At 44.7% G+C, this 55,006-nt stretch overlaps 3 protein-coding genes across 4 annotated transcripts; 2 read left to right on the top strand and 1 right to left on the bottom strand.

Moving 5' to 3' along the window:
* Window positions 1-30,274: 30,274 nt before the first annotated feature.
* Window positions 30,275-37,545, top strand: LOC119364130 (poly(A) polymerase I-like). 2 transcript variants are annotated; one of them, XM_037629543.1, is made up of 14 exons: window positions 30,275-30,552; window positions 30,647-30,757; window positions 31,989-32,086; window positions 32,518-32,604; window positions 32,786-32,916; window positions 32,997-33,069; window positions 33,171-33,216; window positions 33,315-33,424; window positions 33,541-33,648; window positions 33,730-33,789; window positions 35,819-35,880; window positions 36,048-36,252; window positions 36,356-36,360; window positions 36,952-37,121. In XM_037629543.1, the coding sequence occupies exons 1-14, from the start codon at window positions 30,369-30,371 to the stop codon at window positions 36,977-36,979; spliced, it is 1,308 nt and encodes a 435-aa protein (XP_037485440.1). In that variant the 5' UTR covers window positions 30,275-30,368; the 3' UTR covers window positions 36,980-37,121. The 2 variants fall into 2 exon arrangements, with proteins under 2 accessions (XP_037485440.1, XP_037485439.1); XM_037629542.1 differs by having other exon boundaries at window positions 30,281-30,552; window positions 36,048-36,360; window positions 36,952-37,545.
* Window positions 37,546-38,865: 1,320 nt separating this feature from the next.
* LOC119367819 lies at window positions 38,866-39,774 on the top strand. Its single transcript, XM_037633217.1, has 2 exons — window positions 38,866-39,269; window positions 39,336-39,774. Exons 1-2 carry the CDS (start codon window positions 38,967-38,969, stop codon window positions 39,681-39,683), a joined length of 651 nt encoding a protein of 216 aa, XP_037489114.1. The 5' UTR covers window positions 38,866-38,966; the 3' UTR covers window positions 39,684-39,774.
* A 4,620-nt stretch (window positions 39,775-44,394) lies between these two features.
* Window positions 44,395-50,282, bottom strand: LOC119364129 (protein TIFY 9-like). Its single transcript, XM_037629541.1, has 5 exons — window positions 49,992-50,282; window positions 49,719-49,879; window positions 45,700-45,790; window positions 45,526-45,583; window positions 44,395-44,778 (listed from the first exon to the last, which is right to left on the bottom strand). The coding sequence occupies exons 1-5, from the start codon at window positions 50,101-50,103 to the stop codon at window positions 44,691-44,693; spliced, it is 510 nt and encodes a 169-aa protein (XP_037485438.1). The 5' UTR covers window positions 50,104-50,282; the 3' UTR covers window positions 44,395-44,690.
* Between the last annotated feature and the right edge of the window lie 4,724 nt (window positions 50,283-55,006).

The following is a 55,006-nucleotide window of genomic DNA, read 5'->3' as shown; positions in this document are numbered from 1 at the left end:
CCGACTGTGGCATTTATTTTAAAGCCCTTTATGTGGTGTCGCTAAGACGCCCGACTGTGGCATTTATTTTAAAGCCCTTTATGTGGTGTCACTAAGACGCCCGACTGTGGCATGCTTGTTATTTATTTCATAATTTTAATACTACTATGTTATTGCACATTTATAAATAACATGCTCGCATGCATCAGAGTTTTTATTACCTTTTGTGACTGACGTCATGAGCAGAAAATATTCTCAGCACATCATTGTTATATTATACCCGTGTTCATAATGTCTGCGAGTACATTCAAAGTACTCACTGCCTTGTCCCTGGCTATTGTCTTGGCCAGCTTTCCTTACGCGGAGAGGAGCGACCGTGTCGACAGCCCCGGAACCTAAGCAACGGTAATAGCAGCCTCGTGAAGATAGGAGTTAACCTGGTCAGCTGTTCCTGTGGGAATTGGAGTCCCATAGACACTGATGATCCACAAACCGCTTCCGCCATCAACCATTAGAAACCATTTGTTGTACTCATAGGCCAGAATGGTCTTGTACTACATATTTTGCATTTTTGCTTGGAATTTCTGTATCAAGTTGGTGCCTCATCAGCTAACAGTAATCCTGGGGCTGGTGAGCACCAGGGCCATTTTCTAGAAATTAATACCCGGAAATTCGGTCCCCACAAATCTTTACCCAAAACTTGAAAACTTCACAACACAAAACTCAACAGAAAACTCGTAAGCTCCGTTAGTATAAGAAAATAGATCACCACTTAGGTGTTGTTGTGAACTCATTCTAAATTCATATTGGTGTTATATATACTATATTCCAACTTATCCACGGTTCTTACCCTCCGATACTACTCATAGATTCGTCAAAATAAGCAAACAACACATAGAAAACAAAATCTGTCAACAACAGAACAGTGTGTAGTAATCTGGAAACTTTCTATACCTATGTAACTCCAAAAATTCTGAAAAATTAGGACAATCTAGGAAACTTGTGTATCAATCTTGTGTAAAAAATTTAGATCAAAATCACGTTCTAGTGAATTTACAAATTTCCTGGACTAAGCACAAAAGTTTTCATTTTTGCACAGAATCAAGTCAACTATCATCCACACTATCCCAAAGGCTTTACTTGGCACTTTATTGAAAAAAAAGCTATAAAACATGATTACTGCAGTAGCTTAATCGTGTGTACACACAAAAACAGTAGGGGGTAAATGTTGTGTTGTCTCCCAACAAGCGCTTTTCTTTAATGTCTTTTTAGCTAGGCGTGATGATTTCAATGATGCTCGCATAAAAGATAAGAATTGAAACATAATGGGAGCATCATGAAGCATATGACTAGCACATTTAAGTCTAACCCACTTCCTATTCATAGGGATTTTGTGAGCAAAAGAATCAACTATCATAGGAAAGCAAAACAAGCATAACTTCAAGATTTTCAACACATAGAGAGGAAACTTGATATTATTGCAATTCCTACAAGCATATATTCCTCCCTCATAATAAATTTCAGTAGCATCATGAATGTATTCAACAATATAACCATCACATAAAGCATTATTTTCATGATGCACAAGCATAGAAATTGTATTACTCTCCACATAATCAAATTTCTTCTCATGAATAATAGTGGGAGCAAACTCAACAAAATAACTATCATGTGAGGCATAATCCAATTGAAAATTAAAATCAAGATGACAAGTTTCATGGTTATCATTATTCTTTGTAGCATACATGACATCACAATAATCATCATAGATAGCAACTTTGTTCTCATAATCAATTGGAACCTCTTCCGAAATAGTGGATTGATTACTAAATAAAGTCATGACCTATCCAAATCCACTTTCACAATTATAATCATCATAAATAGGAGGCATGCTTTCATCATAATAAATATTCTCATCAAAACTTGGGGGACTAAAAATATCATCTTCATTAAACATAGCATCCCCAAGCTTGTAGCTTTGCATATCATTAGCATCATGGATATTCAAAGAATTCACACTAACAACATTGCAATCATGCTCATTATTCAAATATTTAGTGCCAAACATTTTTAATTGATTCTTGTTCTAACACTTTTGGCACAATTTTCTGAACCATCATTTTCAAGAAAGACATGGTAAAGATGAATTATATGTGGCAACCTCAATTCCATTTTTTGTAGTTTTCTTTTATAGGCTAAACTAGTGATAAAACAAGAAACTAAAAGATTCGATTGCAAGATCTAAAGATATACCTTCAAGCACTCACCTCCTCGGCAACGGCGCCAGAAAAGAGCTTGATGTCTACTACACAACCTTTCTTCTTGTAGACGTTGTTGGGCCTCCAAGTGCAGAGTTTTGTAGGGCAGTAGCAAATTTCCCTCAAGTGGATGATCTAAGGTTTGTCAATCCGTGGGAGGCGTAGGATGAAGATGGTCTCTCTCAAACAACCCTACAACCAAATAACAAAGAGTCTCTTGTGTCCTCAACACACCCAATACAATGGTAAATTGTATAGGTGCACTAGTTCGGCGAAGAGATGGTGATACAAGTGCAATATGGATGGTAGATATAGGTTTTTGTAATCTGAAAATATAAAAACAGCAAGGAGCAAGTAATAAAAGTGAACAAAAACGGTAATGCAATGCTTCGAAACAAGGCCTAGGGTTCATATTTTCACTAGTGCAAGTTCTCTCAACAATGATAACATAATTAGATCATATAACAATCCCTCAGCGTGCAACAAAGAGTCACTCCAAAGTCACTAATAGCGGAGAACAAACAAAGAGATTATTGTAGGGCACGAAACCACCTCAAAGTTATTCTTTTCGATTAATCCATTGGGCTATTCCTATAAGTGTCACAAACAGCCTAGAGTTCGTACTAAAATAACACCTTAAGACACCAACCAAAACCCTAATGTCACCTAGATACTCCAATGTCACCACAAGTATACACGGGTTTGATTATACGATATGCATCACTCAATCTCAGATTCATCTATTCAAACCAACACAAAGAACTTCAAAGAGTGCCCCAAGGTTTCTACCGGAGAGTCAAGACGAAAAAGTGTGCCAACCCCTATGCACAAGTTCACAAGGTCACAGAACCCGCAAGTTGATCACCAAAACATACATCAAGTGTATCACGTGAATATCCCATTGTCACCACAGATAAGCACATGCAAGACATATGTCAAGTGTTCTCAAATCCTTAAAGACTCAATCCATAAGATAACTTCAAAGGGAAAACTCAGTCCATTACAAGAAGGTAGAAGGGGAGAAACATAGTAAGATCCAACTATAGTAGCAAAGCTCATGGTACATCAAGATCGTGCCAAATCAAGAACATGAGAAAGAGAGAGAGAGAGAGAGAGAGAGAGAGAGAGAGAGAGAGAGAGAGAGCAAACACATACCTACTGGTACATACCCTCAGCCCCGAGGGTGAACTGCTCCCTCCTCATCATGGATAGCGCCGGAATGATGAAGATGGTCACCGGTGATGGATCCTCCCTTCGGCAGGGTGCCAGAACAGGGTCCCGGTTGGTTTTTGGTGGCTACAGAGGCTTGCGGCAGCGGAACTCCCGATCTCGGTTCTGTTCTGGAAGTTTGGGGATATATAAGAGGTGTTGGCGTCGGGAACAAGTCAGGGGGTCCCCGAATCAACCACAATATAGGGGGGTGCGCCTAGGGGGTAGGGCACGCCCTCCTGTCTTGTGGTTGGCTGGGGACTCTTCTGGCCCAACTTCGATGCTCCGTGGGCTTCTTCTGGTCCAAAAATAATCACCGTAAATTTTCAAGTCAATTGGACTCCGTTTGGTATTCCTTTTCTGTAAACTCAAAATAAGGAAAAAACAGAAACTGGCATTGGGCTCTAGGTTAATAGGTTAGTCCCAGAAATCATATAAAATAGCATATAAATGCATATAAAACATCCAAGATGGATAATATAATAGCATGGAACAATAAAAAATTATAGATACGTTGGACACGTATCAGTCCACCGCTAAATGTACTCTCGGAGAGTCTCGTTTTGCCTCTACACACAATGTTGCAACTCAGCCAAACCACTCGATCGCTTGTATGTGCCCTTAAAGGTCTTGACATACACTCGTGCCAAGTCATCCCAGCAGAATATGCTACCTGGCGGGAGCTAAGTGAGCCAGGCCCGGGTGGAGCCTTCAAGCATCAGCGATATATGCTTCATGGCCATGTTGTCGTTGCCGCTATCTGAATGGCCACTAGGTAATCTTCTAACCAGATTTCCAGCTTAGACTCACCGGTGAACTTGCTGATCCCCGTGGTTAACCTAAAGTTGTTGGGAATCTTTACTGCATGAATGTACCGGCTGAAGCACTCGGGTCCTGAGGGTGCAGAACCACTCAGCACGTTGGCATCTAGGCCCACTCTCAAAGCCCATCCTCTATCGACCAGGATCTTAGCAAGAACGGATCTCGCGTTGAACTACACGTCTCAGGTGTCCCTCGTGCGACAAGCTGGACTTGTCCTTTGATCACCGCCACTCGTCTGCCTGTCGTCTTAAGGTTGGCACCCGTACGTGTCGTCTCGTGGTGGGGGCATCAGAGCGCGATCGTAATCGTCGTGTTACTGGGGCGACGCTACCCGATCACGCCCCCGATCTTCGTAATGGTCTCTTGAGGAGGATGTGACTCGGCTACTTCCAGAGCCGAGTGGGCTGTGGGCTGACTGTACGGTCTCTGCTCGCACCGATGCACTATGGATGTGATCCCTGGACTGGGACACTGCCGCATTTTGTGACAATGTCATCTTGAGGAGCGCCTAGATCTGTTGAATCCCTTCTCCAGCGATGGAGCGGGAGGACTGTATGGAATTAGCGATCCGAGTAGTAGCCGCCAAATTTTAAAGCGGAGTGCTTAGGACCTGATACTTTCGAGGCTGGTCACTCGAGAAAAGCCGGCGCTTGTGCCGACTAGCTTGGCTGGCAGCATGCACAATCATCTAGCTCATTCTAAAGCTGCTTCAGGCGACCGCACTCGGCCAGAGTGGCCAGGTGCATCGACTCCATGGCCAGGGCCTCAAGACTCATCCCACTGATGGGGGTGTTCAGGAACTACTCGTTCCTATGGCAGAGCTCCTCGCACTACTCCCAAGTGAGAGCTTGCGGGGCGTATGACTCGTGAGCGGGGGAGTGATTATCCTCGCCTCCGCCATTGGTGTTCCCGTGCAAAGTGCCCGCACAACCATCCTAGTGCTCCATGTACCCCGGTGGTGCCGTGATGCTCGGAGTTGTTCGCCATGAGAACTTCGGCAGTCGATTCGACGCTCTCGCACTTGGACTCCTCGCAGGAATCATCGAGTAACCCGCCGGAGAGGTCGAGGGCGGGCTCATCAGATTCGAGAGCTGCCACATGTTCTGATGCGACATGAAGGGCCACGATGTGCTTGATCCATCACTGTAGCCATGAGTGTCCAAACTGCTTGCAGTGGTGCGCGGCGGGAGGGTGAGCGGCCAATTGGTATGGAGCCGAGGGATGTCGGAGAAGGACTCCATACGAGGACGTTCATAAATGCGCAGCGCCACAGACAGGAAGCGCCTCCATGTCTAGCGGGGCCTCGTGAAGCCACGCTGAGTCGTCGGCGATGAAGCTGAGCGCCCCAAAACGGATTTCGTCGCCGACCAACATGATGATGAAAAATCCACCTTCGTCGTGAAACTTTGCTAGACGCCTAGCCCCATTGTGGGCGCCAACTGTCAGGGTTACGATTCTAACAATGAGTACTAGGGGTAAGAAAGAGGGGCAAAGCCTAGCTACGGGGCAGATGTAACACTCGGTGTTTAACGAGTTCAGGCCCCTCTTGGTGGAGGTAATAGCCCTATGTCTCGTGCCGTGAGGCTTTGGTTTCTCTTGATGGGTATGGTTATAGAGATTGCTTACCCCCGGCTCAGGAGCAGGAGTGGATCTTATATAGAGTGTGCCGCAGCTCCATGCTCTCCACGTCGCTAGGGCATGCATTTAATGCTATTAATTACAATAGTTACATGTGTAAAGAGCGTCAACTATAGCAGTTACAGGTAAAGGTAGTCTTGACTCCAATTTAAGCATGACTTAGGATTCCTCGACCATTGCAGCTCCCACGCTGTCCCTTCATTTCTCTAGTCCGAGTGGTGGTGGTCCAGCCGAGTGAGGGTGGTCGTCTGAGTGTCGTTGAGGTGTCCAAGTGGACCTCTTGATATATGTATCTGAATGCTAGTACGATCCAGGGAACTACCAATGATGGTGTGGGGCCCCAGGTGGGCCCCATATGATGGGTCCTTGACCTTTCCTGTAGTAGGTGACCTCATCAGACGCTGCCCTTTTCCTTTTAGGAGAAGATGCCTCGTCTTCCCCCTCATCCTCCTTATCCACCTCTTCCTCCTCCCGAATGGATGAGGCATGGGTGTCCTCGAACCTAGCATCCGAAGGACCTCGGACGCGCAGACCCTACCTCTTCTTCTTCGGCTCCTTCTTCCTAACCGGGACCACACATGGTTCCTTGGCCAAAGAGCTTCTAGCTAGGGAGCCCTGGCTCCTTCGGGCAATGGCGTCAGGCAATTCACCTTTTGTGCCTTGTCGCACCAATTCTGATTATGGGAGGGTAAGCATGATTACTTTGTTAAAAGTCGGAAGATATTAAAAGGGTAACAAAATAAATATATTTTTTTACCTTGGGTGGACCATTCTCGGCATCAAGGCCACAATATTCCCCCTTCTTGGGAAATCTGTTCTTGTACAGCTTGAAGAGCGCCGTCCACATACCGTTGAGGCAGGTGCGGAAGACGTTCTACACAGTAACCTCATCCTCGGGCTTATAGAGCCACATGGGATTAACCCGAAGTTGGAGGGGGAGGTTGTGGCGCTGGAGCATGACCTGGATCACATACACCAGCTTGATGCCTTTCTCAACCATGTACTTGAGCCTCCTTTGGAGTGCCTTCACCTCATTTTGGTTTCCCCAATCGAGGCCCTTCTTCTTTCAGGAGACCAACTTCCTTGGGGGCTCGACCGTAAAGGCAGGGTTCTCCGTCTGGCCTTCAACGGGTAGCTCGGTGATATAGAATCTCTCCCGCTGCCACACCTTGGTTGTCTCCACAAAGGTGCCCTGTAGCTAGGACACCTTTAGGAGCTTGCTTACCATGGCCCATCGCATTCGGCGAGTTGGGAGCCACTACTCTTGGGCCTAACACTAAAGATCTTCAACCAGAGGACAAAGTGCAGCTCGATGCGGAGGAATGCCTCGCACACAATGATGAAGGCTGCTATGTGGAGAATTAATTTTGGGGCTAGATGATGGAAATCTAGCCCGTAGAAGGATAATAACCCCCTCACGAAGGGGGGAAGAGGAAACCCCAACCCTTGGATAAGGTGGGGAACAAAAACCACCCTTTCCCCTTCCCTGGGAGTAGGGATGGAGCGATCAAGCTCCAGGACCCGACAATTGGCTTCGGTTGGTATGTAACCCGCCGCCCAGAGATCCATGATTGTGCCCTCCGTTATGTTGGAGGATACCCACTTGCCCCTTAGCTTGACGACAATTGCTGATGAAAGAATATGGGTGCAGGTGAAGTACGGAGGCTTTGGAATGGATCTGGGACGCTAGATCTCTGGAGGATATAGGCGATGGTGCAGGAGATGGAAGCATGGAGGGAAAGTAAATTACCACCCTTTGCTTTTATAGGTCAGTAAAAAACCAAGAGTCCCCTTACTACGCCACATAAATCACCACCTTCCAAACCTTCGTGCCGATAGACGGGCATCAATAAAAATGATTCTTTGATGACATCCCTTTAAAAGCGGAGCATGATCTCTGCATTGATAGGACGTGCCAATGAGGAAGATGCCTTGGACCATGATTTGATTCGCAATAACTGGCTCGATTAACGTTATGGTGGTGACGGTTCGGTAAAAGTTGTTATATAAAAACCACTACTCACACCTATTTGGCAAGTCTTTGAGGCTAAGCTACCCTGGGACCTCGGGTACAGGGGGATACCTTTGTAAAAAGGGGATCTAGTACTTCCCTCGCCGAGGATAAGGTTTCAAACATATGGCCGGAAGGGTTAACTGTGAAAGGAGACGCGATAATTTATTATGAACTTCGGATCTCGGCAAAATAACAGCGGAACTCGTCTACCAAGCTGAAGACATCAAGCAAGATATCAAGCCGAAAATATTTGTCTGAGGATGGAGCTTTCATCCTCGGCTTTGAAGACAAATTCAGGGGGCTACTAACGGTGTCCTGGACTAGGGGGTGCTAACCTATACGACCCTGATACATCTCCAACGTATCTATAATTTTTTATTGCTCCATGCTACTTTATCTACTGTTTTAGGCAATATTGGGCTTTATTATCCACTTTTATATTATTTTTGGGACTAACCTATTAACCGGAGGCCCAGCCCAGATTTGCCGTTTTATGCCTATTTCAGTGTTTTGAGGAAAAGGAATATCAGACGGAGTCAAAACACAATGAAATCAACTGGAGAAGTTATTTTTGGAAGGAAACCCAGCTGATGGACTTGGACCCCACCTCAGAAGATACGGGAGGTGCTCACGAGGGTGGGGGGTGCGCCCACCCCCCTAGGGCGCGCCCCCTGCCTCGTGGGGCCCCCGTAGCTCCACCGACGGACTCCTTTAACCATATATACCTACGTATTGCAAAACTTCCAGAACAGAAGATAGATCGGGAGTTCCGCTACCGCAAGCCTCTGTAGCCACCAAAAACCTCTCGGGAGCCCTTCCCGGAGCCCTGCCGGAGGGGGATCCCATCATCGGTTGCCATCTTCATCATCCCGGCGCTATCCAAGACAAGGAGGGAGTAGTTCACCCTCGGGGCTGAGGGTATGTACCAGTAGCTATGTGTTTGATCTCTCTCTCTCGTGTTCTCTCTCGTGTTCCCTCGATGGTACGATCTTGATTTATCCCGAGCTTTGCTATTGTAGTTGGATCTTATGATGTTTCTCCCCCTCTACTCTCTTGTGATGAATTGAGTTTCCCCTTTGAAGTTATCTTATCGGATTGAGTCTTTTATGAGAACACTTGATGTATGTCTTGCCGTGATTATCTGTGGTGACAATGGGATATCATGTGCCACTTGATGTATGTTTTGGTGATCAACTTGCGGGTTTCGTGACATTGGGAACCTATGCATAGGGGTTGGCACACGTTCTTGACTCTCCGGTAGAAACTTTGGGGCACTCTTTGAAGTACTTTTATGTTGGTTGGATGAATCTGAGATTGTGTGATACATATCATATAATCATGCCCACAGATACTTGAGGTGACAATGGAGTATCTAGGTGACATTAGGGTTTTGGTTGATTTGTGTCTTAAGGTGTTATTCTAGTACGAACTCTTTTATAGATTGATCTGAAAAAATAACTTTGAGGTGGTTTTGTACCCTACCATAATCTCTACGTTTGTTCTCCGCTATTAGTGGCTTTGGAGTGACTCTTTGTTGCATGTTGAGGGCTTGTTATATGATCTATCTATGTTATTATTGTTGAGAGAACTTGCACTAGTGAAAGTATGAACCCTAGGCCTTGTTTCGTATCATTGCAATACCATTTACGCTCACTTTTATCATTAGTTACCTTGCTGTTTTTATTATTTCAGATTACAAAAACATATATCTACTATCTACTTTGCACTTGTATCACCATCTCTTCGCCGAACTAGTGCACCTATACAATTTACCATTGTATTGGGTGTGTTGGGGACACAAGAGACTCTTTGTTATTTGGTTGCAGGGTTGTTTGAGAGAGACCATCTTCATCCTACTCCTCCCATGGATTGATAAACCTTAGGTCATCCACTTGAGGGAAATTTGCTACTGTCCTACAAACCTGTGCACTTGCAGGCCCAACAACGTCTACAAGAAGAAGGTTGTGTAGTAGACATCAAGCTCTTGTCTGGCACTGTTGCCGGGGAGGTGGGTGCTTGAAGGTATATCTTTAGATCTTGCAACCGAATCTTTTTGTTTGTTGTTTTATCACTAGTTTAGTTTATAAAAGAAAACTAAAAATATGGAATTGAGTTTGTCTCATACGCTTCGTCTTTTTAATATCTTTCGTGAGTATGATGGAAAGGAAAATTGTGCCAAAGTGTTAGAAGAAGAATGCATTAAATTGTTTGGCACTAAATCTCTGAATGATGAGCATGATTGCCATGTAGTTAGTATGAATTCTTTGAATATCCATAATGCCAATGATGATTGCACTAGTTATGATGAAAATATCTCATATGAGCATGTCAACTTTTGTGGAGTGCATGTTTGCATGAACACACCAAATAGAGAAGATATTTATTGCAAGAGGCATAAGTACTTAGAAACCAAATGGTTGCAAGAAGAGCTAGATGAATGTGCTGAAAGATTCAATATTTATAGTACCCCTTGTGAACTTTGCAATGAACATGGTCATTTAAAGCTCCAATGCTATTTGTTTCATGATCAAGTTGTGTCTAAATATTGTGATAATTCGATTACCCTTGAGCATCATAAAGAGCTTAGCCTTCTTTTGGGTTATGAAGAAATGAAACGTATAACCGAGGGTATTCCAAAATTTTCCCTTGATAAAGTTCTTCATTTTGATCTAGAGAAAATTTATATGTATTGTGCTGTGAATTGTATTGAAAATCCTTATATTGCCAATTACATAAGGAAAAGAAAGCAAATGGAAGATGATGAGAATACTAATGAAAGGGAAGAGGCTTCCCAATCTCCTCTTATTATTTCTTATGATGAATCAGGTAATGAGGAGGAGCCTTCTATTCAACCAATCTCATCAATAAGGAGCTCAAAGAGGAAGGTTGAACCCACACATAATGTGAAGAAGAAGAAGAAAAGAAGGAGCAACAAAGGTAGAAAGGTATCCCTCCCAAATGATGTTGCTCCTACTACTCATTGTGATGATGATAATTGCTATACTTTTGGTGCTATCAATATTTTTAATGATGAGAGTGATTATGCTTATGATATGAGAGGGCCCAAGCTTGGGGAAGCTATGTTTGATTGGGATGCAATATTTGAGAATATATTTGCTGGAATTAATGTTTGTCCCAAGCTTGGGGATGCTATGTTTAATGAAGATGATATTTTTAGCATCCCAAGTTTTGATATGCAAAGTTGTTATGATAACATGCCTCCTACCTATGATGATTATATTGATGAAAGTGGGTTCGGAAGAGAGTCAACTTTAGGAAGTAGTGATCCCACTATTTTGGAGGATGTTAAATTTTATTGTGATGAATATGAAAGTGGATTTGGAAGAGTGTCAACTTTATTTAGTGATTCCACTATCTTGGGAGAGGTTTCAATCGATTATGATCAGAACGAAGTTGCTACTTATGATGATTATTGTGATGAAACTTATGCTATAAAAAGTAGTGATGATTATATATAAAAATCTTGTCATGATTATGATTACCCTTTTTTCTGAACATTACTCTTTTAATGTGGAAACATTTTTTAGTGTTCAAGTCTCTTATGATACTCCCACTATTATTCATGAGAAGAATTTTGCTTATGTAGAGAGTAGTGAATTTTCTATGCAAGTAGATCATGAAAAGAATGCTTTAGTTGCTGGTTATATTGTTGAATTCATTGAAGGAAATATGCCCTAGAGGCAATAATAAAGTTATTATTTATTTCCTTATATCATGATAAATGTTTATTATTCATGCTAGAATTGTATTAACCGGAAACATAATACATGTGTGAATACATAGACAAACATAGTGTCACTAGTATGCCTCTACTTGACTAGCTCGTTTATCAAAGATGGTTATGTTTCCTAACCATGGACAAAAGAGTTGTCATTTGATTAACGGGATCACATCATTAGGAGAATGATGTGATTGACTTGACCCATTCCGTTAGCTTAGCACTTGATCGTTTAGTATGTTGCTGTTGCTTTCTTCATGACTTATACATGTTCCTGTAACTATGAGATTATGCAACTCCCGTTTACCGGAGGAACACTTTAGGTGCTACCAAACGTCACAACGTAACTGGGTGATTATAAAGGAGTACTACAGGTGTCTCCAAAGATACATGTTGGGTTGGCGTATTTCGAGATTAGGTTTTGTCACTCCGATTGTCGGAGAGGTATCTCTGGGCCCTCTCGGTAATGCACATCACTATAAGCCTTGCAAGTAATGTAGCTAATGAGTTAGTTACGGAATGATGCATTACGTAATGAGTAAAGAGACTTGCCAGTAACGAGATTGAACTAGGTATTGGATACCAACGATCGAATCTCGGGCAAGTAACATACCGATGACAAAGGGAATAACGTATGTTGTTATGCGGTTTGACCGATAAAGATCTTCGCAGAATATGTAGGAGCCAATATGAGCATCCAGGTTCCGCTATTGGTTATTGACCGAGAATAGTTCTAGGTCATGTCTACATTGTTCTCGAACCCGTAGGGTCCGCACGCTTAAGGTTTCGATGACAGTTATATTATGAGTTTATGAGTTTTGATGTACCGAAGGAGTTCGGAGTCCCAGATGAGATCGAGGACATGACGAGGAGTCTCGAAATGGTCGAGACGTAAAGATCGATATATTGGACGACTATATTCGTACTTCGGAAAGGTTCCGAGTGATTCGGGTATTTTTCGGAGTACCGGAGAGTTACGGGAATTCGCCGAGGAGTATATGAGCCTTATTGGGCCATACGGGAATAGAGGAGAGAGGCCAAAAGGAAGGAGGCCTGCGCCCCCCTTCTGGTCCGAATTGGACAAGGGGGGCAGCCCCCTTTTCCGTCTCCCTTTCCTCCTCTTTCCTTCTCCAACAAGGAAAGGAGGAGTCCTACTCCCGGTGGGAGTAGGACTCCCCCCTTGGCGCGCCTCCTCCCTAGGCCGGCCGCCTCCCCCCTTGCTCCTTTATATACGGGGGCAGGGGGTACCCCAAAGACACAACAACAATTGATCCTTGAGATCTATTAGCCGTGTGCGGTGCCCCCCTCCACCATAGTCCTCCTTGATAATATTGTAGCGGTGCTTAGGTGAAGCCCTGCGACGGTAGAACATCAAGATCGTCACCACGCCGTCGTGCTGACGGAACTCTCCCTCGACACTCGGCTGGATCGGAGTTCGAGGGACGTCATCGAGCTGAACGTGTGCTAGAACTTGGAGGTGCCGTAGTTTCAGTGCTTGATCGGTCGGGCCGTGAAGACGTACGACTACATCAACCGCGTTGTTCTAATGCTTCTGCTTTTGGTCTACAAGGGTATGTAGATTACACTCTCCCCTCTCGTTGCTATGCATCACCATGATCTTGCATGTGCGTAGGAATTTTTTTGAAATTACTACGTTCTCGAACAGTGGCATCCGAGCCTGGTTTTATGCGTAGATGTCATATGCACGAGTAGAACACAAGTGAGTTGTGGCGATACAAGTCATACTGCTTACCAGCATGTCATACTTTGGCTCAGCGGTATTGTGAGATGAAGCGGCCCGGACCGACATTACGCGTATGCTTATGCGAGACTGGTTTCACCGTTATGAGCACTCGTGCTTAAAGGTGACTGGCGGGTGTCTGTCTCTCTCACTTTAGCTGAACCGAGTGTGGCTACGCCCGGTCCTTGCGAAGGTTAAAACAACACTAACTTGACGAACTATCGTTGTGGTTTTGATGCGTAGGTAAGAACGGTTCTTGCTCAGCCCGTAGCAGCCACGTAAAATTTGCAACAACAAAGTAGAGGACGTCTAACTTGTTTTTGCAGGGCATGTTGTGATGTGATATGGTCAAGACATGATGCTAAATTTTATTGTATGAGATGATCATGTTTTGTAACAGAGTTATCGGCAACTGGCAGGAGCCATATGATTGTCGCTTTATTGTATGCAATGCAAACACCCTGTAATTGCTTTACTTTATCACTAAGCGGTAGCGATAGTCGTAGAAGCAATAGATGGCGTAACGACAACGATGCTACGATGGATATCAAGGTGTCGCGCCGGTGACGATGGTGATCACGACGGTGCTTCGGAGATGGAGATCACAAGCACAAGATGATGATGGCCATATCATATCACTTATATTGATTGCATGTGATGTTTATCCTTTATGCATCTTATCTTGCTTTGATTGACGGTAGCATTTTAAGATGATCTCTCACTAATTATCAAGAAGTGTTCTCCCTGAGTATGCACCGTTGCGAAAGTTCTTCGTGCTGAGACACCAGGTGATGATCAGGTGTGATAGGCTCTACGTTCAAATACAACGGGTGCAAAACAGTTGCACACGCGGAATACTCAGGTTAAACTTGACGAGCCTAGCATATAACAGATATGGCCTCGGAACACGGAGACCGAAAGGTCAAGCGTGAATCATATAGTAGATATGATCAACATATTAATGTTCACTGTTGAAACTACTCCATCTCACGTGACGATCGGACATGGTGTAGTTGATATGAATCACGTAATCACTTAGAGGATTAGAGGGATGTCTATCTAAGTGGGAGTTCTTAAGTAATATGATTAATTGAACTTAAATTTATCATGAACTTAGTCCTGGTAGTATTTTGCAAATTATGTTGTAGATCAATAGCTCGCGTTGTTGCTTCCCTATGTTTTTTGCTTCCCTATGTTTTTATATGTGTTCCTAGAGAAAAACTAAGTTGAAAAGATGTTAGTAGCAATGATGCGGACTTGGTCTGTGATCTGAGGTTTATCCTTATTGCTGCACAGAAGAATTATGTCCTTAATGCACCGCTAGGTGACAGACCTATTGCAAGAGCAGATGCAGACGTTATGAATGTTTGGCTAGCTCAATATGATGACTACTTGATAGTTTAGTGCACCATGCTTAACGGCTTAGAATCAGGACTTCAAAGATGTTTTGAACGTCATGGACCATATGAGATGTTCCAGGAATTGAAGTTAATATTTCCAGCAAATACCCGAGTTGAGAGATATGAAGTCTCCAACAAGTTCTGTAGCTAAAAGATGGAGGAGAATCGCTCAACTAGTGAGCATGTGCTCAGATTGTATGGGTACTACAATCGCTTGAATCAAGTGGGAGTTAATCTTCCAGATAAGATAGTGATTGACAGAGTTCTCTAGTCACCATCACCAAGTTAGTAGAACTTTGTGATGAACTACAATATGCAAGGGATGACGAAAACGATTCCCGAGCTCTTCGTGATGTTGAAATCGACGAAGGTAGAAATCAAGAAAGAGCATCAAGTGTTGATGGTTGACAAGATCTTAGTTTCAAGAAAAGGGAAAAGGAAAAGAAAGGGAACTTCAAGCAGAATAGCAAGCAAGTTGTGACTCCCGCGAAGAAGCCCAAAGCTGGACCAAAGCCTGAAACTGAGTGATTATACTGCAAAGGAAATGGTCACTAGAAGCGGAAATGCCATGAATATTTGGTGGATAAGAAGGATGGCAAAGTGAACAAGGGTATATTTGATATACATGTTATTGATGTGTACTTTACTAGTGTTTATAGTAGCCCCTGAGTATTTGATACTTGTTCGGTTGCTAAATATTAGTAACTCGAAACAGGAGTTGCAGAATAAACATAGACTAGTTGAAGGGGAAGTGACGATGAGTGTTGGAAGTGGTTCCAAGATTGATATGATCATCATCGCACACTCCCTATACTTTTGGGATTAGTGTTAAACCTAAATAAATGTTATTTGGCGTTTGCGTTGAGCATGAATATGATTTGATCATGTTTATTGTGATACGGTTATTTAAAGTCAAAGAATAATTGTTGTTCTGTTTACATGAATAAAACCTTCGATGGTCATACACCCAATGAAAATAGTTTGTCGGATCCCGATCGTAGTAATACACACATTCATAATATTGATGCCAAAAGATGCAAAGTTGATAATGATAGTGCAACTTATTTGTGGCACTGCCGTTTGGGTCATATCGGTGTAAAGCGCATGAAGAAACTCCATAAAGATGGATTTTTGGAATCTCTTGGTTATGAATCATTTGATGCTTGCGAACCATGCCTTTTGGGCAAGATGACTAAAACTCCGTTCTCCGGAACAATGGAATGAGCTACTGACTTGATGGAAATAATATATACCGATGTATACGGTCCAATGAGTGTTGATGCTCGTGGCGGGTATCGTTATTTTCTGACCTTCACAAGATGAATTGAGCAGATATGAGTATATCTACTTAATGAAGCACAAGTCTGAAACATTTGGAAAGTTCAAAGAATTTCAGAGTGAAGTGGAGAATGATCGTAACAAGAAAATAAAGTTTCTGCAATTTGATCGCGGAGACAAATATTTGAGTTACGAGTTTGGTCTTCAATTAAAACAATGTGGAATAGTTTCACAAACTCATGCCACCTGGAACACCACAGCTTAATGGTGTGTCCGAACGTCATAAATAGTACTTTATTGGATATAGTGCAATCTATGATGTCTCTTACCGATTTACCACTATCGTTTTGGGGTTATGCATTAAAGACAGCTGCATTCACTTTAAAAAGGGCACCATCAAAATCCGTTGAGATGACGCCTTATGAACTGTGGTTTGGCAAGAAACCAAAGTTGTCGTTTCTTAAAGTTTGGGGCTGCGATGCTTATGTGAAAAAGATTCAACCTGATAAGCTCGAACCCAAATCGGAGAAATGTGTCTTCATAGGATACCCAAAAGAGACTGTTGGGTACACCTTCTATCACAGATCTGAGGGCAAGATTTTCGTTGCTAAATTCGGATCCTTTCTAGAGAAGGAGTTTCTCTCGAAAGAAGTGAGTGGGAGGAAAGTAGAACTTGATGAGGTAATTGTACATTCTCCCTTATTGGAAAGTAGTTCATCATAGAAATCAGTTCCAGTGATTCCTACACCAATTAGTGAGGAAGTTAATGATGATGATCATGAAACTTCAGATCAAGTTGCTACCAAACCTCATAGGTCTTCCAGAGTAAGATCCGCACCAGAGTGGTGCGGTAATCATGTTCTGGAAGTCATGTTACTAGACCATGATGAACCTACGAACTATGAGGAAGCGATGATGAGCCCAGATTCCGCGAAATGGCTTGAGGCCATGAAATCTGAGATAGGATCCATGTATGAGAACAAAGTATGGACTTTGATTGACTTGCTCGATGATCAACAAGCCATGTTAAATAAATGGATCTTCAAGAGGAAGACGGACACTGATAGTAGTGTTACTATCTACAAAGCTCGACTTGTCACAAAAAGGTTTTCAACAAGTTCAAGGTGTTGACTACAATGAGATTTTCTCAACTGTAGCGATGCTTAAGTCTGCCCGAATCATGTTAGCAATTGCCACATGTTATGAAATCTGGCAAATGGATGTCAAAACTACATTCTTTAATGGATTTATTAAAGAAGAGTTGTATATGATGCAACCAGAAGGTTTTGTTAATCCTAAAGGTACTAACAAAATGTGCAAGCTCCAACGATCCATCAATGGACTGGTGCAAGCATCTTGGAGTTGGAATATACGCTTTGATGAGTTGATCAAAGCATATGGTTTTATACAGACTTTTGGAAAGACCTGTATTTGCAAGAAAGTGAGTGGGAGCTCTGTAGCATTTCTGATATTATATGTGCAAGACATATTGTTGATTGGAAATGATATAGAATTTTTGGATAGCATAAAAGGATACTTGAATAAAAAGTTTTTCAATGAAAGACCTCGGTAAAGCTGCTTACATATTGAGCATCAAGATCTATTGAGATAGATCAAGACGCTTGATAAGTTTTTCAATAAGTACATACCTTGTCAAGATTTTGAAATAGTTCAAAATGGAACAGCCAAAGAAAGAGTTCTTGCCTGTGTTCCAAAGGTGTGAAATTGAGTAAGACTCAAGACCCGACCACGGCAGAAAATAGAAAGAGAATGAAAGTCATTCCCTATGCATCAGTCATAGGTTCTATAAAAGTATGCCATGTTATGGACCAGACCTATTGTATACTCTGCCCTGGTTTGGCAAGGGAGTACAATAGTGATCTAGGAGTAGATCACTGGACATTGGTCAAAATTATCCTTAGTAGAATAAGGATATGTTTCTCGATTATGGAGGTGATAAAAGAGTTCGTCGTAAAGAGTTACATCGATGCAAGCTTTTACACTGATCCAGATGACTCTAAGTCTTAATCTGGATACATATTGAAAGTGGGAGCAATTAGCTAGAGTAGCTCCATGCATAGCATTGAAGACATAGAATATTTGCAAAATACATACGGCTCTAAATGTGACAGACTCGTTGACTAAACTTCTCTCACGAGCAAAACATGATCATACCTTAGTACTCTTTTGGGTGTTAATCACATAGCGATGTGAACTAGATTATTGACTCTAGTAAACCCTTTGGGTGTTGATCACATGACGATGTGAACTATGGGTATTAATCACATACAGATGTGAATATTGGTGTTGAATCACATAATGATGTGAACTAGATTATTGACACTAGTGCAAGTGGGAGACTGAAGGAAATATGCCCTAGAGGCAATAATAAAGTTATTATTTATTTCCTTATATCATGATAAATGTGTATTATTCATGCTAGAATTGTATTAACCGGAAACATAATACATGTGTGAATACATAGACAAACATAGTGTCACTAGTATGCCTCTACTTGACTAGCTCGTTTATCAAAGATGGTTATGTTTCCTAACCATGGACAAAAGAGTTGTCATTTGATTAACGGGATCACATCATTAGGAGAATGATGTGATTGACTTGACCCATTCCGTTAGCTTAGCACTTGATCGTTTAGTATGTTGTTGTTGCTTTCTTCATGACTTATACATGTTCCTGTAACTATGAGATTATGCAACTCCCGTTTACCGGAGGAACATTTTGGGTGCTACCAAACGTCACAACGTAACTGGGTGATTATAAAGGAGTACTACAGGTGTCTCCAAAGGTACATGTTGGGTTGGCGTATTTCGAGATTAGGTTTTGTCACTCCGATTGTCGGAGAGGTATCTCTGGGCCCTCTCGGTAATGCACATCACTATAAGCCTTGCAAGCAATGTAGCTAATGAGTTAGTTATAGAATGATGCATTACGTAATGAGTAAAGAGACTTGCCAGTAACGAGATTGAACTAGGTATTGGATACCGACGATCGAATCTCGGGCAAGTAACATACCGATGACAAAGGGAATAACGTATGTTGTTATGCGGTTTGACCGATAAAGATCTTCGCAGAATATGTAGGAGCCAATATGAGCATCCAGGTTCCGCTATTGGTTATTGACCGAGAATAGTTCTAGGTCATGTCTACATTGTTCTCGAACCCGTAGGGTCCGCACGCTTAAGGTTTTGATGACAGTTATATTATGAGTTTTGATGTACCGAAGGAGTTCAGAGTCCCGGATGAGATCGGGGACATGACGAGGAGTCTCGAAATGGTCGAGACGTAAAGATCGATATATTGGACGACTATATTCGGACTTCGGAAAGGTTCCGAGTGATTCGGGTATTTTTCGGAGTACCGGAGAGTTACGGGAATTCGCCGGGGAGTATATGGGCCTTATTGGGCCATACGGGAATAGAGGAGAGAGGCCAAAAGGAAAGAGGCCTGCGCCCCCCTTCTGGTCCGAATTGGACAAGGGGGGCAGCCCCCTTTTCGTTCTCCCTCTCCTCCTCTTTCCTTCTCCAACAAGGAAAGGAGGAGTCCTACTCCCGGTGGGAGTAGGACTCCGCCTTGGCGCGCCTCCTCCCTAGGCCGGCTGCCTCCCCCTTGCTCCTTTATATACGGGGGCAGGGGGGCACCCCAAAGACACAACAACAATAGATCCTTAAGATCTATTAGCCGTGTGCGGTGCCCCCCTCCACCATAGTCCTCCTCGATAATATTGTAGCGGTGCTTAGGTGAAGCCCTGCGACGGTAGAACATCAAGATTGTCACCTCGCCGTCGTGCTGACGGAACTCTCCCTCGACACTCGGCTGGATCGGAGTTCGAGGGATGTCATCGAGCTGAACATGTGCTAGAACTCGGAGGTGCCGTAGTTTCGGTGCTTGATCGGTCGGGCCGTGAAGACGTACGACTACATCAACCGCGTTGTTCTAATGCTTCCGCTTTCGGTCTACAAGGGTATGTAGATTACACACTCCCCTCTCGTTGCTATGCATCACCATGATCTTGCGTGTGCGTAGGAAATTTTTTGAAATTACTACGTTCTCCAACATTCATTCATGATGCTACTGAAAATTATTATGTGGGAGGAATATATGCTTGTAGGAATTGCAATAATATCAAGTTTCCTCTCTATGTGCTTCAAGTTTTGAACTTATGCTTGTTTTGCCTTCCTACGCTAGTTTATTATTGTTCCCATAAGTTGTTTGCTCACAAAATCCCTATGCATAGGAAGTGGGTTAGGCTTAAATGTGCTAGTCATATGCTTCATGATGCTCCCGTTATGTTTCAATTCTTATCTTTTATGTGAGCATCATTGTCATAATCATGCCTAGCTAGAAAGGCATTAAATAAAAGCGCTTGTTGAGAGACAACCCAATATTTATCCTTACTGTTTTTGTGTGTTCACATGATTATGCGACTGTAGTAATCATGTTTTATAGCTTCTGTTTCAATAAAGTGCCAAGTACGACCTTTAGGATAGCTTACGGTGATAGTTGTGTTGATCCTGCTGAAAATCAGAAACGTTTTCACCCAGCAATTTAGTTTTGTTAATTCACAGAAACGTGCTCTTGATCTGATTATTTTTGATTTGGATTGGTACACGAATTTATTAGGACTTCCTAATTTGGTAGAATTTTTGGAGTTCCAGAAGTATACGTTTGATACAGATTACTACAGACTGTTCTGTTTTTGACAGATTCTATTTTCTATGTGTTGTTTGCTTATTTTGATGAATCTATGAGTAGTATCGGAGGGTATGAACCATAGATAAGTTGGAGTACAGTAGATATTACACCAATATGAATTTATAATGAGTTTATTACAGTACCTAAGTGGTTGTTTTATTTTCTTATACTAACGGAGCTTACGAGTTTTCTGTTAAGTTTTGTGTTGTGAAGTTTTCAAGTTTTGGGTAAAGATTCGATGGACTACGGAATAAGGAGTGGCAAGAGCCTAAGCTTGGGTATGCCCAAGGCACCCCAAGGTAATATTCAAGGACAACCAAGAGCCTAAGCTTGGGGATGCCCCGGAAGGCATCCCCTCTTTCGTCTTCGTTCATCGGTAACTTTACTTGGAGCTATATTTCTATTCACCACATGATATGTGTTTTGCTTGGAGCGTCATTTTATTTTATTAGTTTTTACTTTCTGTTACTTATATTAATGTTTTGCATCTTTAGTTCCAATAAAAAAGTCAAGGATAGCCTTTGCCATGCTTATTTTGCTAGTATACATGTTGCTGTTTGAAAATAGAAAGTTTACCGCTGTTGCAAAAATTCCCTAGAAAAGTCAGAGAGTGATATAATGTTGAATCTTTTTGCATATTGATCTCTGATAAATTTATTACAGTGGGAATTTTATTTCATAATTTTTGGAGTTAGGGAAGTATGATGAATCTTGCATTCTTTACAGACTGTACTGTTTTGGCAGATTGATGGTATGGTTGCATTGTTTGCATATGTTTGCTTGATTAATGATTCTATTTGAGGATAGGAGTATTAAATATGCAGAGGCATTTAGTATGCAATGTTGAATAATATTTTTAGTGATTTTTTACAGTAGAAAATGATAAGGTTTTGCATTGGTTTATACTAACCTATCTCACGAGTTCTTGTTGAGTTTGTTGTGAATGAAGCTTTTGATAAAAAGAGAAACCATGATATGAGAGGAATTAAGGAGACACAAAAACTCAAGCTTGGGGATTTCCAAGGCACCCCAAGATAATATTTCAAGAAGTCTCAAGCATCTAAGCTTGGGGGTGCTCCGGTAGGCATCCCACCTTTCTTTTTCAACAACTATCGGTTAGTATCGGTTGAGCCTAAGTTTTTGCTTCTTCACATGAGTTGTGCTATCCTTGCAATGTAGTTTTCTTTAGCTTTGCTTGCTGTTTGAATAAAGTATCAAGATCTGAAATTATTAAATGGGAGAGTCTTCACATAGTTGCATAATTATTCGACTACTCATTGATCTTCACTTATATCTTTCGGAGTAATTTTTGTTATGGCTCTAGTACTTCACTTATATCTTTTAGAGCATGGTGGTAGTTTTATTTTGAATAAATAGATGAACTCTCATACTTCACTTAGATTATTTTTAGAGTCGTTAATAGCATGGTGATTTGCTTAATATTAATATACTTGGTATTCAAGATATGTGAAACTTTCTTTTGGGTGAGTTGAATACTAAGATAAGTTTGATGCTTGATAATTGTTTTGAGATATGGAGGTGATAATATCAAAGTCATGCTAGTTGAGTAATTGTGAATTTGAGAAATGATTGTGTTGAAGTTTGCAAGTCCCGTAGCATGCACGTATGGTTAAAGTTGTGTAACAAATTTGAAACATGAAGTGTACCTGGCTTGTGGATCCTTATGAGTGGCGGTCGCGGACGAGCGATGGTTTTTTCCTACCAATCTATCCCCCTAGGAGCATGCGCGTAGTACTTGATTTTTGATGACTTCTAAAATTTTGCAAAAAGTATATGAGTTCTTTTGACTAATGTTGAGTCCATGGATTATACGCACTTTTACCTTTCCGCCATTGCTAGCCTCTTCGGTACCGTGCATTGCCCTCTCTCACCTTGAGAGTTGGTGCAAACTTCGCCGGTGCATCCAAACCCCGTGATACGATACACTCTATCACACATAAACCTCCTTATATCTTCCTCAAACTAGCCACCATACCTACCTATCATGGCATTTCCATAGCCATTCTGAGATATATTGCCATGCAACTTCCATCATCATCATCATGACATACATTACTTTTGTCATATTGCCATCGCATGATCATGTAGTTGACATCGTATTTGTGGCAAAGCCACCATGCATTAATTTTTATACATGTCACTCTTGATTCATTGCACCATCCTGGTACAGCGCCGGAGGCATTCATATAGAGTCATGTCTTGTTCTAAGTTTCGAGTTGTAATCCTTATATTGTAATCAATGGAAGTGTGATGATCATCATTATTAGAGCATTGCCCAAAAATAAAAAAAGAAGAAAGGCCAAAAAAAGGAAAGGCCCAAAAAAATAAAATAAAGAAAATAAATAAAAAGGGCAATGCTACTATCTCTTTTTTCACACTTGTGCTTCAAAGTAGCACCTTGTTCTTCATGTAGTGAGTCTCATAAGTTGTCTTTTTATACTAGTGGGAATTTTTCATTATAGAACTTGGCTTGTATATTCCTACGATGGGCTTCCTCAAATGCCCTAGGTCTTCATGAGCAAGCGAGTTGGATGCACACCCACTAGTTTTCTTTTGTTGAGCATTCATAGTTCTAGTGCATCCGTTGCAGTGCAATCCCTACTCCTCATGTTGACATCAATTAATGGGCATCTCCATAGCCCGTTGATTATCCTCGTCAATGTGAGACTTTCTCCTTTTTTGTCTTCTCCACACAATCCCCATCATCATATTCTATTTCACCCATAGTGCTATATCCATGGCTCACACTCATATATTGCGTGAAGGTTGAAAAAGTTTGAGATTATTTAAGTATGAAACAATTGCTTGGCTTGTCATCGGGGGTATAGAAGTTGGGAACATCTTTGTGTGACAAAAATGAAGCATAGCCTAACTATATGATTTTGTGGGGATGAACTTTCTTTTGCCATGCTATTTTGAGAAGACATGATTACTTTGATTAGTATGCTTGAAGTATTACTATTTCTTTTATCAATATGAATTTTTATTTTGTATTCATTCGGATCTGAATATTCATACCACAATTAAGAAGATTTACATTTAAACTATGCCAAAGTATCATTCCACATCAAAAATTCTTTTTTATCATTTACCTACTCAAGGACGAGCAGGAATTAAGCTTGGGGATGCTTGATACGTCTCCAACGTATCTATAATTTTTGATTGCTCCATGCTACTTTATCTACTGTTTTAGGCAATATTGGGCTTTATTATCCACTTTTATATTATTTTTGGGACTAACCTATTAACCGGAGGCCCAGCCCAGATTTGCTGTTTTATGCCTATTTCAGTGTTTCGAGGAAAAGGAATATCAGACGGAGTCAAAACGGAAAGAAATCAACTGGAGAAGTTATTTTTGGAAGGAAACCCACCTGATGAACTTGGACCCCACGTCAGAAGATACGGGAGGTGCTCACGAGGGTGGGGGGCGCGCCCACCCTCCTAGGGCGCGCCCCCTGCCTCATGGGCCCCCCGTAGCTCCACTAACGTACTCCTTTCACCCATATATACCTACGCATCGTAAAACTTCCAGAACAGAAGATAGATCGGGAGTTCCGCTGCCGCAAGCCTCTGTAGCCACCAAAAACCTCTCGGGAGCCCTTCCCGGCGCCCTGCCGGAGGGGTATCCCATCACCGGTGGCCATCTTCTTCATCCCGGCGCTATTCATGATGAGGAGGGAGTAGTTCACCCTTGGGGCTGAGGGTATGTATCGGTAGCTATGTGTTTGATCTCTCTCTCTCTCGTGTTCTCTCTCGTGTTCCCTCGATGGCACGATCTTGATGTATCCCGAGCTTTGCTATTGTAGTTGGATCTTATGATGTTTCTCCCCCTCTACTCTCTTGTGATGAATTGAGTTTCCCCTTTGAAGTTATCTTATCGGATTGAGTCTTTTATGAGAACACTTGATGTATGTCTTGCCGTGATTATCTGTGGTGACAATGGGATATCATGTGCCACTTGATGTATGTTTTGGTGATCAACTTGCGGGTTTCGTGACATTGGGAACCTATGCATAGGGGTTGGCACACGTTCTTGACTCTCCGGTAGAAACTTTGGGGCACTCCTTGAAGTACTTTTATGTTGGTTGGATGAATCTGAGATTGTGTGATACATATCGTATAATCATGCCCACGGATACTTGAGGTGACAATGGAGTATCTAGGTGACATTAGGGTTTTGGTTGATTTGTGTCTTAAGGTGTTATTCTAGTACGAACTCTTTTATAGATTGATCCGAAAGAATAACTTTGAGGTGGTTTCGTACCCTACCATAATCTCTACGTTTGTTCTCCGCTATTAGTGGCTTTGAAGTGACTCTTTTGTTGCATGTTGAGGGCTTGTTATATGATCTATCTATGTTATTATTGTTGAGAGAACTTGCACTAGTGAAAGTATGAACCCTAGGCCTTGTTTCCTATCATTGCAATACCGTTTACGCTCACTGTTATCATTAGTTACCTTGCTGTTTTTATTATTTCAGATTACAAAAACATATATCTACTATCTATTTTGCACTTGTATCACCATCTCTTCGCCGAACTAGTGCACCTATACAATTTACCATTGTATTGGGTGTGTTGGGGACACAAGAGTCTCTTTGTTATTTGGTTGCAGGGTTGTTTGAGAGAGACCATCTTCATCCTATGCCTCCCACGGATTGATAAACCTTAGGTCATCCACTTGAGGGAAATTTGCTACTATCCTACAAACCTGTGCACTTGCAGGCCCAACAACGTCTATAAGAAGAAGGTTGTGTAGTAGACATCAGACCCACAGTCCATGGGCCGAGCTTACGACCCGCTGATCTCCACAAGGAAGGACTCCAGAAGCTATGAACCTCAGCATGATCAAGATGGAAACCTTCGAAGACTTGGCGTGAGCTTCAAGGATAACTCACTAGCCAGCATGTCTGGCCACCGACCATATGTGTAACCTAGGAACCCCTTGTGTGTATATAAGTCGTGGGGTTTAGTCTTTAGAGATACACTTACCAGCCTTAGGGTTTAGAACACAACATACGATCTGGATGTAGACCATCTTGTACTTGATACTCCATCACATCAATATAACCAAGCAGGGCGTAGGGATTTACCTTTTCGAGAGGGCATGAACCTGAGTAAACATCGTCTCCTGTTTCCCCCTGTTACCATCATCCCTAGATCACGAGCTCGAGACCCCCTACCTGAGATCTGCCGGTTTTAGCACCGACAACCGCTTAGGGGGTACTTCCACTTTCAGCTGCCACAGCTACTACCGCTTGGATTTTTCCTTCTGCACATCTCTGGTTAGCTCACGATAGTACTTCTTGCGCGGTACTTCCATTTGCTACTATCGCTGCTACTACTGCTTGCTTTCGAGAGGTGTGCAAGCCTTTGTTGCCCTTTTTACTCTTGCGGTAGTTGGACGGTTGTTATACGGTAGTATCGCTTCACGCGGTACTTCTGCTCTGGCACCGCTCCACTCCCGCTGGTCCCTCTGTATCAAGTGACATTTAGCGGTAGTACCGCTCACTTTAGCCAGTAGTACCGCTCTGGAACTACCGTGCTTGTAATCTGTAGTACACACTGGCTGGCACTGGAACTACCGCTCCCCCAAGTGGTAGTACCGCTTGAGCATGGGAAGAGTGCATAGCAATTAGATGGGGGGGCTATAAAAGGGGGTCTTCTACCCCATTGCCCCAACGACTTGGGGCAAGCTTTCTCCTCCATTGTTGACCTCCAAAAGATTTGCACACTCTCTCTCTCTCTATTCCTCCCATGATTCTTGCTTTTTTGAGGGAAAAGAGAGAGGAGATCTAGATCTACATTTTCACCAATCCATCTGTCCTCTCAGTGAGGGGAACCTAGTGGATCTAGATCTTGGAGTTCTTTTGCGTTCACGTTGTTCTTCCTCTCATATTCCTCCATAACTTTCGTTGCATCAGTTTGAAAGTTAAGGAGCTTATTACTCTTGGGTGCTTGGGCACCCTAGAGCTTGTGCCTCTTGGGTGCTTTGGCGCCCTAGACGGTTTGTGGTGCCGCGGAGCTCAATCATTGTGGTGTAAAGCTCCAAGCAAGCTTTGGGTCTCCAATTAGGTTGTGGAGATTGCCCCGAGCAATTTGTACGAGTTCGGTGACCGCCCCAAGGGTTGCCAATTGTACGGGTTCAGTGACCACCCTTAAGGGTCCCTTAGTGGAATCACGGCATCTTGCATTGTGCGAGGGCGTGAGGAGATTACGGTGGTCGTAGTGGCATTTTGGGGGAGCATTGTGCCTCCACACCTCTCCAAAACGGAAATTAGCATCCTGCAAGGGTGTGAACTTCGGGATACATCGTTCATCTTCGCGTGCCTCGGTTAGCCATAGTGTATCATGAAGTTCACACCCTTGCGGATGCACAACCAATTCAACGATAGACTATGGTTTAGGGTTAGGGTTAGGTTTATGCTTTAGGGTTTAGGGTCAGAGTCATTGCTACCCGTCGTACCCGTCGCACTCGTAGGCAACCATTTTCCAGATCCGCTCCAATTTCCATCATTAGTTGCAGGTCCTTGATGTAGGGAACCAATTTTCAGACCACTTCGTTTGTTTAGGTGCGTATGCTGTGTTAGCTTTATCTATGCCCAACGTTTTTTAGAAAAGAGGCTACTGCCCGGCTTTAAGCCCTTACAGATAACCTAACAACACACAAACACAACAAATAAACAAAACAAGAAAAATGAAAGACAAAACGACCCGATAAAATGGTGCCAAGGAACAACCACAACCGAACAAGGCACCAAGCCGGACAAGCCGCTTGGGGAATTCTTGGTTCTCAACCGCGATTAGGCCAGCGAGCAAACACTACGAGACCCTCAACACGACGAGAAGAAGCTGTCACCAGTCACCACACTCCGACCACCAATGGATATGGGACTTGCCCGAAGGCGGAGCCTTCAAGAAGGAAACGATGCCATAGCGCCGCCACCACCCGGTCCGAAAAGGACCAAGGGTTTTCACCCAGAGCACGGAGGAGGAGGCCACCCACAGTGACGCCTCCAAGGAGGGGTACGGTGCTCGAGAGCGTCGCCGTCACCGGCATCGACGATGTCGAGCAAAGCTTTCGCCTGGGATTCGACCACCTTCCACCCAACGTCCACTAGCCACACCTCCATCGCAACTCACTCAAAAGGAACCGATGGCGAGGTGAGGAGACTCGAGACCCGTGGAGACAACGCCCAAAACTGGGAAAGGAGGGACCGCCAACTCCCAGCCATGAATGCCTCCTCCGTGAGCTACCTTTCCATCCACACGGCCAAGACACCAAACCAGCACCAGCAACACGACCTCTACCACAAGAGCACCGCCAAGCCCACCACCTGGAGCCGTCGCTCCAAAACCGAAGAAGCCACCAAACCTGTTGAGAAACAGGCCGCAGATGCGCAGCAAGCCACCCTTGCTGCCGCATCAACGCCCCACCGGCACCCAACACCACGGACTCCCGCAGCACCCACCCAACCGATGTAGAGACCCTGGAGCACAGATCTGGACCATCTGGGGGGACCGATACGGCAAGAGTAGCGCAACGGTCGCCGGCCATGGCCCTCGCTAGACCCTCCCGATCAGCTGGAGGGAAAACGGCAGCAAGCCCCTGCCTGGGTGAGCCGCGCCCACTCAAGACACCAGCATCATCTGGGAGGGGATCTCGCGCACCTTGCGCAATCGATAGCGAGGGAGCACCACCTCCCTGGTCGGCCATACCCCTTCCCCACCACCCGTGGTGCCCCTACCTCAAGGAGCCGCGCCTCCATGGCCGGCCAAGCCTCCCCAGCCATGGCCACGCAATGAAATCCCACCGGAGAGGGGCAGAACAGGAGGAAGACGCGGAGAGGAGGGGGGAAGGGGCAAGGGAGGCCCGCCGCCGCCGCGGAACGGCCGGCGGCCTCTGGCGACGGCGACGAGGAGGGGGGCTCCACCGGGATGGGGTGGCGACGGGGGGAAACCCTAGTTCCCCCAAGTCGCCTAGGAGGGGCGACGCGGGGGTTGGGGGAGGGGGAGACGCCTCGCTGTGGTTTGTCGTTCTGTGCCCAGCGTTGTGTGCAATTTTGCTTGTTTGTGTGCTTGTTGATGATTTTCCTACCTTTGTATGTGTCCCGCTCAACAAGAAATACCGTGAATTATGTTCCAATCCAATGTGAATGGCACTAAAATTTTCATAATATGTTTCTAAAATATAAATAGCAATATTTGTTTATATTATGCATTTGCATATGAGAGCAGAGATAACATCATCATTTTTATACAGGAGACGAGGTGAATCAAATCCATTCCACTTTCTCTCTCAAACCAAACATTCTAATGTAACAATTCTATTCTATCAAATGAGGCTAATAAAATAACGAAAACACTAACGCCCACACATGTGGGCGTTACCCAACTCGCCCACACGCCTCAATCGTCGTCCAATGCCTTTTACACGAATTTTGGCACAAAAAGGTTGATTTTGTGTGCCACGTAGGACGGGGCTGGTGTATGGGCGTTGGAGAGTTTGCCCACACGCTAGCACCATGTTGTTTGCCAGCTGCGCTGTGCGGGCGAACTAATTTCTGTCCACACAGCCAGCCACCTAGTTCATGCGCGTGTGGACGAACTACTTTTCGTCCACATGACACTCCTAAGTTATAGATGGCAACTGCAGTTAGACGAACGTGGCAACTAGGTAAACACACATGGCAACTGCGATTTTTTGCTAGACGGCAACTGCAGCTGCGCGTACGTGTCAACCAGATAAACACACATGACAACTACTGTTTGATCATATATGGCAAGTAGTTAATCACACACGGCAACTATGGTTGGACCACATGTGGCAACTAGATAAACACACATGGCAACTACTGTTTGACCATATGTGGCAAGTAGTTAATCACACACGGCAATACCGGTTTGATTACACGCGGCAACTACCATAAATTAGACATGGCAACTATAGTTAACCAAAACAGATAGAGTTGCCATACTTTTACAACTACACTTGCCATCCCGGATAACTACATCTGCCAACTAGGATGACAACTAAATCGTCATCCCGCGGTGTACCTAACGTAGTTGCGTCAGGACATGTGGGCATCTTTGCTTCGGGTAACACACACGGGGTGGAGATGACTAGTACTTGTTGGCATGTCGCAAGAAGTAGCCGCGCCCACACCTGTGGGCAATTTTAATATTCACCCACACACAGCCCGTGTGGGCTGCCTCCTGCTCACACCATACATGATATGTGGGCGCATGTCGAATTAGCACACACGTGGCAGTTATCGGCATCCTAAAATAAAAATATAAAATCAACTCAGTGAAATAAAACTATGACATTTCATTCCACTTCATTATCGAACCCAACACACCCTTGCCCTGCCCACGAAAGAATGCGCCCTAAAGCTCGTCCAAGCTTGGCGAGCCCACTTATCCGGTGAAGATCCACGGGCTGGCTGTCTATCAGCCCCGGTACTCCATCGCATCGCATATTCGTCGTCTCGTCTGTTTGCTATCCCATCCCCCTCGTCGCGCGTCCGCTGGCGTGCGCCGCCGCCTCTATCCGAATGGCGCTTCGCTCGCCGGAGCTGCGCTTCGCCGCCTCCACAGGGCTCGGCGCGCTCTCCCGGCCCAGCCGCCTCGCTCCTTCCCCCCTTGCCGCGCTCGCTTCGCCCCGCCGACGCCGCCGCGGCCCGTCCCCTTCCCCTTCTCCCTCGCCCTCCGACTCCAACCCCTCGACCGCCTCCGCCGGTAAGTCTGCGCCTCTTCTTGCGTATTCTCCGCTGGTCTGATGGTGATACACTATGATTTCGCTTACTCCCCGATCGGGCCGAGGTCTGTGTAGGCGACGCTGACGGGCCGGAATGGAAGAAGGTCAGCGCGAAGCGGTTCGGGTACAAGGAGTCCATGATCCCCGATGAGGCATGGAACGTCCTCCACCGACTCCGTAGCAGAGGTGCGCCCCTTTTTCGTTTGCTTGATTGTTATCGTGGAAACACTGAATTGTCACTACTAATCTTGTCTTTCTTCCTTTCTTGAGGAGGGACCAATGCTATCTGTTGATCATGAGTTTATGACAAGCCCCTGATACACATATAGAAGGATTTCTTTTTAGCCCTAAAGTGAATCGTTTAGCTGAAAGTTTGCTCCTTTACAGCTACTCCCTTCGTTCTAAAATAGTATAAAGTTGGGTCATCTATTTTGGAACGGAGGGAGTATTATGGTAATATCATGGTTCAGCGTTTGACTCTCGTGATATAAGAACATAACCACTAGTAAATTATAGCATTCTTTTATTTTTCCGTGAAATACTCGCATGACCATTTGAGGCCTCCTTTGGTTCATAGGATATGAATATCATCGGAATAGGAAAACCATAGGAAGTGAGATGAGATGTATCTCAAATCCTATAGGGAAAGAGATGTCAATTGGTTCGTAGGATAGGATATTTTAATTTGGTCTAGGATAATGTTTTTTTCCTTTGAATTACAATGGATTTGTTCCTATCCTATACAGGAATAGGGTTCTATTCCTACAAACCAAAGGGCCCCAAAGGAAAATTTCCTCCAAAATCCAATCATTTAGAAGTCCTACAAAATCCCTGATGGTTGATGGTATTAAATGGGTATGAAATGTATCTGGTTTTATTGTTCCACTATTCAGCAAGGAAGTTCAATTCCACCGTGTTACCCTTGTCAAGCTTCATGCACTAGCCAACGCAACCAAAAGTCTGAACTAATAGAAAGGGCTAGGCAATCCACATATGCACTTCAACACCCCCTCTCACGTGTGACACGGAAAGTCAACACGTGGATAGACTCAGAGGCATGGCTCAAGAGGCATATACGTGGACAAAGGGGGGCAACGGCAATGTTTCGATAAATTGCGAAAGCCAGGACTTGAACTCAAGACCTTGGACTCTGATACCATGTTAAGCTTCATGCACTAGCCAACGCAACCAAAAGCCCAGACTAATGGAAAGGGCTAGGTAATCCACATATACACTTCAACAACCCTGCTGTTAGGTAGCTAAGAACTATAAAATTATTGTTTTTCCTTACTATTCTAAAACCACGATGATAACCGAAGGTTTTATGTCTTCAGGTGAAGTATCCATTTGGGTTTTACTTTTTTGTTATTGCACTCTCAGATTTAGTGATATGTGTATGCGTTTTACTGCTTTGCAGGATATGATGTGTACTTGGTTGGTGGTTGTGTTCGAGATCTCATAATGAAGAAAATCCCAAAAGATTTTGACATAATAACAACAGCTGATCTTAGGCAGGTTATAACTCATATTAACGAGCATGCCATTGTTATGCAGTGATTTTATTACAAATTGGTTTGTTGTGTGTCGTACGGTTCTCGAAGAGTCAAAGCTAACATTTCTACTGAAATGTGGAGATAGTAAATTTTCTAGAATAATAATAGTTTTGTCAAAATCAACTGCAACAGACATAATTAGCGTATTTGCTTGATATTAGATGCATGCAGTTTTTCCTTATCTGAAATAAGAGATACCTTCAGTCTATCCGTGATAAGTTAAAGGTATAAATAAAAACTATGTATAATTTCACTTCTAATTGTATATTTGCATGTGTCATATTTTGCAGTTATGTTGCATTGCAAGTCGTCAACAAATTCTTATTCTATTTGAGATGCAAAAGCAATTTTGTTGACCTTACCAACAAAGGATGCTATTTTGAACTCTTGCAGGTGAAAGACACCTTTGTAGGATCAGCTGTTATAGTAGGAAGGCGGTTTCCCATAGTTCATGTACATGACAATAATTCCATTGTTGAGGTTCGTACACATTTGTGCTTGGCTGGATCGTCAGAATTTGCACACTTTAAGAGGGGGGTTGTTGAATTAGATTTCCTTTCACACCACATATGCTGCCAACTCAATACTGAGTGTCATTGAATTAGATTTCCTTTCACACCACATGTGCTGCCTACTGAAAATTTCTTATCCTTCCTGGCAGGTGTCAAGTTTTAATACTTACGTTCGAGGGTCAAGTGGCAATCAAATGCCCACTTCAAAGAACCCACATTGTAGCAAGAACGATTATTTACGCTGGAAAAACTGCCAAGGGAGGGACTTCACTATAAATGGGTTGGTGTTCCTTTACATGATAACTAGTTTCCATACTGCAAGCTGTGGTATGCATATTTGCTGATGTTAAATCTGTGCAGATTAATGTTCAATCCATATTCAGAAAAGATCTATGACTACCTGGGTGGCATTGAAGATATTAAGAAAGCTAAGGTCTGCTGTATCGATAATTGTTGTAGTTGCATCATCTTTGCTTGTGTTCAACATCAATCATTTCATTTATTTGTTATGGCATCCTTTTCCCCTTTCAACAGGTTCGTACTGTCATTCCTGCCGCCACTTCGTTCCATGAGGATTGTGGTCAGTATCATTTCAAATTTGTCTTTTTTTGATTTCCTTTTTTTTTTATTTTTGCCTTTTTGTGAATTTGGCATTAATATGCAATCTGTAATTAACAGCTCGTATTCTACGTGCAATCAGAATTGCTGCTCGATTAGGATTCAGCTTTCCCAAAGAAACAGCTTATTATGTGAGAAATCTTGCCTGTTCTGTGGCAAGACTTGACAAGGTTTGATCCTGTATGCACAATGTGCTTATATTTTGTGAATGTTTGTCTTCTCATATGCATTGAAGAAGCAAGAACGGAGCACAGGTGCCTGTCTCTTACTGATTTCCTTCTTGTAGGGAAGGTTACTCATGGAGGTTAACTATATGCTTGCTTATGGTTCAGCTGAAGCTTCTTTAAGGTTGCTTTGGAGATTTGGTCTTCTTGAACATTTATTGCCCTTTCAGGTATAGCTATGGTTGATATCTCAAAATATAGTGGTGTTTGTTGTGGTGATTTTAGCTGAACTATTTGGTTGAACTATACAGGCTGCATATTTTTCTTCAACTCTTTTTAAGAGGAAGGATAATGGGACTAACATGTTGCTGGTAAGTTCCATTTTTTTTTTAAATGTATATCTCACTGATAAAAGTTTGGGCCCTTGAGAATATACTCAAATAACATTGTTTTTTTTTCATCTTTACTTAATTAATAGAGGACTCATAAAGTTTGGGCCCTTGAGATTGTACGCAAATAACATTTTAATTTTCATCTACTTACTTAATTAATAGAGAAATTTAGGGCCTGTTCGGTAACCCTCCACCTCCCCAAAATCCTCAACTCCTCAGCTCAACTCCTCAGCCTAGATTCTCGTTTAAAATCCTGGAGTCAGGATACGTTCGGGAGTACAGCTTCTGCATCTGTAGCGCTTGCATGGGCTGCCAGCCCATTAGGCTAGAATGTGGCTCGAATCGGCCTGGACTTTCAAGCTGAGAACAGAGGCCTGGAGTAGGCCCGGTCGGGCTGAGTTGGTATTGTCTGTCCAATTAGAAAATAAATAACCAGAACATTATCAGAAACCGCCCTAGGAATCATAATCAGATTACAATCAAGTCCCTCCTCACGCAGGAGAGATGGTCAGTGCGGCGCTCTGGCCCCGGCGTTCCAGCGGCCACTCGTCCGGCGGTCCAGGAAGCACGTTGTTTCACCGAGGAGGCACAACTGGTAGGCGGAGGAGGTGAACGGCGGGCGGTGGAGCTCTTGCTCAAGGTGGAGTAGCTGGACGGCGGAAGACTGCGCTCTGTATCCCCAAGTGCCAGTTCAACCACGGCGGAGGAACGCGAGTGGCGGCTGTGGGGGCGGCCACGGGTGGACGAGGTGCACCAGTGGAGGGGAATGGAGATGAGGGATAGAGCGATAGAGGCGAGACGAGGGATCGAACCGGTACGGGTTACTTGGCGGTGGCAGGAGGCAGTAATTTTTCGTAACTCCCGCTTCCAAGTTTTCGAGGAGCTCGGGTTTCCCAACTCCACGACTCCTCAGATTTTACACTGCAAGCTTCTCTTCTCCAAAACCAGGAGTTAGACCGTTCGGGGCAGCTCCACGCCCGGAGTTGACGGAGTAAGGAGTTGGAGGGCTACCGAACACGCCCTTACTCTGTAGCAACTACGAGTTTTGCAATTCTCCAAAACAGGATTGAAATACATTATAGTCCCTCAAGCTGTCAAGGCTGTGAGCCCTTGACTATCAGGCACATGCAGACGGAGCACAGGTGCTTAAGGCACTGACACCTATGCCCAGGGAGCACGGTTAGTGTTTATGGGAGAGATGACTCAAGGTTCCTTTGGGTATATCCAGAAAAAGAACAAATTTTGCCCAGTGCATTGACTAAAAAAACTGGGCCATCACTCGTACTTGGATAGAGATGATGTGTGAGTTGTACTCCGGAGCGAATAGACTTTGGTAGCACTGAGGCAATTTACTCAGATTACTAATAAGTTACTAAATGTTTGCCAAGGTTTAAGTTCTACTAGCAATTGTTTACGTGCAATGCATGTTTTACACAATATGTATGTCGTGCCGTATATGCAACTCAGAAAAGGGTATTGGGGGTGCCCCACGCGCAAGAATGCAGGCTGTAATGAAGGAGTTGATTCAGCAAGGAGATGTAAAGGAAACTATCTGATAAAAATTAAGTGAATGATTGTGCAATTAAGAGCGATTAATGCAATTCTAGGTTCGAACTAATTTTACCAGTCATTTGAGTCCATTTTTTTTGGATGGTCTAGTTCTATTGAATCAAACACAACTCGTACCTATTATATTGGAGCCCAGTTCTTTTGGTCGATTCTCCTAGAATCTTGAGAATCAGACCTTCCCCCAGATTCTCCCAGAATCTTGAACCCATATGTTTTTGACAATCCTAGCTAGTTAGGGTCTAAATATGTTTTTGACAATCGGCCAAAAGTGCTGAGCCCCAATATAATAGATTGGTTGCACAATATTTCTAAGTTGAGATTGTGGAGTTCTTTCTGTTTGGGAGGCAATTCTATGTTGTGGTGGCATGCTATGGATATTTTTTTAATTTGGCTTTAGTTGCTAGATTTGTCTATTAAATTTACCATCTTGTGCGCGCAGGTCCTATTTTCTAAGCTGGATAGTTTTCTTGCACCTAACAGGCCATGCCATAATAGTTTATGGTAAGAGTTGAATGATTCAACTTGTTATTTCTGTACAACTCAACAATTTATACAGATTCCACACCTCTAATTCTAAGAAGTATACATCCTTCCAGACTCTTAATGTTATCCGTGGGATTCAGTACTACTTGCTAAGATGACATTCTATTTGATTGTTGTTTCTACAGGATAAGCATTTTAGCGTTCCATGAGGCATTGGTACGCAAACCACGGGATCCTTTGGTGGTGGCTACTTTTGCACTCGCTGTATACCTTGGAGGTGATCTGCCACTGGCAGTGGATATTGGACAATCAATCAACCGTCAACATGATGCTGGGTTTGCAGAGCTCTTGGAACCACGGATGTGGGGCAAAAAAGGGTTATTAGCTGAGGTAAAAGACCTTGCTATCTCAATGAGGCAGGCATTAACTGAAATGACTGACGAGTATTATGTTGCAAATGCTATGGCGAAAATCCCTCAAGCACCGTCCTCAGATCTTGTAAGTGCAAATTCTTCTGCCCTCCATATTTAGTTTAGTTATTTGCTGCTTGCAAGTAGACCTGTTGAAATATTGTGCTTTGGGACAGGCCTGAAAAGCCAGGCCCCAGCCTGTCCAACTCTGTAAGGGTAAGCCTGAGGCTGGCCCAAAGATTTTTCAAATAACTAACTAATGCTGATATCTTTCTGGGTAGTGGTGTATCTAAGTACTCCCTCAGTCCCTAAAGTTGTACTAAATCAAAAACACTTATTTTGGGACGGAGGGACTATCTCTCAAGCACGGGAGAACATCTCTCTGGTCTAAGAGAACTCTCATATCATCAGTAACAATATTAACTATGGCCTATAAAGCATGATATTTTAACAGGTAGGAGTAGTCACTTAGCCAGGAATAGCTGCTCCTGAACTAATGCATGCATCGTAAGATTTCCTAGTTCTTTACCTCTTTACACGCACAACATTGCCAGCACTGATAGAGATGAACTGCAGCCATGCTACTAGTATTTTATCTATTCTAGATAGAGTGACAATTGCAATGCTCCATGCTGTACTGAGGCTGATTTATGCCATCTTGGTACATATTCCGGTTTAGGTATTTATCCCGCTACAAGCATACTTGAAGGTTCTCAAATTAATTGAGCGTGTTCAACATGGAAAAAAGGAGATTGGTTATGAACCAAAAAGCGATGGAAATATCGATTATCACAATTTAGCAAATGGTACACCTGCTGAGGTAAGAAATCTCTTCACGCTGGTTGTCTTTGACACGATATACCCCCCGAACCTGGTGAAAGAAGATGACAGCTCTAGAAGATGAACGATCAATTCTGGGTTTCCTAAAGAGACTTCTGCTGCCTAGAGCTTATGCTCCGATGGCTTGCAATAGAAGCTTGCGGAGCTTCCCAAGCTTGACCTGCCGTGTCGAATCAAGGAGAGCAGCAGATGTTATTTGCTGGGTCGGATGGGGATAAACTCAGCTTCCATGACCATGATGTGTTGTTAATCATCGTGGCCTATGGTGTACACTTATGTTGGACCCAATTTAGCAACTGCTCGGTTTTTCTGGGTGCGACTGTTTCTTCCCAGATTATCCCGAGTCAATGTTTATTTCTGATCTGTTGGAAATGCTATTAAGCTGTGGATCTCATTTCAAATGACTTTTAAAGTAGTACGCTGTATTCTATTATGGGTATCGCCTGCAGTGCACACTGACGCCCAGACTGCATGGAATAGTTGCAAAAAATTGCTAGTGCAATAAAAGTTTCTGTTTCTATGATATCGGACGATGTTGTATGCCATGCAATTCCATTACTCCCTCTGTTCCTAAATACTTGTCTTTCTAGAGATTTCAAGAAGTGACTACATACGACGCAAAATGAGTGAATCTACATTTTAAAATATGTCTACATACATCCGTATATTGAGTCCATTTGAAATGTCTAGAAAGACAAGTATTTGGGAACGGAGGGAGTAGTTCATAACGCCCTCATTTTTTGCTTCTGTGTGCGATTTTTAGCTGAGAGTATTTTACGGGCAAAATGCACGAATTGGCGGATTTGTGTGTTTGAACTAGCTCCAGATTCTTGTTGGCATGTTTCACCGGGGACCATTACCATGGGATATTTTCTAAAGCATTCTCAAGTACACTTTCATCAAGATCAACGAGTACTTCCTAAAGCATTCTGAAAGCACGACCAAGTGGATTGGCGAGAAGATGGACTATCCATTCAAGGTTCTAGATTGGCTGTTGCATCAAGCGCGGAAGTCCTCCAAACAACAAGTGATCAAATATAATGAAAAAGAAATGATCTATCAAATCGATGAGCCGGGTGGGACAATAAGGGACGGTAGGTCCTATGGTGGAGTTGCTTACGAGGTGCACATGAAAAACCGTTGGTGCCGGTGTGAGAGGCCACACAAGTATCATTGGCCTTGCTCGCATTTGATGACCGCAAAACGGGCGAGAAACGTGCCCGTATCCGATGGCACAACGGTGCAGTTGCACAAGTTCACATTGGAACGAACAAGGTTGACGTGGGCGCCTCGGTTTAATCCTTTCCTTGATGCCTCACGGTGGCCTGAGTATCACGGCCCAGACATTGTGCCAGATCCCGCACTCATGGTGCCTATGAGGGGAAGAAGAAGAAAGAAGAGGTTCAGGAGTGACATGGATGATCTAGCTGGATACACCGGAATGAAGCAATTTGGTAGTGGTCATTTCATGGAGGCATCGGACACCAACAATTGTGGAGAATGCAACGAAACAGGACACAACGTTAGGAGATGCACGAAGAAACCTAGAACCAACATGGGCACTAGTCAAACACGTGTAGGGAGGACTAGCCTTGGAGTGGGCCGTGGCCGTGGAGGAAGGACTAGCCTTGGAGGGGGCCGTGGCCGTGGAGGAAGGACTAGCCTTGGAGGGGGCCGTGGCCGTGGAGGAAGGACTAGCCTTGGAGGGGGCCATGGCCGTGGATCCGGTGGTTCTAGTACACGTCGGGTTGATAGGGGAAGGCCTATCGACGTGTTGCTCAATCCGGATGGTTGAAATAATGTGAATGGTACTACTTTTAATATGTACATGTGTTGATATATTTGCCTTTTTACATGTCAATGTGTTCATTTTTTGACTTAACATCTTTAATTGTTGTAGGCATGGCTTCATCCGGTTCCATGACGAGGCCACCGTGTGCTAACCAAGAAGACATGCCGCACAAGTGGGAGAACGCATGTTTGGACAAGGTGAAGGAGAAAGATGTGAAGATTCCGCCATGTTGGTGTGGAGATGTTTGCAAGGTGAAGGTGTCCACCGACCGAAAGAAGTCATGGACGGAAGGAAGGAGATATTTTGTATGCCCCAACTATGCTTATGATCGTGCGCTTCCAACTCATGCCTATGACCAACCACCGGTATGCTAGAGAAGTAACATGTTACTCTAAAATGTGTGTCAACACTAACATCCATTTTGTATGCAGTCACCGCCTCCTCTATGCAAGTACTTCACGTGGATAGATCATGAAGTGCCAGAAGATGTCCAAAAGGACCAATATCAAGATTGTCTTAGGCGCCAGCGGCTGTTCGAAGAAAGGTTTCGAAGAGGCTTGGAGGAAGAGCGTCGTCAGAAGGAGAGGATGGAGGGCAAGCAACACGAGGAGGAGAGGGCACGCCAAGCGAAGCTTGCTCATGAGGAGGAGAGGGCAAGAAAGCTTGCAAAGGCTCGCAAGGCACAAGAGGAGGATGAGGCACGTGACAAGAAGGGGAAATGGCCCCCGTATGACTCAGTAAAGCCTTTGCTTCGGTGGACTCGTCATGTAACCGGATGAATCCATGCCAAATTTATCATGAACTATGTAGTACTAATTAATGCAAGAATGCACATGTCATGAACTTGTAGTGAATGAATTTGCCATTTGTATTGAATTTGGTGTGGAGATGTTTGCAAGGTGTCATGAATGAACTTTAGTTTGTCAGCAATTTCTGTGATTTGTCTGGAATTTTTGTTAATTGTTGTGCTGAGAAGAGGGGCAAAACAGAGGACAACTCTGTTTTGCTCTGTTTTTAGCTTAGCCCCACTACCGCCACAGGCCCTGGCGGTAGGGTGCTTGACCCTACCGCCATGGCCTGTGGCAGTAGGGGGGGGGCAAACCTACTGTGATGGTAAAACCAGAGGCGTTGGTGGTAAGGGGGACCCTACCGTCACAACGAGAGGCCCTGGCGGTAGGTCATGACCCTACCGCCAATGCCTGTGGCGGTAGGGGGGGTAACCGCCAGTGCCTGTGGCGGTAGGGAGGGGGGGCTAACCTGTTGTAATGGTAAAACGAAGGGCCTTGGCGGTAAGGGAGACCCTACCGCCATAGCCTATGGCGGTAGGGTCCCCCTTACCGCCAAGGCCCTTCGTTTTACCGGTACAACAGGTTTACCCCCCCTACCGCCACAGGCACTGGCGGTAGGGTTCTGCACCCTACCACTGAAGGCTGTGGCGGTAGGGTTTGAATCCTCTCCTCCCCTCTTTCCTACCCCCTTCTGTCGAATGTTAGAACAATAACCCACTTATACCAAATATTAGAGTGATCATCTCGCAAACACATACATAACTCAACTCAACATAGTTCATTACATCCACGAATAACACATGTTCAAACTAATTAAAACATGGCTCGGTTCAGATGACATCGGTTCAAACTAGAGGCTCAAGCTCAACGACACATTTTCTAAACAGGTAACATATTTCTCATACTTATCAGACATTCAATTTGTTCGTCACGCGCTTGATTACGCTTCAGTTGAAAGTCGGTGGATCCTGCCCAATGACCCAACACACCATTCGCTTCACGGAAACAGGCCCATGCAGCACGGCGGACGGGATTCTCTGAAACGCCTTGTTTGATTGCCCATCCTATGACCTGGTCGGGTTTCCTCAAGTCCATCTCACGGAATTCTTCTTTGCTAGCAGTGAACGCAATCTCAATTGCCAAAGTGTGTCTGCAAGCATATTCCCGGTCTTGCAGCTCATCAAGCATCCTCCTTTTTTCCTTCACAAGCTTTCGAAAAGCTTTTTTCTCCTTAGCATCAGAAGGTTCCTCGATAAAGTGATACTTGTTGAAATCCTTCATGGCCGCATTTGCCTCATCACAACTCTTTAACCATGCTTCACATTCCCTCTTCAAGCAACGATGTCGCTCTGACATGAGCTTCTCACACACTATGTTCATAGTCATGGATCGAATGTCCATCCTACATGAATATACGGATTTAAGATGACATACAACAAAACATAAAATAAATTCAATGAAGTACAACACTTGGTTACTTGATATGACATACAACACCAAGTTCTTAATGAGTCCAAATGTTAAGGGTACAAGTCATTACAGTCCAAATGACACTCATAGCAGTTCAAATGACAACCAAGCAAAGGGTACATGTCATTACAGTCCAAATGACAAAGATTACATAGCCTCATGCAATTCTATGTGGCATACGGTCCCGGGTTGCAACAAATAACATCATTTCTTTCTTTGACCCATGCCCAACGAGAAGCCCGCTTCTCGTCCGACGAGAATGGTTGGCGAACTAACCAAAATGACCTGACCATGATTTCCCATGTCTATCTCAGCATATTCTCCCCTTGTCACACACAATGCAATTTGCATTGCAAGATGACTCCTACATTTTTTTCCACCGTCTTGAGCTTCTCCATCTGCCTCTCCTTTTTTTTGATAAAATTTTCTGAACGGTCATTATTGAAATAATAATGTGAAAAGGCCCTACACTCCGCATTCAACGCATCAATGGTTTTCACCCACAAGTTCATCTTTTCCTCAATCAATTCGCGTTACGGTTCGTCGCCGCCTCAGCAGAAGCTTCAAAGAAAACGAACAGTGCCATCCTACATTTCGAGAAGTTGCTATTAAAGTAAACTTAGGTTTAATTGCTTTCTGAAGCCTAACCCAACCCCAATTATGTACACTAATACTAGCACTAGATCTAGGTACACAAACTATTCTACAAGCAATTCTAAGCACATCATAAATAAGGAAATCACAAACATAACCCTAAATGGATCATATGAATTGATTTGACCACATGAGCTAGGGTTTGCAACCAAATGAGCAAATGCAAGCTAAACAAAGATATCAACCAATCAAAATGAGGGGAAATGAGAGAGCTACCTTGGGTGATGAAAATGGTAAGAATCCACCGGAGAAATCTGAAACAGATGAGAGAGATTTGAGAGGCTCTTGTGCTTCAAAGAGAGAGGGGGGGGGGGAGACTTGAGCTCGGTGAGTAGAGTGAACTGAATGAGTGGTTGAGGAGGGGGGAGGAAATATCCAGCCCCTCCCCACCTTATCCACCACACAGGACCCTACCGCCAGAGGTGGTGGCGGTAGGCTTCAGTACCCTACCGCCATGGCCCCTGGCGGTAGGCCCTTTTCCACGCCAGCAAGGGCTAACGGCCGTCAATCGCCGTCCAGGGGCCTACCGCCAGGGCCCTTGGCGGTAGGTAGTGCAATCCTACCACCACAGCCCCTGGCGGTAGGCAAAAGGGTCAAATCCCGAAATATTTCTAGAGGGGGGTCAGATCCTGAAATTGTTAGCAAAAAGGGTCAAAACATGAAATTTTGCCACCTCCAGACTCTAGTTAAAGCACAGACTGGCACACCATGTCACCGGGCAATATATGATAGAGTACATACCTCGTTCGTTCGTTCTTTATAGTTAACAAAAGACAATTAGAGGTCTGGTTGCTGTGGGCTCGGTTCGGGCACCAGTGGAGGATAGGTCACTGCATGTGATGATGATACATGAAGTGAAATCGCTTCTTGGTGACAAGCAAGATTGTTCTATTGCTCAAATTAGTAGGTGTCAAAATGCTATCAGTCACAAGTTGGCAACTTTTAGCTGTGTAGAAGCTAGGATGGTAGTTTGGCTAAAATCTGGCCTTCTTAATGTACCCCAATTTTGTTTGGAGGAGCTTCCTTCAGTTTGAGCAATGAAATTCCTTTAACCCCGCAAACAAAAAAAAGACAAGTAGAGGATATCGCTCAACGGTTGTAGAGGGTTGCAACCCCTGAAAAATTGGTATATCTCTAGCAGACCCCGTATAATGTTCTGACCCGCAAAATAACCGTCAAAATACAGATCCGTGCGTAAAATGCTGCCCGGCCAGATCCGCAAATGCGTCCGACCCGTAATTTTTTTTGAGGGGCGCAATATAATTCCATCCCCAACCCGCGAAAACGCAGGTTTCCGCCTCGCCCCGACGGTGCCCCGTATCCCAGGAAAGCGGTTGGTGGGAGGGACATTTCAGCCCGCGTCCTTTCCCCACCCCCTTCCGCCGCCGCCCGCCATTGGTTCCGCCCGTCCGCCGCCGGCGATTCCGGCCAAATCTGTGGGCGGGATCGCGCCGCGGGGGCGCCCCTACCCTCTTCCACCGAGCCGCTTCACCGGCTCCCTGGATCTGCCGATCCGAGCCGCCCCTAGTCGCTGTCGCCACCCGGGATCCACCGCCCTGAGCTGCCCCTAGTCACCGTCGCCGCCTCGGGATCCACCGCCGCAGAGCCGCCGCCCCGAGCCGCCGTTAAGTACTTGTACTTGTGCTTGTGCCGAGCCGTATGCATAGTTGGTTAACGCGGCGTGCGTATTTTGTGAATTTAGATGAAATTGAGCCCGTGCGAGAAGTTTTTGCTCGAGGCCGGATACGTTCAATTCAGACGACTCGAATGTTGAGACGTTACCTGTCAACTATCCGCGGCAGACGTTGGTGATGGCCCTCGCCGTGAAGGAGCACGAAGATGAGAACCGAAAGAGACGGCGAGGATCGACCGTCGGCCGTCTTTGCATTTCTCAAAATCGCCATCTCGGGAACGAGATGTTGATGCAAGACTACTTCACGGACAATCCAACATGTCCGCCACACCTCTTCCGGAGAAGGTACCGAATGCGTCGGTCCCTCTTTGTAAAAATAGTTCAAGCTTGTGAGGCCAATTGTCGGTATTTTACTCAAAGCTTGCAAGGTCAAACCAGCTAGAGACCCTAACCGCATTAGAGCTTTTCTTTAGACCTACAGGGAGATTGAAAAATGCAAACACCCACTTTCAGCTTCAGGAGAATCTCATTGAGCACCATTGACAAAGAGCTGAGCAGTAACACATTCCATTTTTCCATTCATTTTCATTTAATTCATGTGTGATTTGAATTCGGAACAAGTTTTGTATTGAGTTATTTAGTTTGCTTGGGTGATTTGAATAATTATTGTAATTGATGATTGTTGTATTGTAGTATAGACATTTTTTTATATTGCAAATTAGTAATTCTCAATATGTGCATATGTGTCAAATTCAAATAAAACCGCAAACTGTTTTGCGGACCGGCGCGGGCGCCGGCAGAGCAGACACCGCAAATATTTCGTTTCACAGTTCCGCTATGTGGGGCCTGATTGGCCGGCGTCCCGCGCCGGCCCGCAAAACAATTTTTCCGCGAACTGTAAACGAGTTTTGCGGGTCGGCAATATACAGGTCTGTTAAGATGCTCTTATATTGATACAAATGATCTACCTCTTATAAAAAAAACAGTGTTACATACATACATTTGCATGAGTGCATGCAAAATCAATCATCTGTAAAAAAAAAAAAGCGCATTGACCAAACTTAAGCCACCGCTACCAAATTCTATTGTACGTATCTATACTAGTGCTACTACTCGTGGTTCCATTTCCACACAAACATGAGTATACACTGGTAATCACCGGAACAATTAGCTATAATCAATAATCAACAATCAAGAGTACCAAATGAACATCAAGCTAATCAGTTAAGCCCAGAGGCTAGCTAGGCTGCTTCCGCTTCCTTCTTCACACCAAGAGAGTTGGTGCTGACGGTGGTGGCGCCGGGATGGTATGGACCCATGCGGGTCAACCTGCACGTTTAAACAACCGCACGCATGATGAGTTAGGCGGCGAATTAGCCAGGTCAACACGTCTACGTACAACCCAAAAGATTTGGAGTGGTACGTAATACAGCTTTTGACTTGTTCTGAGCAGAAGAAGGCAAAGATGATACTACGTGCATGCATACATACACACACACGATCGAACCAAATCCTGCTTTCCTCGATTTGGGTGAGCAGATCAATCGTGATGTTTTATTTGGTAGGTGTCGGTCCATCATATCGGTCGTCGATGTCGATCGAGGTGTCACCGTCAGTCAACTATGTATGCGCATGCTGCTAGGTTGAAGGTTCGGTCGATCGCACCAAAAACGTGGTCTCCGATCGAGCAAGATCGTTCAAGGACCCACACGGTTTCAACATTTTTCTTTCTCCACGTGGAATGTTCAAAGAGAGCAACTAGCCCTGATATCCTACCCAATATCAATTTCATTTTCTCCCTAATATCAGCGTTCATTGCACGTACGAAAAGATATATGCCATAGCTTGCACGTACTGCTACTTTAACTTGGTTTCAAAACAAGAAACTACTACTCTCTCCGTCCCAAAATAAATATCTCGAGTTTAATATAAATTTGTACTAGAGCTAATACAAAATTGAGACACTTATTGTGAAACGGTGGGAGTACTACTTTAACTTATGGTTTTGTTCCATCGACAAATTGATATTATATGGCCAAAACATAATTTTAATACTACACAATTGTATGTATTTACCTCTCTTTACGCTTCACTAGGAACTGCTGTAACGATTTTGTTCTTGCCAATGGTATGTCTGCAAGCATGAATATTAGAATTGTAAGCAACGACTTTATCAAGTGTCCAACGGACTGTTTTTCTTTTTTACTCATTACACTTGTTTGCTCATGATGAGTTATTATTTAAACAAACCTTTGCTTGAATTTCCAACAGGTGTATTGTTGCCGAGGTCGCGCCTTTCTGCCATAGTTACGTCCCTTGCCATCTGCATTATAGCTTCTGCCTGTCAAAATAATTGGTAAGATGTCGAAGGCAACATTAGTGTATGAAATTGATAATGTGCATCTCCTACATCTGCTTACTTTCTTATGCATACATTAATTCTCTCTAATCAAAAGAAATATGTAATTTCATTTTTGGAAATCTGACATCGGAGTAAGTGCTTTAAGGTACATCAGACAACAACAATTATTGTTTTGAACGGTTTACATGCGTAAAAATATACTAGTAACAAATTGTCTTGTATGATACTAACTCTGATTCTAAATATAAGATGTTTTTGCAGTCAAATCTCTACTCCTAATGGAGCAGTTGGTGAATAGTCTTCACGGTTTATTTTCGCTGGTTTTCTCCGTCTCTCCTCCCACCACCCCCTCCCATTCTGGTCCATCGATTTATTTTTCTCTCCACTCTTTATTAGAACAAGGACTTTCATAACGTATAACAAATCACGGATCTAGCTTCCTTAAATTATTCATATCAATCGATTCCTTTTATTGGTTCAATTTGTCTTAGGAAACAAATAATAAATTTTTAAGAAACAAATAATAGATTTAATCTAACTTTCCTAGCTTATCTAAATCAATCGATTTCTCTCATTAGTGAAATTTGTTTTAGAAACAAATAACAGACATGTTACAAACTTTCCTCCCAATAAATAGTTTCTTAACATTTGCAAACTTTCCTAATCAGACACGTCACAAACGGGCAGGTACTGATATCATGTTACCAAACAATAAAACCACATTTGCATAGAAATCAGTTCAAAATCCTAACTTTCCTAAATTTTTACCTTTCCTTGATAACATCCAATATTTCCTATATTTTCCACCTATTGAAGGAAATCACCCCTTCATCGATATTAGCATTTTTTGGAATGAGATCTCCGGTTATGATTTTTTTGCGATTCTTTCCAATTGTGATCTCTCCTTCCGCTCCGGCTACTTCTCGCATAATCACCTCCACCACAGCCAGCTGGCGCCACCCTAGACCTCTTGCCTCTCCACACCTTCTCCACCACCTCCTCGTACTCCATTGACAATCCCTCCGCCACGTTTGTCCACGGCCATGTCGAGGGCATGGCGCAACAGCGTACCAGTGGTAGAGCAGCGCATAGCAGCAGGAAGAAGCACGTAGCAGGCAAGGCGAGCGGCCGACGGTGGAGGGCAGAGATGCGACCGGCGTGGCTGAGGGGGCGGACTGCAGAAGATGGCCGCGACAGGAGGCGGCGCGAGGCAGGGGCGCGACAGCAGGGCGAGCGAAGGGATAGGCGGCAGCAGACGGGGCGAGCACAGACAGTGAGAGTGTGACGCACAGCCAGGGTGTGCGTCGTGCGGGGCACAGTGGTGCGGTGGTTGTGGCGAGCGTGATGGCAACGGTGGGCGCGACGGACGCGGTGTGGCACGTGCGTGGGTATGGAGAGCCAGAGAGAGAGTGGCCCCGCGGGCGCGAAAGAAGAGCTGAAGGCTTGGGCATGGGCGCGCATAGGAGCGGGCATGTGCCACAGGGTCAATCCGAGGAGCTCAGTGGCTACCCCTGCAATGGCCATGGCGGACGGCGGTTCTCGGCCACGGCAAAATACCTAACGAGAGCAAACGAGAGGGGAAACTGGGGAAAGACAAGAGGAGATCACGACGGTGTCAATGGCACCCTAAGGGAAGACATGGGAGCTCGGGGCGGCACGGATCAAACGACAATGTCGCGGTGGCCGAAGGTTGAGGAAGACGACAACGACGTCGATCTGGGTGTGCTGGACTTGATCTTGTTGGCGCGGACGAAGTAGCGGAGGCATTCGGAGCTCCTCGACAAGGTCCTAGCCAGCAGGGAGGGCAGTGATCGTGTGGACGGGGTCGGTCATGGTGGCCATGGCATCTGACTTCGTCCAGATCACCGGGATCGAGCGAGCGAGGAGGAGAAGTGGATCTGGGAGGGGGCGTCGAGGAGGAGTGAGGCCATGGGGGCAGGGGAGGCAGGGTGTCACCCTTATCCATTCCCCTTCGATGCCGGTGAGGTGGTCGGGCGGGAGCCCAGCTCTGTAGCGACGGGCTCGGGGAACAGGAGAAGACGACCGTGCGGGGACTGGACCACTGGGCCGGTTCGGCGGCAAGGCCCGGGGGGTAGGGGGAATCCTCTTTTTCATCGTCCTTTTGGTTTTTAATGTATACTAATTCGTTTCTCCTTTTTAACACCATTTTCTATTTATTCTTATATCAACTAAATGGATTTTGTTAATTGTGAAACTATGCCCACAATTCGAGCACAATATTTTTAGGTGGCACAAAAAGTTTGGGGCCAAAAGAAAATACATAAAATTAGGTTTATATTTAATTGGTTATTTTAACTACTGTTGGACCTCTTATTAATTTGACAAGATTTAATTTTTGGGTCAAATAATGTTGGGCTCAACATGTCAAAGATGAGTGGAATTTATAGAATATGGTGAAAATTTTAGTTTTACTATTTGACAAAATAATTTATTTGACTTTATTTTAAATTTGAATTGGGCTTTGATTTTTATCAAGTGGCAGTTTGGCTTAGCAAGCTTGATGACATGGCATCATTAGGGGGAGGTCACTGTAGCTAACGACTTGAGGTGTTACATAATCTTCCCATTTCTGAAATCTCATTGTTAAATGATTGGGGAATATATCACACTATCCATTAGTTCAGTCAATCTCACCACAAGTCCACACATTATTGCCAATTGAGTAAGTCTTATTGACGGGGAGAATAGGCTATGTGTGTGCGTGTGTGTTAGAGAGAGAGAGAGGGAGAGAAAGTGAGGAAGAGGGAGGGAGAGAGTGTGTGTGAGGATTTGATGGTAAAAGAGGTCACCAATATCGTAATATTGAACTCCTAAAGTTAATGTGACCCCGTTGCAACGCATGAGCGTTCTTCTAGTGTAAGTAGTTTTCAAGACAACCATCCGATCCCCACTTCAACCCACTAAATTTGTGGTGAAAGTGTTTTAAAATTACCAATTTTTCACACTGCAATTTTAGGTGACCGAGAGAATCCTATATACCTAAATAGTTGATTCCTATCTGAATTCTCTTAACATGCACATATGCCATCTCATCATCCCACTAATTATTATATGTGTTTGTCTAGGACACATCTAGATGTGTTCTAGTTATTGCACATCTAAGTGACTCAATCAAACTAGAAAGAAAAGAAAAATAGACTAATAAAAATGGTTACACGAATCTTCACGTAAAATCAATAGCATAGGACTTAGATATACAATACTTAGGCCACGTCTAGATGTGCTTTAGCAAAATTATTATTATATTTAACATGCATGAGAAATGGTATTTATTTTCTCACTCGACATGAGCGCATCCTTAGGGCATGTACAAAGGTTGATTAGACCGTCTTATCTTAAGCCTTGCATGTGGTTTAGAGATGAAAATAAAAACATATATACAATGAGATATCTCTTTGTTTTATCTAAAATAACTAGCTATTCCTAAAAATATGATGAGGCATATTGTGCTGAGAAATCATCTCTTAATAAAAGAAGACAAACTTTTTTTTTTATGATCCTCTCTTTTTCATCTTAGCATTTATTCTATGTGGCACGTCTAAGATAACACCATTGTACGTGCCCTAACTCATCATATATGTCACTTCACCAATCACACTACTTATATCTCTTTTAGCATGCACGAGAGATGCTACTTACGTTCTATATATGTTTACAACTATGTTATAACCAAATACAATATATTATGCTTATATTAATTTTCACTGAAATTTTATAAAAAAAATATTGCAGCCAATTCCGGCAGCAATCCGCGGAGTATCATCTAGTTAAAAAAGTCGGGCATCACCTTGTGGTCGAAGTTAATTAGTGAGGGTCGAAGTTGAGAGTCTAACGAAGAGAAGAGTAATAAGCAAATGAAACCGCAGGCGCGGAGACTGATAATCACCTTGTGGTGGGAGACATCGAAGATGGCAACGGAGCCGTTGTAGAAGACCGTCATGGGACTGGGAGCCGCCGGCGCCTCTTCCGTCGTCGCCGGCGAGCGGGCGACGACGACGCGGCGCAGGAGCTGGGGGTCTATCCTCGCTATAGCGCTCGTCTCCATCCCTGCCCGCACGTACGCATCCATTCAGTTCCAGTCAGTACTCACGCGCGCATACACAGACACACAAGAGGTAGCGATAAAACTAGAATAATCTGACGTTCGGAGTTTTCGGACCTCGGATGGACGACAAGGAGGAGGAGCCGGTGCTCTTGCCGTGTTGTTCGCTGGGGGCGGCGGCGCGGAGGCCGAGGAAGTCGAGCTCCACCGGCGGCGCTCTCGACGACATGTTCGATCCCAAGCTCGAGGACGTAGAGTAGAGGGGGTGTGGAGGCGCTCGTGTGGCGTGGCTATGGGCAATGAGCGGAGTTGTTACGTCCGATCGGGAGTGCGAGGCCTAATATATATAGAACGAGAGCTGCAGGCTACTGGTCGCCGGTGTGGAGCTACCGCTGCATGAGCTCACGACCCATGTCGTCGCCGCCGTCTCTCAAATAATGAAGTCTCATTGCTCGGCAGCGCAGGTCGGAACGCGCGAAAAGATGGCGATCGGCGAGAAAGCGACCGACCCACCCCTCCGTCTCCGTCGGCACCACTAATCAATTTGATTTACTAGGTGGTTGAAGGAAATAATGAGATGGATCCTCCACTAATCACTAATCAGTCGCCGCGTGTGGTGCCAACCACTCCAACAGCTCGTGACGAGTGGGAATGGGCACACGCGGACTCGACGGCTTGCGTCGGAAGAGGCGTGTGAAGTGAGTGGGGCACGCGGCTGATGGGACGCACCGGAAATGAAAATTAAGCCACGAGCGGAAATTCATTCGGTTGCTTCCCCGCGGAGCAACTTCCCACGCCGGTGCCCGGTTTGAGCCGACAGCGTGCGCCGCGAGCTGCTATGGGCCACGGGCATGGATGGATGAGTCCCTTTCTTTCCCTTTTACCAGGTCCAGGAGTAGCGTGGCCGATTCAGTGTTTGTTTCGGTGCATTTAACGTGTCGACTTGCGCACGTGATCCTCGCATCCTGCTCATGTGGATGTGGTGTAAGAGCATCACCAACACCCAACGCGCGGCGCGTTAAAAACTGGTTTGCGGTGTGTCCATCGTCAGGTTTGGCTGCGCTGGCTCCAGCAGCCGAGCTAAAATACAACGCGCGTAGCTCCAGCAGGCGCGCTAAAATGCAGCACGCGTGATCTCGCACAAGCAACATATGCGCTTCAAACACAAGCAAAAAAAATCAAACTCAAACAAAATAAATCAATAATAAATAGTTCAATTTATTATTACAACTCAAACAAATAGTATCTTTCATCAAATACAACAAATAGTTCAACAATACAACATCAAACGCACAAATCATGATGCTCTTTGACAGCCATTTCAAGCCCACCACTTCTCAATGAGATCTTTCTGAAGATCATTATGCGCTGTCGCACGTCGAATGGCATGATAGGAGGCAACAAAACGGGCCACCCTTTCAGCCCTCCGCTGCACTCGCACGGGATGTCCCAAGAGCTCATAGTGAGAGTAGTCTACATCTTGGTCACACTCATTCTCGATGATCATGTTGTGCATGATCACGCAAGTGTGCATAATGTAACAAAGCATCTTTTGATCCCAAAATCTAGCCGATCCTCTCACAATAGTAAATTGGGCTGGCAAAATCCCAAAAGCTTTCTCCACATCTTTTCTAGCCGCCGTCTGAGCCTTGTGGAAATCAAGATTTTTCTTACCTTCCGGTTTTTTCAACGGCTTCACAAATATTTGCCACTTTGGATAGATGCCATCCGCAGATAGTAGCCATAGTTGTATGTACGACCATTAGCTACAAACTGCACCGGTGGTAGTTCACCATTTGCAATCTTACTCACCAGTGGTGACCGGTTGACAACGTTGATGTCATTCAAAGATCCAGGCATTCCAAAAAAAGCATGCCAAATCCAAGTCTCTTGATCGTCCACTGCTTCAAGGATTATAATGGAACCCATTTTTTGTCCGTGGAATTCGCCATGCCATGCCTTTGGACAATTCTTCCAACTCCAATGCATGCAATCTATTGAGCCAAGCATACCTGAAAACCCGTAAGCTTTGTTCATCTCCAATAGCCTTGCGACGTCTTCAATATTGGAAGATCTCAAGTACTCCGGGCCAAACACTTGCACAATTCTGACTGCGAAGCGCTTGACACACATGATGGCTTGGCTCTCAACCATGGCCAAGGGATCATCAACTAGATAGGCGGGGATACCGTATGCCAACATAAGCAAAGCGGTTGTCACCTTCTGAAAGGTGCTATGCCCGAGCTCTCCGATGGCATTCCTGCTTTGCTGAAAAAACCGGTCATGGCTCGCTAGTTTCTCTGCAATGCGCCTGAACAACTCGGTGCTCATTCTAAACCGGCGATGGAAGTACGACTCGGGGTATGTGGGATTCTCCACAAAATAGTGCCTCATCAATCTGTTGTGGGCATCGATCCTATCCCTCCAAATTTTCTGCCGACCCATAACCAAACCACCGTGCTTCAGTTTTTTATTGATGTGCATATCTAGGATCATTGCAAGATCCTCCTCCTCTTCCATATCAAATTCTTCTTCGGAAGAATCATATGACGAACTCATCTACAATGTTCAAAACTAGGCTATAAAAAACTACAAACAACATGCACCAAATTTCATGTAAAAATGTGAAGTTGGAAGCAATGCATACCTTGCGGGCGTTTGTTGAACACCTTGCGGGCGCCAAGCGGCAGTGGGCGGCCGGGCGTTGTTCGTCCGAGGACTGCCGCGTGCGACAGGCGGCGCTGACTAGAGGGAGATGGAGGAAGTCGCGGCCGCGCGGGGAGAGACCGGGGAAGCGCCGGAACGATCGCCGGAAGAAATGGGGTGGCGGGGGCGATGGCTGGATGGGTAAGTGGAGTTGCGAGCGAGCGCTCGAGAGTCCAGCGTGCGGGAGCGGGCGCAGCAAATAAGCGGCGCGCGATGGCGTTTCCGCTCACGCGCTGAATTAGATATGCCGCGCTCACGGTTTTTGCGCGTCCGCTGGAGCGCCCGGAGCGGTACCGCGCGCGCTAAAAGCACTACTTATTCAGCGCGGCGCTTATATAGCGCGACTGTTGGAGATGCTCTAACCTTCGTGATTCTGTAGATCGAGCTTGATGCATGCATCCAGTATATGACTGCTATATTTTGGCCAACTCGACCGCACGACTACATCCCGTCCGGCCCCGTCCGTTTGGGGTAAAACGGACAGACCTCACGGCCCAGCACGCAACGGTCTGGACCCATCGTGTTCGTTTTGTGTCCGGTCCAACCCATTTCGAGCGCAAGCATGCGCCCGGTTTGGGTCCAGGCGAGCAGCAAATGGACGCGCCGCTCGTCCGCATCGGGGCCGCGTGGCAGGCGCTCATCTACCTCCCACCGCCCAACTGTGACGCCCCCGATTCAATCATACACTAATCATGCACGCAAATGTGTACGATCAAGATCAGAGACTCACAGAAAGATATCACAACACAACTCTAAAACATAAATAAGTCATACAAGCATCATAATACAAGCCAGGGGCCTCGAGGGCTCGAATACAAGTGCTCGATCATAGACGAGTCAGCGGAAGCAACAATATCTGAGTACAGACATAAGTTAAACAAGTTTGCCTTAAGAAGGCTAGCACAAACTGGGATACAGATCGAAAGAGGCGCAAGCCTCCTGCCTGGGATCCTCCTAAACTACTCATGGTCGTCGTCAGCAGCCTGCACGTAGTAGTAGGCACCTCCTGTGTAGTAGGAGTCGTCGTCGACGGTGGCGTCTGGCTTCAGGGTTCCAGCATCTGGTTGCGACAACCAGGTAGAAGGGAAAAGAGGAAAAGAGGGAGAAAAGCAACCGTGAGTACTCATCCAAAGTACTCGCAAGCAAGGAGCTACACTACATATGCATGGGTATATGTGTAAGGAGGCAATATGAGTGGACTGAACTGCAGAATGCCAGAATAAGAGGGGGATAGCTAGTCCTATCAAAGACTACGCTTCTGGTAGCCTCCATCTTGCAGCATGTAGAAGAGAGTAGATTGAAGTCCTCCAAGTAGCATCGCATAGCATAATCCTACCCGGCGATCCTCCCCTCGTCGCCCTGTGGAAAAGCGATCACCGGGTTGTATCTGGCACTTGGAAGGGTGTGTTTTATTAAGTATCCGGTTCTAGTTGTCATAAGATCAAGGTACAACTCCAAGTCGTCCTGTTACCGAAGATCACGGCTATTCGAATAGATTAACTTCCCTGCAGGGGTGCACCACATAACCCAACACGCTTGATCCCATTTGGCCGGACACACTTTCCTGGGTCACGCCCCGCCTCGGAAGATCAACACGTCGCAGCCCCACCTAGGCACAACAGAGAGGTCAGCACGCCGGTCTAAATCCTATGCGCGCAGGGGTCTGGGCCCATCGCCCATTGCACACCTGCACATTGCGAGGGAGGCCGGAAGCAGACCTAGCCTCCCTTATACAAGAGTAGGCGTTCCAGTCCAATCCGGCGCGCGCCGCTCCGTCGCTGACATCAAGAAGGCTTCGGCTGATACCACGATGTCGAGTGCCCATAACTGTTCCCGCGTAGTTGGTTAGTGCGTATAGGCCAGTGGCCAGACTCAGATCAAATACCAAGATCTCGTTAAGCGTGTTAATTGATGTAACCGCGGACATCGACCAGGGCCAGACCCACCTCTCGCCTAGGTGGTCTCAACCCGCCCTGTCGCTCCGCCACAAAGTAACAGTCGGGGGCCGTCGGGAACCCAGGCCCACCTCTACCGGGATGGAGCCACCTGTCCTTTCAGCCCCCTTATCCGAATCACTTGCGGGTACTCAACGAGCTGACCCGACTTTAGTCACCATCTGTATAGTATGTATATATGAATAGTATATACCCGTGATCACCTCCCAAGTGATCACGGCCCAATAGTATAGCAAGGCAGACTGACAAGAATGTAGGGCCAATGATGATAAACTAGCATCCTATACTAAGCATTTAGGATTGCGGGTAAGGTATCAATGACTGTAGCAACAATGACAGGCTATGCAACAGAATAGGAGTAACCGAACAGTAACATGCTACACTACTCTAATGCAAGCAGTATAGAGAAGAATAGGCGATATCTGGTGATCAAGGGGGGGGGGCTTGCCTGGTTGCTCTGGCAAGGAGGAG

The sequence above is a fragment of the Triticum dicoccoides genome, chromosome 2B (assembly GCF_002162155.2).
Source record: "Triticum dicoccoides isolate Atlit2015 ecotype Zavitan chromosome 2B, WEW_v2.0, whole genome shotgun sequence".
Lineage (NCBI taxonomy): Eukaryota > Viridiplantae > Streptophyta > Magnoliopsida > Poales > Poaceae > Triticum > Triticum dicoccoides.
Note: the sequence above shows the minus strand (reverse complement) of the source record. Positions and strands in the feature narration are given on the sequence as shown.

Bases quoted from the DNA above. Each gene is read 5' to 3' on its own strand.
- LOC119364130 (XM_037629542.1), top strand. From the start codon at position 30,369: ATGGCGCTTCGCTCGCCGGAGCTGCGCTTCGCCGCCTCCACAGGGCTC. The intron at 32,087-32,517 runs GTTATAACTCAT...GAACTCTTGCAG, and splicing joins CAACAGCTGATCTTAGGCAG to GTGAAAGACACCTTTGTAGG. The intron at 32,605-32,785 runs GTTCGTACACAT...CCTTCCTGGCAG, and splicing joins ACAATAATTCCATTGTTGAG to GTGTCAAGTTTTAATACTTA.
- LOC119367819 (XM_037633217.1), top strand. From the start codon at position 38,967: ATGTCAATGTGTTCATTTTTTGACTTAACATCTTTAATTGTTGTAGGC. The intron at 39,270-39,335 runs GTATGCTAGAGA...TTTTGTATGCAG, and splicing joins ATGCCTATGACCAACCACCG to TCACCGCCTCCTCTATGCAA.
- LOC119364129 (XM_037629541.1), bottom strand. From the start codon at position 50,103: ATGTCGTCGAGAGCGCCGCCGGTGGAGCTCGACTTCCTCGGCCTCCGC. The intron at 49,880-49,991 runs GTCCGAAAACTC...ACGTGCGGGCAG, and splicing joins CTCCTTGTCGTCCATCCGAG to GGATGGAGACGAGCGCTATA. The intron at 45,791-49,718 runs GTGATTATCAGT...TTATTTTGACAG, and splicing joins TCGATGTCTCCCACCACAAG to GCAGAAGCTATAATGCAGAT.